The 59,144-nt window shown below is 40.0% G+C and overlaps 4 protein-coding genes and 1 non-coding gene across 5 annotated transcripts; 1 reads left to right on the top strand and 4 right to left on the bottom strand.

Moving 5' to 3' along the window:
* Window positions 1–6,802: 6,802 nt before the first annotated feature.
* LOC108873557 (proto-oncogene tyrosine-protein kinase Src-like) lies at window positions 6,803–29,488 on the bottom strand. Its single transcript, XM_018661812.2, is given in 13 exon segments — window positions 6,803–9,928; window positions 9,930–9,958; window positions 10,750–10,881; window positions 11,106–11,259; window positions 11,368–11,444; window positions 12,398–12,577; window positions 13,206–13,361; window positions 13,481–13,630; window positions 15,937–16,040; window positions 16,354–16,452; window positions 18,911–19,010; window positions 20,030–20,311; window positions 29,051–29,488. Coding segments are annotated over 12 exon segments (1,635 nt in total). The 5' UTR covers window positions 20,304–20,311; window positions 29,051–29,488; the 3' UTR covers window positions 6,803–9,748.
* Window positions 29,489–30,513: 1,025 nt separating this feature from the next.
* manbal (mannosidase beta like) lies at window positions 30,514–33,744 on the bottom strand. Its single transcript, XM_018661813.2, has 3 exons — window positions 33,576–33,744; window positions 32,721–32,898; window positions 30,514–30,958 (listed from the first exon to the last, which is right to left on the bottom strand). The coding sequence occupies exons 2-3, from the start codon at window positions 32,868–32,870 to the stop codon at window positions 30,848–30,850; spliced, it is 261 nt and encodes an 86-aa protein (XP_018517329.1). The 5' UTR covers window positions 32,871–32,898; window positions 33,576–33,744; the 3' UTR covers window positions 30,514–30,847.
* Window positions 33,745–34,286: 542 nt separating this feature from the next.
* LOC108873556 (nuclear factor of activated T-cells, cytoplasmic 2) lies at window positions 34,287–44,680 on the bottom strand. The gene is made up of 10 exons (XM_018661811.2): window positions 44,341–44,680; window positions 42,591–43,569; window positions 42,226–42,397; window positions 41,404–41,606; window positions 40,533–40,705; window positions 40,072–40,212; window positions 38,784–38,839; window positions 38,350–38,482; window positions 36,789–37,406; window positions 34,287–34,816 (listed from the first exon to the last, which is right to left on the bottom strand). Exons 1-10 carry the CDS (start codon window positions 44,465–44,467, stop codon window positions 34,770–34,772), a joined length of 2,649 nt encoding a protein of 882 aa, XP_018517327.1. The 5' UTR covers window positions 44,468–44,680; the 3' UTR covers window positions 34,287–34,769.
* Window positions 44,681–45,683: 1,003 nt separating this feature from the next.
* Window positions 45,684–45,756, top strand: trnat-ugu (transfer RNA threonine (anticodon UGU)). The gene has a single exon. It is a non-coding gene; the product is annotated as a tRNA-Thr (tRNA).
* A 2,926-nt stretch (window positions 45,757–48,682) lies between these two features.
* LOC108873562 (1,25-dihydroxyvitamin D(3) 24-hydroxylase, mitochondrial) lies at window positions 48,683–55,294 on the bottom strand. Its single transcript, XM_018661816.2, has 12 exons — window positions 54,862–55,294; window positions 54,504–54,694; window positions 54,256–54,349; window positions 54,049–54,142; window positions 53,510–53,601; window positions 53,001–53,112; window positions 51,996–52,141; window positions 50,955–51,121; window positions 50,130–50,208; window positions 49,630–49,827; window positions 49,408–49,519; window positions 48,683–49,144 (listed from the first exon to the last, which is right to left on the bottom strand). The coding sequence occupies exons 1-11, from the start codon at window positions 55,117–55,119 to the stop codon at window positions 49,409–49,411; spliced, it is 1,542 nt and encodes a 513-aa protein (XP_018517332.1). The 5' UTR covers window positions 55,120–55,294; the 3' UTR covers window positions 48,683–49,144; window position 49,408.
* Window positions 55,295–59,144: the final 3,850 nt, after the last annotated feature.

Here is a 59,144-nt window from a genome sequence, read left to right as displayed (position 1 = left end):
TTAAAGGATTTTGGCAAGCTTCAGTGAGGACCACTGAGTTCATGAGGGGGTTATGAATTTCTCAGCTGATTGTGATGACATGAAACCACTTCCCAGAATGACACATTTCTGCTGACAAATATCTAATTCACATGTGTGTGTATATATTTCTCTGTCCATCTTTCGTTCATGCTCCCTGGGGGCCAGAAGTTTTAGCTGGTGAGAATGAGTCAAGGACAGCGACTGGCAAATGAGTCAGTTTTGTCAGAGACTGAAATGTCCTCCGAGAGCAGAGGCGTTAATAGATGAATAAAAATGTTCACACTTAAATTAAAATCACCTGGAGATACTGGGGTAATTTATATGTTGTTTCTGTGTGTGTAGCATGTGAAACTGGATTGGGCTTGGAGTTTTGTTAAGATCCCTGTCCACCTCCTCTAACAGTTTGAGTTGTCGTGTGTGTGCACGTGTGCACAAAGAGGTGTGTATTTTCCCCTCAAAGAGGCCCTGAACCTCTCTGTCTGTGTCAGCATGTGTGTGTTTTTGTGTTTGGTCTCAGCACATGCAAACATTTATGTGTAACCAAAGGAATGCAGCGGTGCCTCATCCAGAGGTCTGCTTTTCTGTCCATGTCAGGATTGAATGTGTGTGTGTGTGTGTGTGTGTGTGTGTGTGTGTGTGTGTGTGTGTGTTGGTTTTCAGTGAGGATGAATCTCAACTGAACCAGCTGTATCCTTAAAATTTCTGAAGTTCAGCACTGACAAAAGCTTTAACCTCTCCGACCTACTTGCCTTATATATGTCACTAAACAAACTTTCAGCCATATAACTGAAAGCATTACAACCTTGTGTCTGATAAGACTGAAATGGCAGAGTGAGGAGTCAAACTCAAGACACAAATAAGTTATAAAAAATCAAGCACACAGACTAAATACAGTGGGAGAGGGGAGACATTTAGACACAGGTGCAACACATTAGGGCAAGGCAAACAATCACAATCACATGAGGGACAGGAAGTGGGATCTGAAACACAAGGAAACGGTAAGTGACACCAAAATAAAACAGGAAATACTGCAACATTGAAGGAAAAACAGAAAACATGACCTAATGTGAGGCACTAGGCATAAAACTGTCGTACAAAACAAACATAGAGATTTATCTTTTCCAGTAACTGTCTTTGCATCAGGAAATGAAGTTGCAACTTAGGAAAATAAAACTTACATATTTGCAAAACAAACAAACTTGCATATTTGATTCTTCATGCCAAAAAAATTCGACCTCACAAGTTGGATTTGAAGGCAACATTATGTTTGAGGTGTTCTGTTCTATGATTTTAACAGATGCCTGGCAGCCAGTCATTAGTGTTTTTGGCGGTCATGGTATAAACGCAGATAAATTCTCACCGCCCAGTGTTACGCACACGTTCTTGTTGGCTTCAGGGAAATGTATGGAACTATCTGACAATCTAATCAGCCACAAGTTTCGCTGTTCAGCTCTCCTATGAAATAAAAGCAAGAAAACAGGTTCTACGTTATCATGACTACTGGAGTTTCACAGTTGTTTTTTTGATCAGACTATTATTTCTACATATTGAGTACTTTATAATAGTCTCCATCAAAGAAATCTTGCCTCTGGGAAAATTTCCCGGGATACTTACTGCACAGTTTCAAGTGCCGTGCAACATTAGGGACCAAACTCTGAGCTTATGCATTCCTGGCCCTGTGTGCTGGTTGCTGTCTGCAGCTGTGGGGCTGCTGGCTGGTTGATGAATGAACCAATAGCGTCCTGGCCAAGTGATGAATGGACCAATAGAGGATGATGGATCGCAGTGGAGGGAGCGGACAGGGAGCGGATGGTCTCGGGGAGGCCCAAAAAACATGAATGTAGCGGTGAGATGTTAAAATCAAGGGGAAGAGATGGAGGGAGAGGGGAAAGAGATAAAGAAAGATAGAAGAGACAGGCAGAGTGAGAGAGTGTGTGTGTGGTGATAAGTGGGGGAAAAAAGGAGTGAGAGTGGGAAAGAGAAATGTGACAAAGTGTTAGCAAGGTGAGGAGAGCTGACAGGGGGATGGACAATTTATGAGTAGGGAAAGAAGAGGACAGGGAGAGTGGAAAGAAACAAAGACAGAAAAGCAAAAAGAGGGAAAGAAAGAAGAATAGGAGTCCGCAGGCATGCTAGTTGACACACTGATCTTTACATATAATGTTAACCATGTCCACCATCTTAGTTTGGTGTGCTAGCATGCTAACATTTGCTAATTAGCACTGAATCTGATGTGAATGTCATTAGTTTCAGCCTATACAGTATCAAAGCGATTAGCAAAGTGACATTCAACCTGCGAGGGTCGTGAATGTGTGTCCTAATTTTAACTGAAAATCTGCTCAATACTTGAGACATTTCACTGAATGACACATGACACAATGTGAACCTCATGGTGGTGCCAGAGGAAAAATCAAATGATCTCCAAAGTCATTAGGATTCATCCTCTGGAAATCATGAATGTCTGAACAAAATTTGACACTAATCCATTGAATAGATGTTGAGATATTTAACAGGATGAGTAAAAACTTTGACCTGCTGGTGGTGCTGAGTAAAATGTCAATGGATCCCCAGAGTGAATGGGGAACCATTCCCTGGGGACTATCAATGTCTGTACAAAATGTCAAGGCAATGCATCCAACAGTTACTAAGATACCTGGATTGACTGACATTGCCATCTGTTGATATGCCAATAGCATGGCTAATAAAAATGAAGGAAGAAAGAAGAAAGGATGGAGTGATGATGGGATGATGCATTGAGCAGATTTCTGCATGCTTTAAAGAATAGGATGAAATAAAAACAGACACGTGTGCCTGGCAACCAAAATGAACCAAGGAAAAGCAATGAAAAAGTATGAGATACCCCTTTCTTGTTCTGACATCAAAACAGTGGTAAATGCAGGGCATATTTTCAGGTCTCTTGAAGATATATACACAAGTTTTCATGCGTATCAAAACTGTCCCATATGCAGCTCTCACCGGCAAGTCAGAACTGAGCCACAGGCATAATTTCTCCTGCCAAGGTGACTGATATCAGTAATAGCTACAGGGTGCAACTTCATGCCACAAAGAGCTTCATAACCTGCGGCAACTTGGCAGGGAACTTGTAAGGCAGTCATGCAGGTAGGGCTCCAAACATCTCTGTCAACAAGCATGACACTTCACAACAAAGGAAGACTGATTAAAGTTTTGGAGCATCTGCACACCTGTTCGTCCTCTGATATCAAAAAGAATCTCTTGTTTCTATTCACAAGCTGTACACTGTATATCCCTCAGAGTCTGAGAGCAGTGGAGCACAGAGGAAACTGAAAGGACTGTTGGTACACGTAGCTGAGTGATCTTCAGTGTTTGAAGTTAGTTGATGATGGAGAACATGTGGGTCGGTTTGTAGCTTCCTACCTTCAAGAAGAAAATAATACGAGAAAAAAAGTGTGCAGAGAGAGACAGAGGAAGGAGCAGGAAGAAGAATAAGAGGGTTAAAGGCAAACATGAGACACTGGCCTGAAGAGAGGGAAGTGAAAAACGATGGCATTACAGCTAAAAATTCATCAAAATGGATGATGGTAGTTCACCTAGCTCATTTATGGCCATCTGCACTGACACATAACAAAGGCAGTGTGGCATCTTTTACCTGAGTTGTAACAGCAGCAGCGGTTTAGTTACAGAGTCAGAAAGTAAAAGGAAAATACCACACAAATACAAGTAAAAGTCTCAAGTACAATTGCATGGTAAAAGAACATAAGTATTAGCAACAAAATGTGCTCAATGTATCAAAAGTAAAAGTACTCATTATGCTGAATGGCTCATGTCAGGTATATATTTTTGTATTATTGGATCGTTACCATTGATGCATTTACATGTAAACAGTTCTCATATTTATAAACTGCTCACAGGTTTTTCTCCAGATGTTAAATAAATGGAATGGAAAGTATAATATTTTCCTCTGAAATCTGGTGGAGTATAAGTATATAAAAGGAGAAAATGGAAATACTCTAGTACAAGTGACTCAGTATTTACATAAGCATGATATTTAGTTAGTTTCCACCACTTGTTTACATTAGAGCAGAGTTATTAGTTTGTATCCTCTGATCCATCTTGTGTAGACTGATTTCATACTTCTGCATCTTGTTCTTGGCAGCTGTCCTTGTAATAATTATTAGAAAGTTCGAATGACGTTTATTTTATTTTTTTTCCAGAGTTTTAAACATGAATACTGGTGTTATTGAAACCATTAGCCTGCTCTGCTTTTGTCTGTCTCTTCAAAATAATACTGAAAACAGGTGTGAAAAAAAAACACTGGTAAAGTTTCTGGTGAAGATCGGTACAGAAGCCTTTGCTGTGAGCACTCAATATAGTGCAAGGATCTTTTGCCTGCCTTCTGCCTTCTGCCTATACATTTTTTTTTTTTTTGCAATAATCAGTTGTTGTGTCTGTTCTAAGACATGTAAGTTGTTTTGTTTGTTTTTATCTGCTTTTATTTCGCACATCGATGTAGGCATAGATACTTGCCTTTATTATATTTCTCTGTTATTTCACAAAGGGTATAGCATTTAATTTTTAACATTTTTCCTACACTGTCTTGAATTCTGTTGCACTTTATGTAACAATCTGACGTGTCATTATCAAATTTACTAAATAGTACGGCCAGTCTGTTTCTGGTCTTTACTGGTGCAAACTTAATCTTTTCCTATGAATGTCAGATGATTGACAGGCAGGACGCTGGAAATAAGAAATAAAACAGAGACTTTGACAAAACCATCAATTTCTCTGTAATGGGCTATTTAGCAGCAAACGGCTCTGATATCTTCCTGTACATTGACTGTGTGCCAGGGATCATTTGGGAGAGAGGGGCAACCTGGACCATTAGTGGAGAAAAAAAAAGAAAGAAAAAAGAAAAACAAAACACCACTATTATCCAACTTCTCTCCGGGGTTGCCATGCTCCTGTCACTGTAATGAGATGAAAACAAACAGTAACTGTAGCCCTCTGTGAGTGTATGTGTATGTGTGTGTGCAAGAGTGTGCGCAGACATACTATATGCTTGTGTGTATCTGCAGTGCTTTCTTGTCTGATATCAATGGCGGTCACTTAGAGAGTGTGAGTCAGTGTGTTTACTGTTTTCACAGATGGAGCTCTGACACTGTCTGGATAACTGAGATAAATGACTCGCACTGTGGCTCAGCAGATTGGAAAAACAACAGTCAGTCACACACACGAACACATACGCACACACGGATATACTGTATGTGCTTGCGCATACTCATATATTCATCAATACAAACGAACACCCAGGCCCTACATGAATAAAGTTATTAACTGATCTTTTTGGGCGCCAAATAATTCCCATTTGGCACAGATACTAGATCAACATTCCCCTCAATAAAACAGTCTGTGTCTTGTTAGAAATGAAGCACTTTATCAACTGATATATTTTTGCTCCTAATCACAGCAGAGCACAAAACCGCAGGAAAGAGTAGCTACTCATTAGTGGGGAAACGTCAGCTGCCGATTGGCTCAATATGGCCGCCGGTTCAAGCCAATATAAGGAGAAGTCATCTGTAATCAATTAACAGCTGCAGTTACTCTCAGGAGGGTTTTGACATAAAGCAAAAGAGAGAGGCTAAAGCGAACACTATGTCAATACTATGTAATGAATTTTAAGCTACATTACAGTGCCATAAATGAGATTTTATGAAAAATGTGTCACTGGCTGTCGTCCATCACTCTCTCTATGAATGACTACCAAAGGTTAATGTTGTTTAGTGGAGGTCACCACAGCAGGTGGGTTACAATCTGCTGCCAATGGTCTGCAGTTGAATGTGGCCTGCTGCTCCTCCTCTTCCACTGAGTGTCCTTGATACTCCTAACAAATACTGCCCCCATGTGGACAAAAACACTCCAGCTGCTCTGAGTAAATTAGGGGCTGACTGTCACACCCAAAGGGAACCTGAACCAGACCCTCAACTTCTGTGTTCCTCATATACTGTCCTGTAAACAGACTCACTGTTAAATTTAATTTAAGAGAGGTAAGAGAGGTGCGCAATCAATCTCAAAATACAGCAGCCAAAAATAGCAGAATCTGTGCACAGTACAATCGCTCCCACAATATTTTTTATATTCACTGCTGTGAATAAAAGATTATTGTGGGGGGGGGGGGGGGGGGGTAAACTGAAGTTAAAAACCATGATTTGTGTTCTATTGATTTATTGTTCACCCTAATCTGATATAGAAAGTACACATATTTCCCTCCAGAAATATTGACAACTTAAACTGACTCACATTACATGCTCACTGATAACTGACATCTCAGCTGCTTTCATTGCCTACACTTTGAGCGACACATCAAAACCTTTCAGGTTTAAGGTAAAAAAAATAAAAATAATAATAAAATCTTCCACTCTTATTTCCACTGTTCATATCTTATCCAACTGCTTTCAGTGCTAATGTTTCAACTGAAACCTCAACTCAGCTCAATTCTGACAAAACTACCATTTCATCTGCCACTTCAGCTCCTCTCAGTATTTCAACTGCTTGTTTTCTTCAGTAAATTCAGCCTTTTCCAGTTATCTTTCATTTCCCCTTTTGAAATTCTCCTTTTATGCTGCTTAAATGTGCCTGAAATTCTGGCAGCTTGTAATGATGATCCTCGCATCACATGCTCACTTCTCTAAACATGCAGCTTGCGGTGCAACATGCTCATCGCTTTACTCAGAAATTACTGAGTCACGCCTAGGAAGTGTGATGTTTCCAGGTCAAAGGACAGCACACACACCAGCACACACCCTTATCGAAACACATTTGAAATATAATTTATTGCACAACATAAGATCAACATAAAGTGGCACGATACCCATTTCAATCCTGTTAACATCAGAACAAAATAAAATTTAAAAAAAAGACAAAGGAAGTCCTTACAAAATGCTCACACCTTCTGATTATGATCCATCGTTTTAACTTTAGAACAAAATGGCCATAAAATTGCAGGAATGCCAGTCCGAAACTGCATAGATTTCAAAATTTAAAAAAAAAAAAAAAAAAAAAGACAGACACTTCTTTAATATGGCACAGAAAAATCCAATCAGGCCTTGGCTACTCATACTTGTCAGGAGCCCATCAACTTCCACACTGTCCCAGTGACTTACAGGTGGCTCAGTGCATCAGAACAGGGAAATTCCCATTTCAAAAGAGGAAAGCACTGATCATGAACATGTTCTTGGAAATTAAGTGTCAAGCCAAATTTTAAATTGTCTTTTGCAGATATAGAGGTTTCAAACAGAATATGATTTTATATTAAGTCCAATATTTGTTTTTTGAAAGAAAACATTCCATAAGCCTCATTTACAGTAGCAACTTATTATTAAAACATTTTGGGAGCAGGCGTGTGTCACTGTAAAAACCTCATCATGGAGGTGCAATGAAAGAAAAACTATACAAAAACAAATTACATGATAGTCACAGTCATTTGTTTAAGATACTATTTACATCTTTGACCTCATTTTTCATATCATATAACAACCTAAACTCCTGTTTCATTGTGGTTTCGGAGTCATCCACATTACTGATTAGATTAGCTGTCATCATTCATCATCAATGGATATTAATTTCAGGGTTTTGGTGGGCATGGGCTATCCTCTCTCTTATTGCTGCATGGCTCATATTTTGATAACTGGTTTCATAGTATTTGTTGGCAATAATCTATAATCATATCTACTGTGGCTGCATCAACTACATCATAAAACCAAACCACTGTGAAATGTGTGACACTTGACATAAATATCTGCCATTTGAAAAGTGGCATACATGATACAAAAACCATCCCTAGAGAGCTACAGTATGTACAGTATGACAGTGAGAACTGGCAGCAGTGAGTAAGATATCAAAAAATGAATCATAGGTTGATGGCACAAATGTTCAGAAGTCTGTTTGTGATCCCCTTGCCTCACCTTACCTGAACCTCGAGTAAACATACACATGTTGATGTACATTACAGCATAAATACAAACCCAGCCAATGGTCAAGAGAAGAACGGCACAAAAGCATGCTAACTGGTTTCAAAATCAACTCTTATAGTAAGTCAAAAACACAGTTTTATTAGGGTTACCTGATCAAAGTTTTACAGTTTTTATTAGGGCCGCCTGGTTGCATATTTTTATGGTCACAATAGCTGTGAGGTGAATTTAAAAAAAAAAAAAAAAAAAAAAAAAAACCTTTTGAATCCTTCAGCAAACAGTAACGGGTTTACCTGTCCTGCCTACTAACTAACATGATGTTTACTGGGGAGATGGTGTAGTTTAATTGTGAATTTTGAACAGTTGACTGTTTAGGAACTAAAACCGAGGAGAGCCTGTTGATAATAAAACAGTATATACATAGACAGCAGTAAAGAAATGTGATTTGTTTGGCACAGAACACAGCAGGCTTTTACTCTCAGAGTTTTCCTGCCATGAACTTGAGTTGGATATTAAACAGTAATATGATTGGTGTGGTAGCCGTATCAGCCTCTTAGTAGGTCACATAAATGTTTGATGAAAGTTACCCCATTTATGCCTCTCAGGAAATGAGATGGTAACTATCAAAACTGCTCTGTACTGCCACCACGAAAGCGCTGATTATTTTCAGTGCAACTTTCCACTTAGATCAAAGTCAGTCAAAACAACAAGCATTCAAACACTGCCTGCATCAAAATCATTTTTAATCATCGAGGTTGGATCCAGCAGGCCACGATGGCCGATTCAGCGTATGTCAAGAAATACAGCTAGAAAAAGAAGGGATAAACAAGAGATAAAGGCCTCAAATTTTAATTGAAATTTCCTATTTTTCAGCATTAACAGAACCTGCCTGTAGAGTATATTCACCCTGGCACTACCATGATATTGATTCTAACAACCTTGCCTATTGATAATCACAGGAAAAATGAAGAAAAGGAGGAACTTTTGTCTGCCACCGAGCAAAACCATGAACCACAGGACGCATATTGTCCGAGTAAACATAAATAAAGATGCAAAGTAGAGTTCCAGAGCTGAGTTATTTGGAGACACTTTGAAGAAGCAGCACTTGAGAAAACTGGAGAGATACTGAAAGTCAGACAGAAATAGTGAAAGAGAGGAAAGAGGCAGAAGGGAGATAAAGGATGTTTTAAGAAGAGACAGACTTTCCTTTGGCTCCTGAGCCACAGTGGCAGTGCTCTTCTGTGGGCGGAAAAGGTACCAGACGAGGGTAAAGAGACACGACAGAAGAGGAAAAGAGGGAGGTGTTGCTAAACAGCTCATGCCTGACTGAAATATCCTCCCTTGACCTTCTCTCCTCAACAGGAGGCTTCTTCTTTTCCCTCTTGCTCCGTCTGTAGATCCTGATTCGGTTCCTCCCACATCAGTTGCACCTCTCAAAAACATTTACCCGCAAGTGTAGTCCCTCAATCAAATCAAGAGTTTGTCCAGCAAGAGTTCTCCTCTTACAGCTTTGAACCTCATGCCTGCAGGAGAACTTAAAGTAAACAGTGAGTGCTCTCAGACAGGAGGTTCTCCAGGTTCTCCTGCAGCAGTTCCTTAATGGCACAGAGGGGATTTCTGCCGGTTTCGATTTCGGTTTTGCTTCCACAGAAGAATCTCAAGTTCCTCCCCAGATGAGTTTCACAGTCTCAGATCCTCTCACAGGCGTTCCTCTGAGGTCGGTTAGTGCAGATCGTTCTGTGTTGAGGTTCTCCCCCTCAGGTTCGGTTCAGTGTGTGGTTCTATAGGTTCTCCCCAGGCTGATACTGGGGTTCTGTGGAGGTGAAGTAGTCCTCTAGGAAGCCCTGCAGGTACTCAAATGTAGGCCTCTCCTCTGGGTCCTTCCTCCAGCAGGAAAGCATGAGCTCGTGTAAGGAGCTGGGGCACTCTGCTGGGCAGGGCATCCTGTAGCCGCGCTCCACCTTGGTCGAGCACCTCACGATTCACCATTCCTGCCGAGAGGAGCAGGAGGTTAAATTCAGGGACAGACAGAGCTTCTTCTACTGATACAATCAGTCATTTTAAAGGTGCTGTTTATAAGTTTTGTTTGCCACTGAACGAAGTTTCTTGCCAGGAGCAGGTGGTGCTGACGGTGAATTACCAAGAGCTTAAGTATTGTAAGAGGTTAGAATTCACCCTCTGAGCAGCGCTACCTCTTCAGAACAGTCTGGACACTACACTGAGATGCTATTGGAGAGTGACGAGATGGGCTGGCCAGGCAAAGGCTAACTGGTTAATGTCTTAACTTCAGTAGAAGAAAAGAAGAGATAGAAGCAGAACCAAAACACCAACAACCACCTGTGGACACAGCTCTTGGCGAGTAAAGGAATGAAGTTTGATGCTGAACTAGCAATGTTTCATCCAGACTGGTAGGTAAATAGCGCTTAATGCTACCACTGGCTATGTAGCAATAGCTAAAACTTACATACCTCCTTTCATACAGTAAATCTGATGGATGAAATTAATTGCAAAAAATAATTTAAAAAATTAATTTGCAAAACATCAACATCAAAAATACTGGTTTTGTGACAATGAATACTTGATGTAAGACAAGAAATAGCACCAAGCTGGAGCCAGAGGATTTTTGCTTGGAAAAATGAAGATTAATTTTCTTTCGATCCATGAATCATTTAATTGACTAATTGTTGCCATCCAACTGGATTGTTTGAGGATATTTTGACAAAGAAACACTTGTCTAAGTGGAGAGATTGTGCTTGTCTTTGTTGGTTAGTGGAGGCCTTACCTGGATAAGGGACTCTGCCTTTAGTTGCCAGCTCTGTGAGCAACACACCAAAGGACCAGACATCTGACTTGATGGTGAAGCGACCGTACAAAGCTGCCTCCGGTGCTGTCCATTTGATTGGGAATTTAGCTCCTGGACCATAGGGATTTAAAAAACAGTTGCAAGTAAGTAAAATGCTGTAGAGTAAAATAAACATGCTCAGATTTTAGAACATGTCTTTCCAATTCTTTAGTGTTCAGTTTTCATCTTTGTGGCACCAATATCATATCTGTTTAGGTTTTTTTCGTGTGTCTGCTGTTTTCTATTAATATAAACAAAAGAATAATCTGTTGTGGAAAGAGGTAGTGTGGACTCACCCTGTCTTGCAGTGTACTCGTTGTCTTCAATGAGTCTTGCCAGACCAAAGTCAGCCACTTTACACACCAGGTTATCTCCCACTAGGATGTTGGCGGCACGCAGGTCTCTGTGGACATAGTTCATCCTCTCCACGTAGGCCATACCCGCTGCAATCTGACATTGTTTTCAGATAATACCAAAATATTTAGTCTATGGGTGGTAATACCCACAATAAACGGAGCACAATAAACCATAATGTGACTGAATCTCATGTAATTTTACCTGAGCGGCCATGTCTACAAGCTGAGGCAGACGAAGCATCTTTCCTGCTTCCCCTTTAAGGAAGTCCAATAGGCTACCTGTGACCAAAACAACAGTATTTAGGAAAACTACAAGTGCACACAAAGTTTAAGCGGTCATCTATATGTGCTTGTGAGCAAATTACTGTCACAAATATATAGTTGGAGCCGACTATTGTTAAGAGATTTTTAGATAGTAGTGCTATAGAAAAAGCTCTGGCAGTGCACTTGTTAAAGAGCCAATTAATCACCATAACAACCAGCCCAGACAGGCTCCTGAAATCCCTGAGTCATGCAGAGGGCAGTGTCCCCTGTCTGTCACTGTGAAAGGACTTTATTTAAGTAAATCCTTCCTGTTGTGTGTGTAGATGACAGAAAGTAAGTGGACTGTTCAGTGCTTCAGAGCAACCTGTTCGGTGGCTATGTTTAAGTTAAGGAGATGTTTTGTGTTAAGTCAGTCCCCTCTTTGCCTGTTTTGTTACTTGGTGGTTACCAATGATAATATCAGCTATGGCTAGAGAGCCTTCCTCAGTAATTAAGTTACATAGAAACTGCCAGACTTCATGTTGCACATTCAGTATTTTGGATGAGCTTGTGTAAAATTTCACATACTGCAAACTGCTGAGTTAGTTGATTTATCTTATCTGTGTATTCAATTTGGATTCAGGTTTGTATTTCTTGTGTATGTCTTGCTTAACCCTGTTTTAGACAATAAATACACTGTGGGAGACAAAAAGACTGTAAGACTGTACACCTTTTTTTCATTTAACAAAAGGAGTTCTGTTAATTGTCTCAACAAAAAGGATCTGTACAAAACATTCGCCTAAATCAAACTGGCAGAATTTTTATTCAAAACTGTCTGATCAAGAATAACTAACAAGAAATAATTAAATTATGAATCTGTCCAAGCATTTAATCCACATTTAGCACTTAACAGCATGATACTATAATGTTAAAAAGTACTGAAGCCGGTGGATACCGAGCCCTAAGTTACAGTCTTTATCCTGCATTACCTTGGCTCATATACTCTGTCACAATGTAGATGGGCTCCTCAGACACCACAGCATACAGCTGGACCAACTTCTCATGCCTCAGCTTCTTCATGACCTGTGCTTCCTGAAGAAAGGCCTCTGGAGACATAGTGCCAGGCTTTAGGGTCTTGATGGCTACTCGCGTTGTACCATTCCATGTACCTGTCAGAAAACACAGCGTTGTGAGTTTGGCGTATTACTTCTTTAATAAACCTCCTGATCTCCTCCTGACATAATGTAGACTTAAAGGAACTGTTTGCAATTTTAGGAAATACATTTATTCACTCTTGTCAAGAGTTACATGAGAAGATCAATCCCATCATCATATCTGCCCATTAATATGAAAAGCAGCTGGTTAGCTTAGCTTAGCATAAGGACTGTAAACAGAGGGAAACCGCTTGCCTGGCTCTGTCCAGTGGTAAGAAATCCACCTACAGGTACCCTTATAGCACACTAATTGATATATACCTTATTTAATCTGTACAACAAACTACAGGTCTGGGGGTTCTAATTGTACTCCCACTGGACATTTCCCTGCCGTATATTTAATAGACTGATATCAATCCTCTCATTTAACTCTCCACAAGGAAGCAAATAAGTACATTGCCCAAAACATTAAACTGCTGCTCTGATAAGAAATCAATTAGCTATGACAGCTTTTACCAGGATTTAACTCATCAATACACTTCAAGAAAAGAGAAATGCACCCTGACATTTTGCACATTCATTGTTAAACCTGTTTGAGGGATTCATTTAATTTCCCCAGAAGGAAGTGGAGTGTAGTACTAACCCATCCAGACTTCTCCAAAGCAGCCCTGTCCCAGTTTAAGGTCGAGGCGTAGGGACTCTCGGGGGATCTCCCAGGCGTCCCTGGCCAGTCCCTGGGTCTGAGGTTTGGCCACGGGACACACGTCCGTCAAAGCATGGCACAGCCCATCAGAGTGCTCTGAAAGAGGTAGACAATGAATGAGGAAGGGCAGGGTAAGGGCAACAGCATCATAAAAAGGTTAAATATCACAGCTATTAACATTTCTTAACAGTTAGAAAGTGTGTCTGATGACTCACTACGGTAGTGGAAGACTAGCTGCTGTAGGCTGGTGAACTGGGTGCGGGAGGTGATGTAGAAACCTCCGCTATCCAGCTTCCTGATCTTATAATGTTTGACATTCAGGCCTTTGGTGTTATCATAATCCAGCACTGACAGGCAATATGCCCCTGTGAACAAGAAAAGACAACAGACAGGGACAGGTTAGAACAATAAAACCAGGCATATCTGGGCCTGTATGACAGCTGCACTCTGGAGTTTCCTAGCAGCTGTGCTGGGCAAGTCCCTGTTGGTCCCTTTAGGGTAAGCCTTTATGTCCTTGTCCATGGCCCACTGCTAAGTTAAGTCTGATTTTAACAATTTTAATTAACTTGTTTTTTACAGAGACCTTCCAGAAAACTTGATTTCACTAGCATTTAAACAAACCAAAAAGTAACAATGCATAATAAAAAACAAACTTTTAGTTGTTGACAGGAATCAGGCTCATATAACTGCGTATTAAGAGGTGATTCAAAAGATTGAACAGACTTAGCAAATCTAAGCTCCACAGAGAGGTTGTACCACAGTAATGGAAAATGAAAAATCAATCATCTTTGATCTGGACTTTTGCTGATAGATGTTCACTAGTCCTTCCTTGTCAGAAAGAAAATCCAGTGCAGGTAAGACACACTTCCCACAGATTTCACTCACAGAACTGAGAGTATATCAACCAGAGGTACTTGATTTCAACATGATCATCACAGTAATATTCCAGCAGCTTAACCACATCTTCTAAGCAGATAGACATTACTGACTACAAAGTACACAAATACAGATACCCTTACTACTGCTTAAATTAAATTCTTTTCTATTATTATCAACATTTGTGCAGTCCTTCACACTACGTATAGACACAGCTGCAACAGTAACCATTTTACTGGTTACTGTACATTTTTCTGTAAGATGAAAGCAGAAGAAAACCTCTAACAAAAGCTTAGATGATGGATTTTCAGCTCCCATGATTAGACATCTGAAGTAGGTCAAGACTTGTGTGCTTGTATCCTGAGACCCACAAATGATCAGATGTGTGTCTTGCAGAGTCTGACTTGATTTACACTTTATACAACATAAGAGCGGCAGGCTTCTGCTCATCTGTCACACTGTGAACCTAATATTTGACATCTAATACAGGACACACTCAGAGGCCAACACACCTCCTGCCAGAGCTCCTCCTATTCTCCCTGATCCTCCCCCTTTCCTAAGAATCTCCCCCTTTACTGTTGCCCCCCCCCCCCGGCATGTGTGTGTGTGTGTTGGGAGTACAGAGACGTATAGCCAGGGGGGAAATCCAGCACCCTCCTAGGCTGACCTAGTTCTGGCAGAGTGATTCACCCCTATCCATTCACAAGCCCCACTCCACTCTGCGCTTCTTTTCCTTTTTCCCCACATTTCCTCCAAAACAACCCCCTGAAGAGTCCACCTACGTCATAGGGACCAGATCTCACTCTAGACTTTCAGAGAAAGATACAAAACTCTGCCACAAGCCCAGAGAACAAAGATTATAGCGCCATACGCCTGTGTGAAAGTTAACAAATGACTTAATTACGAGGCTCTGCCTCTTAAATTGAGTCCCAGAAGAACAATTTATTTCAAAGTAAGATCACAATCTGCTGCATGGCCTAAGCTCCAGGGACACAGAGAAAGTGTCATGACTTCCTTTGAGTTTTTTTTTATTAAACATGTTCTGTAGAGAGATGTTTCTTTGATAATGTACGCATTTGCTAACGACATGGTACTCTGTGAGGAAACACAATTCAAAGGCTCCGTCTGTTGCTCAGTTACAGTCATTGAGCATTTTGCAACTTAATTAGGGCTGAAACAAATGACTGTTGTCATCGATTAATAATTGCTGTTTTTTTCATGATTAATTGGTTCATCTATATAATATTTAGAAAAACATAGCCAGGTGATGACTAGCTGTTCCCAAATGAGAGGCTGGAACAAGAGACTGTTTGGCATTTTTGCTTGATAAATGACTGAAATAATTAATCAATTATGCAATTTTGCTATGTAAACTTTATTCTCAGCAACATACTTGTAATACACAATGTAATTATTGCATAATTTACTTTTCAGACAAATGGCTTTATATTGATAAACAATAATTCTTGTACGCCTAAAGTCCTAAAATGATAATTTATGGTAAAAAAAAAAAAAAAAAAAAAAATTAACCAGTTTACTTTATATTTTAAATTTTCTGTGCATTAAATAGCTTTTGGAAAAATGTGTGGAAAATATGTGGAAAACCAAGTAAAAACCCTGACACGCCCTGTGCTGAAAACTTGTTGGTTACATAAACATCAGGCTCTTTGTGTTACATAATAGACATGATAGATAATTATGACCAGACACTGAGAAAGGCAGAAGAGCTAATAGGACCATCTTGTTAACGACTGTAGTGCAGTCTCTGCAGTGACGCAAACGTCTGCTCTCTCACCTTTAGTGGTCTCGCTCTCCCTCACCAAGAAGGTTCCTCGTCTGTTCTGTAGGTTCAAAAGGAGCCTCTCTGAGTCACGCCGAGTGATCTTCCCAAAATACCACCTGCCAAAGTGGGCCACGGAGAATAAGATCAGTAGGAAGCAGAGACACAGTTAGAGTGAAAATGTAGAAGACTGTATAGGATGATTTTATATATATATATATATATATATATATATATATATATATGTGAGAGGAGCATCTCTATACTCTCTATATTAGCTTGTAGAAACAGTCTGGTTTTGTGTGCATCACCATAATACAACGAGAGTAAAACTACATTCAGGTTCTGCACTGAAAATGACTTTAAATCTCTGTACGGGGGAAAAAACTGCAAAACAAACTGCAGGAGTGAAACAAGGAGGGAATAATGTACTCTTCTGCTTGGATGGAGTCGGATGGAGCCACATAGTTGCTGGGGATATAACCACTCTCGCCTGTCGTCAGGGAGCGAGCGAGCCACCAGTCCCCTTCTCTGTGAGAGAAAGAGAGAGGGAGACAGAACGAGACAGTCAACAAACAGAAAACTGACTGAGGTAGCTATTAACATTTCCTGGATTAATGATCTGCTAGTTTAACAGATATAATGGCTGAAGAACGGAATAAATCCAATGAAAAGCCCAAAACCAACAAATTTTCATATACTTGCTGACTTTCCTACTTTGTCTGTGGGATTCAGTCCCATGCCAACTGGTTCCTACTGAAGATGCAAATCTTTAAGAATGGGACACAAATATATAGTTTCATTCTTTCAAAAAGGTTACATTTTACCAACAGCTGGGCATTGTAGTTTTCAGCAAAAGTTACTCAAACAAGAGTATATACTGTATTTGTTACACTTCACTAAATGTTGGATACATTTTGCTAGCTAGTGAGCATTTACGGCACCTAAAGAGCATGGCTGCGGTTGAGTAGTCCTTTTTGCTTAGGAAGGCTCCTAACTGAGTGAAATGACCCGGAAGTATCAAAGTGGCAGCCGTGACAAAAGCTGGCTGAATTCTCTAAATGCTTAGGAAAGGTACTTCATTGTTTCCTTTCTCCTTTGCCATAGGGTACACTGGACCATCCTTTCTGAAGGGAAAGGAGATAATGACGTCCCGCAATTGCTTGCAGCAGCGACATTTAAAATGACCCACATCAATAACATCTGCTGTCGCATTATTACGTAGCCAAGTGTAAGGGCAGTTGGATCCTCTTAGCACAGGAGTTGTCTTCTCCTAAGTCCTTATGAATTCTACCTCACATCTCTCCTTTACCTAATGACATTTTCCACTGGGGTCAAGGAAAAGTGGTTGGAATGGACATAGTCTACGGCACAGAGGAATAAGACACGTAAGACTCTGGCTGTACATTTATTTTGTAGGATCAAGTCATTTATGTTTGTGATCTTTTCATTGGATTTGTTGCTAATATGGAAAATGTAAGACATTACCAGACTCGTTTGAACATAAACGTAGCTGCACAATAGGATCCATACAGTGTGTTTTCACTTGACATGTCTTAGTGAGAAAGCCTATAACTGAAACTTGACTGACCCGTAATGTTCTTTACAAAAAGGAGACGTTTAAGAACTGGGGTTATACAAAATACAAATTTCATTCAACACCTAATTGAATAGAATGATGTGAAGAAAAACACATTGTTAAGAGAGGAAACAGGCAGACATAGGCAACCTTTTATTTCACTTGTAGTCCCCCAGTTTACATTTAAGGCCTTTAAACTGTATATCTACGACTATACAAAATAAATTAGAGCAAAAAGTCACTTTGGATCTCTAATATAATTCAGTTCAATTACACTTGAGCTTGATCAGACTAATCCGAGCAGGGACTGTGAACAAGAGGTTGCGTGAGATTTTTATTTAAATTTTTTTGCATTGAGTATTACTGACCTGAAGCTGTACTTTTTCCTAGGAGAAACCATGAAGCATGAGAAAGAAAGAGAGGGGGAGAGATAACAGACACAGCAGACACATCAAAACACAGCAAGGAGACACAGCGAGGCAAGCAGCACGGCACAGACAGATAGCAGAGGAGCTGGATATGCTGTGGGACTACACAGTGGGGCTGCACCAACTGCAGGGTTTTCTTAAGTTTTAAAAGTTCCACTTTCCGTTTCAGTTTATAATATTTTTAGTAATTCTACAAAAGACGCATCTCTTATTTACTTTCCATTAATGCTCAAATCCTCACATCATGAGGGATTTTCTGGACTCAGAGATGCAGTCTCACTGCTTTCATTTCTTCTTCTGCTTCTTCTGCTTTCAATTCATTAGTTGCATTAAAAATATATACAAAAACTTCCACGCACCAATTAGTGTTTGGTAATGTAGATGCTTTACTTCTTCATTGTACAATATTAATTAAGAATTAATTTATTATTTTTTCAGCCTCGCTGTGTAGTGCCAGACTATATATAAAGAACAGCAGACCAGACTTATGGCAAGAAGTTATGGAAATAGTGCATAGGAAAAGACAAAAAACAGCACTGTTCTGATCTGCTTTAACTTGTAAACAGCAGCTTTTATATACACATGATCATTTTCCACTCTCTACTACTGAAATATAAGTTCTGTTCTTTCTAACTAAATCACACCACAATACAGACAGACTTCGACACGTGCCGATATCCAACAGAAAAACATTTTTTTTAGGTGTTATCTGTTTGGAGGAAAGGAATGTAAGTGCTGTTATTACAGGCTCTCTATAAAGTTTCTCAAAGATTACGATGATGACAGTCACCCCTGTGAATGTGTTTGCAAAGTGCTGCTTCAGTCAACAGACGGGGAGTATCAGACTCTGCTGTCTGGATTGTTCCACAGTTATTGACTCCCACCGTGTTCATTCACATACACGACTGTGCACGCTCACGCGCACGAGTGCATCAACAAATCTGTTCATTTCGTGAAGAAAGACAGATGACTTGATTCTTACGTGTTGTTGACAATCTGCAGCCTGTCGCCTTTCCTAAAGGTCAGATCAGATGCTGTCCGTGACTCATAGTCATACAGCGCCACAAATGTAGTGACACCTCCTGCAAGAAACAACACATACACACAAGCACGCGCACGCACGCGCACACACACACACATACACACACACACACACATATGTATTTAGGGAACAATGTAATTTAAGACAATGGTACTTCCCTCTGTGCCCTATTCAGATTAACTTCCATAATCCAACTTCCAGAATGCAAGTCTGGCCCTTGATAATAATTTGCTCTATCTGCTGTAAAGCTATAAATCTATTTTGCCTCTGTTCCATATCTGTATAAAACAATTTACCAAAGCCTAATGAGAAATATCGACATTCAGAGTGCTTGTGACCGATTGTCCATGAAGGACAAAGGCATCATATCAGTGGTTTTCTATTTTCTGTGTAGCTTTTCACCCCTTCCTTTTAATGAACCTGTGATCTAAACCTGGGAACTCTCCAGCTAATCATCGATCGGGTCATTAGATGCCCAGCAGGAGGAGGCGGCCAACAGAGCCGCTCCTCATACACCAGCAGCCTCTCCACTCTCTGGATGGAGCAACATTAACCAAACCATCTGGCCAGTCTAGACACATTACAGCTTAATGTCAGAATCTGGACAGTGTGACACAACAAACTCCAAAGTCAAGGAGAAGGTTTCAAGTCTGTTTGACAGCTGATGGTGGGAAAAGAAACAGATTTCAAATGTTTTTTCTGCATATATGTGACTCTTTTGATCAAGTCTGTGGGCCACCTGAAGAGATAAGTCAAGATTGCTTTGGTTCTACTTTGTTTAAAGAAGCAGTTCAACATTTTGGGAAAGATACTTTTCGCAGAGAATTAGCTTACAAGATTGATAACACATCTGTGTGTTAAATATGAAGCTGGGGTGAGGAAGTTGTTCACTGAGCTCTGGACTGGAAACAAGGAAACCGCTAACCTGGTTGTGTCCAAAGGTTAAAAAAAAAAAAAAAATCCACCTCCCAGTAAGCTTATTGTTGGTACTGTTGTTACATAGTGATTAATGTTCTATAGTATTTCCACACCTTACCAGTCTCACAATAGGTTTCCTACCTGACAGAGGTCCTCTCTGAGGCGAAGTGACCGTGCCTGTGTGGTCCACCCCTCCAAAAAGAGCCAGCTCAGGAGTGTTCGTTGGGGCATGCTGGTGCTGCCCTTGATGCCCCCGCCTTCCTGTTCCGACGGCAGGACTCCTGTTAGGGGTTTGGGTCTGCTGGGCGGGGCCCAGGTGGTGGAAGTGCCCGCTGTCTGAGCCTGTGCCGATGGTGCCGTCCAGGCTCATGGAGCGCTGGCCCGGCTCCTTGGGCTTGCTCTTGCCCGCCCCCATGTGCAGACCTGGGATGAGAGCCAGTGATGAGTAAGGATGCAGCACTTTAAGTCTCATAGAATAAAAAACAAGGCCTCCTCTAGGTTGTTCAATTCAATTCAATTTTATTTATATAGCGCCATATCACAACAAAAGTCATCTCAAGGCACTTTTCATATAGAGCAGGTCTAGACCATACTCTTTAAAATAGGTATTTACAGAGAGAGACCCAACAAATCCCACCACGAGCAAGCACTAGGCGACAGCTTTGTGTCATTTCAATGCCAGAGGAAATGATTAGTTGACCAGCAGAAAAAATAATCCAATTATAAACAAATTATTTTAATAATTGATAATTTATCAATTATCCTCTGGTTTTAACTTCTCCAATGTGACAATTTGCTGCTTCCCCCTGTTTTATATCATTCTAGTTTAAATATAAGACATTTAAATTAAACACCTTAGACTCTGAGAAACTAGGATGGGCAATCCTTTTCCATTTTCTAGCAATTTACAGACAAACTTGATTAGGTATACAAATAATCAACAATCAATAAGAAAATCAGTCATTAGTTGCTGCTCTAATAAAATTATTTTTGTACATCCTTAGAGCAAAATCACAACCTTTCCACTGGTTTTAGGTTTTGGGGAAACTCAACTAACCTCTGCTATCATATAAAACCCACAAGTCTACTTTAATTCCAGCAGGAGTAACATGACTTACAGGAGGGCACTAGGATGTCAGTCTACTTTTAAACCCTTATTAATATTTAAATTAAATCTGACCCACACATCTTGTTTCATGTGGAAAAATGTCCTCTATAAAACTACTGTTTTAATTCATCCTGACAGGACACAAAAGCTGTTAAAAAAAGAAAGAAAGAAAAAAAAAAAAAACTACATTCAGGAACAGGAACTGACCCTGTTTCAGTTTCTATTCATTGACCTTCCTCTACCAAAGATTCCTCTTAGCACTGTGTGGTCTGAGCTTCAGATTCACTTTTGCTTTCCTAATCTACCATAGACTATCCTTGGAGCTGTTCCAGGTTCAGTTAGAACCGTTTAACGTGCAAATACTCTGAGACCAGGACACCTAGAAACAGTCAACACACATACATTCAAGGTCATTCCTATCTGTTGATTCAATCTGCACTGAATCAATAAGCATCTACATGGGACACAAAGCCTCCAACAAAGGAGTGCTAGTGCTGGTGAACTGACAAGGACAGAAACTGTTTGGTCTTTGACAGGTAAGTACTGTTTACCGCCGCTTCTCCTCTCCATCCTGATGTCAAACTGTGGCCTGATAAATGCAACAAGTCAAGAGCGCATTGTCATCATGAGCGCAGACAAAGACAAGCACGCTCAGACAGTCAAGTGCAGCCACCGAAAGCTGGAGTGCCGTGTTCACAAACCAAGTCCAATCCTCCCCTCAAGGCGCTGTAGAGTGACTCACTGTGAGACCGGCTATTTCAGGCCAGCTGAAACAGAGACAGTCATACACACATGAAACAGCCTTGTTCCTTTGAGAATAGAGGCACTCTCAGTTCCAGACAGTGTATGCGCCATGTGTGTAGGCGTGTATGTGTGTGTGTGTGTGTGTGTGTGTGTGTGTGTGTGTGTGTGTGTGTTTATGTGCATGAGCAGCTGTTCCTTGGTCTCTGGGAAACAGGGCTCTGTCACACACTCAGCCACAGTTGCGTCTCACATCCTTTTTCCAACACATGCATGTATCCATGTAAGTGTTTCCAACACACTTGTGTGAGTCTGATAGACAGTACAGGGGATGGTTATTAACAGACCATGAGAAAGGAACTGGAAGTGGCTTGAAAAAGAATGTGTAGGTGGTTGTTGTATGCTGCATGGACAGCTGAGGCTTAGTGGGTGTTTTAAGTGTAATGTGCAGGCAGAACATAATGACACAGGTATGGGAATTCTCCAAGACACAGAAGGATCCCACTGCACTGTGGAGAAGTGTGGGCGTGTGAGCTGCTCAGAGTGCGTGAAGGTACACGAGCATGAGTGATTTCGAGCACACATGTACAGTCATGCAAGCTTTGATTCAGCTCCTGCCAGGATGTAATCTCGCACACTGGGGGGGTAACGTATCCCATGGTGCAGCACTGAGTCACACAGAGATTGGCCCATGCGGCTGCAGAAAGAGATGGACAGGACTGTGTGAATTGTGTGACCAGTAAACCACTTGATTTGGCTGGCTAGTCTGGATGTTAGTAACAGGACTTTGTGGCCAGATGCTACTGCCACATACATGTACCAGCTCACTGAAGATCGGGGAAAACCCAGATGTCTAAAGAACAAAACCTGAGTGGGATGAAGTGGGATGGGACCGCAGTATGATGGGTTGCAGATCTTAGTAGATTTTAAACAGTAATGGAGGCACTTATGCAACAGATATATTTAGCAGTCCACGTAATCAATATATGCAAACAAGGTGCTTGAATCTGAGCAACGATGACTGTAAAACAATCGTCTTCAAACAGCCAGTGCTACTTAAAAACTAGATGATCATGAGTATTTTTGGATGGAATTTACCTTTAAGCAACTGCAACATCTTCACATGCTGTTCTATCAGTGGCTCGATTTAGAAAAGACATCATACAAATAGCTGAAACCTTTCTGAATCTCAAGTTTCTTCAGCTCGACCGACACTTACTAATTAAGGGCAAAACTCCTACTATTACTACAGTGTTGCTTAGTGACCAAAACTAAGTCCAAAGGGACAGCAAAACATCAAATGTGTTGCAACTCTATACCTGTGAATTCAAAACATGTTATGTAACTAAACCTAAACAGATGGGTCACTGCATCTATAGATGTACAGATATATGAATGAGTGGACATAGCAAAATAGCAATTTTTGAACTGACAAATTTAACATCTCTGTCAACGCTGCTTCTACTGCTACATACTCAAAGTATGTAGTGAGCATGACATGCTAATGTGAAATATTGCTAGTTGCATTTCCACATAGTACTGATGTATCGCTTTTTTAAACATTTCCTCAGGCAAGAATGATTATTTTTGTGATTTTACCGTTATTTTATATGCGCTCGTTATATAGGTAGTCAGTTGCTGTCAGTTAATGTAAGTTATGCTTCTGTCATAATAATGGTGTGATCTTACAACCTAGTGAGCACTTGGCTACAAGTTCTGTATAAATTCATAGATTTAAATCTAAAACATGATAGAACATCTAAAAATAGGTTGGAGGTTGGGCAAGTGAGCCAGGGCAAGCGATTTTTCAAACAAGCGAAATATCGCTCAGCCTATACGCTGACGCACAGCAGGTTAGGACATCTTCATTGGGAAACACTGAAACAATCTGATGTTCGCTCCCTTGCTCATCCACATCACGTCCAGTTAGGAGTCAGTGTTAGGGTATGCAACTTTACTAATCATTTTCTCTATAAAACATAAGAAAACTTTGAAAAATGCCCATTGCAATTTCCTAAAACCTTATTATAATGTTGCTTTATCCAACCAACAATGCAAAACCCCAAAATATTGAATTTACTATAGTGTAAGATCAAGGAAAGCAGCAAAATCTCATAAGGATTTACTCTTCTTCAACTGATTAACTGACACTGATTAATTTGGAAAGTACTAATATCGTCCTCATGGACAGCTCAGCAGGGCAAGTGCTCAGCAGAACAGGACATTTCAGCCCTGATCCTCTGGCTGAGGGAAAGTCAAGTCAATGTGGAAAAGTGACTAATCATCAAGTTTAAGCACACACTGATGAGGAGAGGTAATGATCCTTGACCAGCACTGCAAACATATCCCAATACAGTGATGGCAGAATTCATGTCCTTTGAGAGTCACAGTGCACAAAGTGTCCAGCACTTATCGACTGGCTCTCTCCAGGACACTGCACAAACACCAGAGTACCCTTGAAAGCCTCAGAGTCTGTATATGTAAACAACAGAGCTAGCACTGTAGCTAAACCTCACGCCTTTTCCTAATATGGTGTCAAGAGTGCCCTTATATCGAGAAGTGCTAACATGTGACTGCTTCTAACACTGCAAATGGAGGATAATGAATGGCAGAAGTATACAGGACAGCTATATGTCTAATTGGGAAAATATATAGATTTTGTAAAGTCAAAGATAGAGAGGAAGGAGACATAAAAAGATGGAAAAACTGGGAGATGTAGAGGGATTTCAATTGCTTGTGAGTTTTTCCATCCAAAAAGGAACAGGGAGGAATGTGGGAGAACCAGATTGCACCACACCGCTACGACTGCCAGAGACTCCAACAAGAACAGGCACCTGAGCAGTGGGAGGGCGGGATGGGAGGAAGGAAGCGAGGAGGGAGATGAGGAGGAAGATGAGGTGGGGGCGGTGGGGGGGTAACAAAGAAGCTCTATTTTTCTGGTTTCCCGGGACATAAATCAAAAAGCTTATTACAAGAGAGACTCTTGTGGCTTTACATCTGGCATTATATCATCATCATATATTATAAATCATTTATTCAGTTTTAAATCAAAATTAACACATTAACTTTTTTTCACTGTATTGGTGGATATATGTTAAGCCTTTTCTGTTTGTGATTATTTCTAATTTGATTTCACTTAATTTAAAGCAGTAATAGATGCATTTCTAGTATGAAAGGTACTGTAAAAATAAAATTATGTAACATATGGTTTAAATAATGTCCAAAAGAGTGATACACCACACACACATGCTGACTATGTGAATTGCAGCTGTGCCTAGTTGTGTTGTAAGAAGGGAGATTCGAAGGATTAGATGAGAATCGTGGCAAATAGAGGTTTCGTTCACAGGCTGTTCTCTGAGTGGTATTTATTTCAGAACCACAATGTTCAAGAGCACTTCAATATCCTTAGTACATTCATCACTAACCTCACATTCTCAGTGTTGACTGAGTCTTATAAAATCTATAAAACCTTCTCAGCTTCTCATGAAGTGAATGCTGGGTGTGAGAGGGAAATACTGTAGAGAAAGGGGGAGTAAAGGAAGTGAGCCTAGATGCCTGAAAGGAATGTAAGTTAATAAAGCATGCAAGTCCTAACACCTTTCAGGTAAAGTAAACTGCATCACATCAGGCCAATATTTTCATTATGTGTCATTTCAACATGTGCTCCAGTCTGTCTTGGAAAATGGCAAAAACCCACAGTCATGGTCATTCTGAATTAGATTCCTGAATTAAAGGACTGGTTCACAGTTTTTAAAGTCTGTACCCTGGAGCAGTTCTTGGTTGCTGTAATTGTTCCTCTTGTCCATACTGGCAATAAAAAGATCCCATTTTGATTCCAATGCAAGTAATGGAGATCGAAATCAGTCCTCACTCAATGTAAAAATATGTTTTTAAGTTCAGGCAAAACTAATTTAAGCCTTTGGTATTCTGAGTTTGTCACATCAAGTGGGTGTCTACCAAAGTTACAGTATTTTCAGCTATGTTTGTCGCATGGCTACAAGGATAGCAAGGTCCACCCAGTGGTCACTCCACCATTTTGGTCTAGACTGAGATTCCTCAACAGCTACAGGACATATTATTTATGATCTTCAGGTGATTAACCCTACCAATTTTAGTGATCCCATGGCTTTTTCTCATACCTCTTGATGTGTGTGGCTTTGACTGAAATGTTAAAATGAACTATCAGAAACTTTGGCACATATGTTCACATTCCCCTTGCGATAAATTGTAATCTCTTTGGTGGTCCCTTAACCTTACATCTAGCATTAGCCATCAGGTCAAAATGTTAATTTGACCAAATACTTGCAAAACTACTGACACTCCCATCAGCCTGAGCTGTACTGTGTGTTTACAACTAGTGAGCAAATTCTGGTACATTAACAGGATAAACTAAGATGGTGAACATGGTAAACATTATATCAGCTATACATCAGCACATGTGGCCAAGTACAGTTTCAGAGAGCCGCTACCATAGTTGTAGAGTCCATCCACCATAGCTCAACAAGAACTTATTGTTCAGGAAAAACAATGAGGAAGCTGGGTGCTGAAATGATGTAACTTTGGAAGATACCCATTTGATTATACTAACTCAGACTGCTGAAGCCTCCGATCAGCTTTGGCTAAAATGAATTCATTTTTGCACAGAACAAGGACTGTGGATTTTTTTCTCTTAAATCTCATCAGGAGGGAATCTCTTCATAGCACACATGGACAAGAATGAATTAGGTTTAACGTGTGAGCGCTGTATTAAGATAGACTCTGCGTTTTTCAAGACTATCTTTTAAATCTTTTTTAAATGCATGATGATCAGTCAATTTTGTGCTCCAGGGCACAGCGCCTTTATTTCAGGCCCACCAATTATCTGCAGTGTTATCTGTGGAGAAAATTAAGTGTCTGACTTCTAATTTCCTCGTATAATACAAACAGAATGAACAATTAGCCTAAATAAGTTCCAGAGAATTCCGTTTCAACGTGCTGTGTTTAAGTGCAACCTATATGTTACAGCATTAAAAAGTTTCCAACTATGATTTTGCAGTGTTTGTTTCCTCACGTTTCTGCTGCCTAATCAACATTTGTAATCCTCCATCTGAGGCTGAGCACACTAGCTGTACATTTCTGTTCAGGCACATAAGCACATTTGGCCATGACAAACCTCACTGAGTCACAACAGACGGTAACAGTTGCCACTGCGCTGCAGCGAGAGAAGGAGCTCAAGCCAATGTTTCAGTCAAATGGGAAAATTACAGTTTGCCCAGGGGAGGGGGGGCAAGGGAGGAGGAGCAATGATGGTATGTTCAAGATCAAAATGAGAGGAAATGTGCACATTAGCGTCACTGTCTTATCCTGCTATATGCTGGATGATAACATGGAACAGTGCAGTCCACGTACATGCATAATACACAGATCATCTATATATAGCCTGCATCTGAGAGAGAAGTGGGCAGTTGATTTAAAAAGTACCACAGAAAAGACAATGCAGTCACCTAACACTTAACAAGTCTTGTCCCATCTGAGTAACTGTCACTTCCTGAATCAGATCTTCCCTGTTGTCTTTTTCCCAAATCATCTCTTAACCCCACACAATCTGAAAAGTCTGAGCCTTTGTCTAGCTGTCCCATCTCATGTACCCTCTTCCTCAGTGACAAACACACAGAGAACAGGTGAAGAAGGAGGGAAGGAAGAGGAATAGAGGGGGGATTTGTGGCACTCAGCTGATAAAAACCCACTTCCGTTTTCTGTCCATCTTTAACTGCTGGCTCTGGCTGCAAGTGATCCAGGCTACAAGAAATGGCTGCTACAGCATGATTAATTCTATGAAGGAGGGCAAAGGGTGGGGAAGGATGACACAAAGGCTGTTTCATGTCAGAGGTGCCACACTTTTAGAAAGCGATTAACTCTACAAATTCACAGGTCTTTTCATTCATCACAGCACATAATCTCAACTTAATCCTCTCTTTGTGTTACACAGGATGTTAATGTAATGTAATGTAATGTAATGTAATGCAATACATATTCTCTCCCCAAACATGCTGTATCTTGGAGCTTATTTTATAAAAATGGCTCAAATGGGAACATTTTTTTTAAAATAGTAAACTGAATATCTGTGGGTTCTGAGCGGTTGACTGACAAGACATGAAGATGCAACCTTGAGCTCTGAGTACTTGTAATGGATGTTTTTTCAGTATCTGCTAACATTTCATAGATTGAACAATTAATCAAGACAACACTTGGTAGATTAATCAATAATTAAAGTAGTCCTTAGTGGCAGCCCTAACACCAACATCAATCTTTTACTGCCCTCTGAAAGGGAACATTGTGCATTTTGATCCACTGTTCTCTCTGCTTGTAAAATATCATTTGAGAGGAAGGAACAATCACTTTCAACCAGGATACAACAAGATATCTGAATGTTTTTTCTAATGCTATATTGACCTCATGCTTATCAGATAAGGCTAACGTGTCATTGCATTCTCTGTGGTTGTCTAGTGGTAAAAAAAAAATCTAATGTTGAGCTTTCCCATGTTTCATGTGTCTCAATCATAGCAAACACGAATCCACCGTCATATGGAAATTAGCTGGAATGTGTCCAAAGCCCAAAACCAACTGTAAATAGATTAGCCACATAATTAAAATTCTATTTCCACGGGATTAAACACCAGTTGTTGTCAGCAAAGCTGCTTTCAAAGAAACAAGGGGTGGGGTAGTAGCTGCCTACAGGAGTAGCAGCTGTCAAGATGATAACGTCTTTGCTATGGGAATGATTTAAAAAAAAAAAAAAAAAGTCCGTGTTTGCCAAACTGATCCCCATTAAGCACGTAAACAGGGATTTGTGAATGGATAAAAGGCGACAATGCTGCTGTGGCTGTCGTAGGCATACAGCGCATATGCGGCCTGATGAATCAAAACAGGTGCTGTTACAGCTCCATTTTGAATTTCGATGGTTTGTTGGGATTATTTTCCGTGCGCAGTCGATTTACCGCGTCTTCCCATGAGTATATTTGGTCGTGACAAAGATTTTTTTTTTAATGGCATTTGAACGTGGTTTGCTTTTTGTGTGGGTTGTAGTAAATCGTCAACAACATAGCCCTCCTGGCAAAGACTGAGTGGCACTCAGCAAATGTGCGAGCAACACTGACTGAATGGCCTGTGCAACAATGAAATACAAGTCAGTGTGAGGGGGGTATCATTAGACGCTGTGTGTAAAACATCCGTATAGGGAAAAATACGCAGCCACAAACCAAAACCTCTGTTGGTGATTCCGAAAGAAATTACATTTTCTTGTATTAAAACGTCACAAGCTTTAATTAACTCACCTTTGACGCGTCTGGAGATTCAGCCCAAAAATCAGAGACGCGCAGCGAGGAACCGTGTTAAATCCGTATGGCTGTCCTCATTAGAGAAATAATGGAAGCGGGTGGCCAGTTGCTGTGGAAACCTCGAACCGGCCACGAATCCCATTTAGCGAATTTCAGCAAAATCGCGGAAGGAGGAGGTCATGACGAGGGCTTCCTTCAGGAGCAGAGGGCACAGCTGCCGGGCGGCTGCTGCGGTGGGCCGGACAAACACCAAACCTACGCTGAAGCAGCCTGTTCAGCTGGGAAGAGTCGACGGCGCGGTGAATTCATGCGACGAAGCAGGAGTGGTGTAGTGTGAAGAAGACATGCCTCGTAGGGGGAAAGGCACGGGGTAGTGCATCACTGACGGAATACGGGAGTGCAAATATGACGAGCCTGGATTTTACGCTTTTTACGCAGCAACGGTGGAGTCAGCCGGATTCACGTCGAGTTGCGTAACTCCACGCAAAATAGTAATTTAATTCACCGAGGCGTTGGCAGGCACGACAACACCCCCGTTTAGCTTTTTTTTTTTTTAAGAAAAAAATCATCTCGAGTCACGACCGACCACGTTTTTATTTTTTAAATAAAGTAATCACAACAACACGACACAATTATTTAGAGGTAAACAACTGGCTCGTTTCACCAGAACTCAGCCAGTTACCAGCTGAACCGGTTGCTAAGCGACACGCACTTTACCGTTAGTAGCGATAATTTTGAGCTGTCGCAGTAATAATAAAACGTTACCGTTATGCGAGTGTGAAGCGGCACGGCTTCACACGTGCACGGTAATTAAGAACTCAGTCAATGATAACTGGGGATCGGAACTACTTGCTAGATAACGAGCTGATATGAAATCGTAAATAAACGGAGTAGAGAATGGAGAGCTGAAATAAGAGATCTGGCAGCTTTTGCATTAAATCTAATTTAAATGACTATAAAATAGTTGTCGTTTAGGTTTTTGTGGCTTGATAATTTACAACTTTAATGAATTTAAAATGATCGTCTGCCCCAAATCTCATTAACACAAATGCTTTTTTCAGTCTTGATTGACATTTCCATGTACACTGCTCATACTGGAGCATGCTTTCAACGGCTTTTTGATTTAAAAAAATAAATAAATGGCTGTTAATATAAAAATAACAAACGTAAATGAAATTATAACCTATTAAGTTAGTTTATATCAACTTTTAACTTGATCTTTTATCTTGGTTTCTGTATCCACTGAGTGTTGTCAGTTGTGTCTGAGTATTGTGTAAATATAAACAATTAAGTAATTTCTTTGCAGTTTAACAGTCTATTCTGGTGCCAAAAACACTGTGCTTTAAGAGGAAGTCATGATGTATTTTGCCATGCAAAGGAGTAAATATAAGAACAGGACATGATCTCATTCCAACTCATTAAACCAAACTGAAATTAAACAATAAATATAAACAAGTGAATGACTGCATAATACATTTAATCATCTGTTGTAATCCAAATACAATTCAGTCAATGATATTCAATTATAAAAGAAAATAAATGCAAAACATAGTATAACCATTAAAATATGTGGCAGTCAGCGCAGCCATGGGAATTTTTTCCTTGTAATACTGCGTTGAATGTGAATAGGACACAGTGTCATTCCGGAGTGCCTTGAATTTTTTTATTGTTGTAATATGACATTTGTGTTCCATATACCTGTAGTGGTAACTGCCAAATTTGACTCACTGATGACTACACTACACTCATTCACTCAACAAGTACGCATACATATGCAGACACACATACAGCTGTCTATCGCTTCTTTTTGCTCTCTTTCTTTGGTTTCTGTCGAATCTGAGGTGCCGGTCCTTTAGGTCTCCTCAGCTGTTCAGCAGCCTTTCCATCAGTGGACTCAATCTCCTCCTGTAGAGCAAACACACAAGGCATTAAACACCCTGCAATTTCAAAAGAAATCCTCTGAGTCATTGAAATGTGGCGTGGAAATACATGACTGCTAAGCACGATTAGATAAGTGTGTTTTTTAGAGGTATATGGATTACGCTTTTGCTGACTTGACACTCACACATACAGTATTTGATATTATTTTCCAAGTAAATATAGTCATTAAACAGTGAACTAAAGGATTGGGAATTTGTGATAACAATTAATTATACACTATTAATATAGTTTTTCGGCTTTCAGTTTATCACATAGCTCAGCCTCTAATAATCTAAATTAAATGGGCGGTTGAATGAAATTCAGAATTTTGGGGACACACACACACACCAAACAAAAGAAATTCAGACTTGTTTTAGCACTTTCCCTCTGTCAGCAGTGTTTCTGAGAGCGCAATCTTTCCTTATTGTTCTAGCAGAGAAGAATTACAGCACGATGCTGTAAAGGATGAAATGGCGACATTCTGTGGAGAATAATCAGTGCATCTGATGACAATGTCTGAAAATAGCATAATTAGACAGTGGATTTAATTGCTCTTGTCTATAAATAATCTCTCCTGACAGCTGTTAGTATGGAGATTGAGAAAGTAACCCTTTGTGACTCTGTCTTCAGGGACACTCAAAAATAAGATATTCGGTGACACTCTTCCTAACTGACGTCTGCTTTCTCTGCATCACAGAGAGATTAAGTGGTAAAATTCTGCAAGATTTTTATAGTAGAACCTGTTAATCTGACAAGCCACAGAGCAAATTTCTCATAGTATTTCTTTAAAATATCCAAACAGAGAATATGTGATTGAATAAGGAAATCATAAACTACCATAGCATGATATATATTGACAATCTTCGTTATGTGAAGTCAGATGTGTCTCATAAAGCAAACAGTCATTTGCACAGACTAAAGACTAGAAAGCCTACTAACTGAACTTGGTTGTATAGTGTCACTGCACAGTCTCAGAACTGTGATATTTTCTTGAGCTCAGTAAACTGCACTCTTAGATGGAGTGATCCAGAGAAGGTCAATGTCTAAATATGGCCTCTGGTCCAAGACACAAGTGTGTGGAAAGTGTTTTTGACACCTTTTAGGCAATCTATCAGAAACAAAATTGTTCTATTTTTAACCATAACACTGAGCAGCAATCGACTGGAATCATACTGAGTCATACTGAGAAAAAATGAGCAGCATTCAAACCCCCTCATTAAGAGTCTGTGTACGTTTCTGAAATTGGTGTGGGAACTTTCTCTGAGTACAACCAAACCTATAATTTGACTAAGCAACTGATTGATACTATCTTCGTTCCTGACCCGTAAATTACTGCCAAAATCTATTTTTTCACTATTCAAATCCTATAGTAAGGTGAAAACAAAACAGCGGTTCAATCTGATCTGGCAAAGTTGATTAATGTGAGAAGAATGTAGATGTGATGATCTGAATTCAACTGCAAAATTTGTAGCATGTAAATACCCATTATTATGTAGACATCTGATGTTATCTATCAAAGAAAAAAATAACATAAAAAATAATGGGAAAGTCAGTGATTCAACAGAGATGCTCAAATAAAAAAAAATGTAATACTAAGTTGGCAAGTACATCAAAGAAAGTAGTTTTTGTGATGGTGCAAGAAAAAAAAGGTAAAGGGTTTTGTGTACAGTGACATTTTGACCAATCTCTGTGTTGTGTTGACTTCAACACAAGACCTGTTTCCCTCCTCCTCTTGATGTCTATGTACCTGTTCATGTCCCTTGGATGTGGGGAAGATGACAGCCAGGATGCAGATGAGTTGGAAGATGGCGCCCAGGAACAACCCGTACCGCAGTACACTCTCTAGAAAGGTAGGCTCAGGGACATCTGGAGGAGACAGGTCCAGCTCTGCAGACATGATGCTGCTAATTGGCTCAGTGACCTCTCTGTGTAAATGAGTACATTTAGCAGAAGGTCAACAATACGCCAGTGATTACAAAAAGTTGTGTATGGAGGGGTCACTGAGGAAGTTTCATGGGATCTGAGACAAAATGGAGAACATATCTGCGAAATGTATTTCCCTGTGTCAATGAAGCTATAGTCCCACCTACACTGATACAATTACACTGATACAAAAGTTAAATGCAAAGCACGTGTAAAATTAAAGCTGTAATTAATGAGTATCTTATTTATTGATGAATCTGCATGTTCTCTTCTCAATTAACTGACAGCCTCCAAATGGCCGTTGATGAACCAAAAAAACATCACTCAGTACAATAACTTTCAGTATGTTTACTTTCGTATGTATCATAAGTTGGTCTAAAAATAAACCGACTCAACTATTATATAAAAATATTGGCAATTCATTTTCTTTCAGTCGACAAATCAGCTGATCAGGTATGCTGCAGCTCTACTTAATATTACACATTCATTCATGGTAAAGATTATCCTCCAAAAAAATCAAAAGCCATCTTCTACTCTGATGAAAAGAGTTACTGTATTATTAATGTGGTTACATCTAGCCGTTACAACGTAGCAAAACACTGCTACATTCTTAAATACATAGATTTAAGCTACGCACAGATACGTTGCCATTTTACGTCCGTGTGGAAGAAAACCTTACCTGTGCCGAGAATATTTATCTCTTCTTCTTCGTTATATGAATGTAAATATCAAAGTCAGGGCAAGAAAATACATAAGACTGCGAAAAGCTTTCAAGAAAAATGCTAATTTAGCTTACAAAGGAAGGGGGGAAAAAACCACAATAGCAGTTTCCCGGAAGTGATGTCATAAAACTCCGATTCGCTTCCGACCTGGCAAATGATTGATTTGAAAATATCGCCCCCTGAAGTTCGCATGAGATATCGACACAAAAACTGCTCAACAGCGGATATACTCAGGCTTTTGTATTTGAAAAATACAAAGTACTTTTTAATTTCGTTTAAAAAATGGTATACACAAAGTTTATCTCTATTACATTATTATCACATTTTAATATTTATGTTTGTGAATGAAATACACATTTTTGAATTGCACCGATTTAACCTGGTATTATTTTGTTAATCACCTCAAGACAATCTAGCTGTACTATTAACACAAATACGATACTTTTCAGAAAATAGATTACTTTTTATTGTGATATATTAAATTAACTGGATAATGGTAACTGAAATATGGCTTCAAGCCAGGAAAAAACATTTCAAAGTTAAAGTTTTTTTTGTTTTGTTTTGTTTTGTTTTTTGTTTTTTTTTTTTTTTTTGTTTTTTGTTTTTTAGTATGTTCATTAAAAATATTGGATTTACTCTCCAGTCTGCTCTCAGTCCAAAGACATTAGTATAAACAGATTATATTTATTATAAACTATTTTATACATGCTTACAATGCGCAATTGTACAAATATATGAACAGAGACAAGTCAAGGTAAAAATAAAGACACAATACAAACACATAGTATAAGGTATGACACATGTTCTACTATCTTTGCTAAGGCTGAACTGTATAACAATATTGAAGGAACAAAGTATCTTGTAGCTGAGGACTGGGTTTAGACAATGAACCATCACCCTTCTTAGTTTCACAGAAACATGATGTAATCTTGAAATTAAGTCAACATAGGCCTCTTTTGGATTAGTTTCTATTATTTGCCTCAAATGTCTGCCACCAGTCCGGTCAAATGTTTCTATCACAAGTCTTACAAGTACATGCTTCCTCCGAGACAATCAGGATTCTATATTTATAGTACCTGAAGTCTGTAGATTACATTTACAGCTTAAACTTTGATTGTGATGGACATCAGGGCTGCTGCAGGCATCCAAGTTCACTCTCCATTGTGACCTTTCAGGTCCCTTTTTATGATGTCGTTCACTGGAAAACATAAAAAAAAAAAAAAAAAAAATAGGGATGAGCAACTTTAATGTTCACAACAACATAAAAATAAATCAAGATAAGGATTTTAAATAAATTTGCATAATACATGTGTATATGTGTGATTTTTAAATTTATTGCAGCATATAATTTTGTTTTCTCAAAAAAACAGGCAATTCTAGTCAAAACTGGTTTTGCTTTCACCTCTTGATCAGTTCTAGAGTAAGGGGATTAAAATGTCTAAGTGTGTGTGTGTGTGTGTTGTGTGTGTGTGATCAAAGTCGTATTTTTGCCATCAAAGTCGTATTTTTGAGGGGGTATTTTATGGTTTTATATGAAGGTTCACAGTGGAGAGATGACAGGAAATGAGGAGGGAGTGACATGGGGGTCCCCACCAGGACTTGAACCGGGGACGTTGAGGTTTGCGGTTGGTGTCTTAGATGCCACAGCAACATTTCACACATAAATCAGTCCAATGATGACTTGCAATCTCCACAGTGATGATGTGAAATACTGCAGTTATATTACTGTCCACAAGGTGTCTCTATTTTCTTGAATACAGATTATCAGCAGTGGGTTCTGGACTGATGAAGGATCTATTTCCTAACAAAAATATGTACAGCTCTTACACACTAATCTTTTGAAAGAAAGTTGATGACAAAGGGAAATAATAAAATAAACACAGTCATGTATTTTGGTTAATTTTCTTATGATGCTCAGCAAAACAGATTGTCAGTAGTTTGCTAAATGTTCACTATTAGTCCAGGCTGAGTCAATGACCAGAACAGAAGGTATTGCTGCTTCCTTTTTTATTCTTCTTTTCCTTCTTTACCAGAGGTGTGTCTGCACATATTTGCCTATACAATATACTTCCTGTTTCTGTACTCCATCACAGAGGTGTAAACAGAAGCTTTCCCCCATAGCAAACAACGCTGGAGTACATTGCTCGTTCTTTAACATCGTAGTGGAGATGCCTCTTTCTCCTTTATAAACTTAAAATACATTGGAAATCAGGAGCTAATTGTACACATTTATTTCAAAGGGGGCTAGTCATGCTCACAAAGGTTCTGCAAGTCTGTGTGTTTGCGTGCATGTGAAAGAGTGAGAGTCAGACTGAAACAGACAGGAAAGTGGATAGAAAGGCCCAACAGAAAACCACAAGGCAGGATCTGCAAGCTTACACTTGCATTGTGCTTGTATGCATTTGCAGACTGGACCACAAATACCCATCCCCCAGGCTTCCATTTTCATTTTAAACCCTGTTATTCGTAGAGGTTTTCTAAGTGTCTAAGGTGTATTGTCCCATTGTTTTGTGAAGAATCAGTAGCACACCCTCTACAAATCAGCCAAACATTTTAATAATCTGTCAGCTACTCAAGAACTTTTTAAACCCAAAAAAGATTAGCCGGAGAGAAGAACAAATCCATTAGAAACCAAACAGATGAGACTCAGACCCTGAATGGCTGACTGACTGAAAGATAATATACATGTAATGCAGAAAATCCAGCATGAACTGGAGGAATTGATCACAGCAAATATCCTTTAAGGCCAGGTTATGGTTACTTTACACAGAGATTTTAGTCTCTCCTCAAATGATCAATCCACTTGTTCATACACACAAAAAGTGACAAAAGTAACTGTGCCGAGACTAGGCCAGAGCTGCCAAGCTGTTCAATGAGTCTGGGTCACAGATGCCTTTAACAGACCTCTCCACATTAAGGTATGTTTTGGAGTATATTTCAACTAAAAAATATGGGAAAAAGTTGCATATTGTAGTTTCAAGTGGAAGTGCTTGTCTGTTGGTTTTGAAAATGTATAAAGACAGTGTATATCAGACACTGCTCCCCTAGTTCTGATGTTAGAGAGGTGTCAGGGATGAAGCTGATTCAGGCCAAGTTCAACAATCCAACCAGCATTTCTTTTGCAGAATACTGATCCATTTAGGAGAGCTGTACATGATAGTAATACTCACCATCCTCCAGGTAGGCGTAGCTGAGGTTCTCTTGTTTGACTGTGACCCGTTCTGGAGCCCGGTCCTCATGGTTTCCTCTACCTGGCTCTGCTCTGCATCCAGTCTTCACTTGAGGTTGACCTTGGATGTATCTTGAAGGTGGTGACTTCCCCAGCGGCAGGGTTGTCTGCATAAAATTCTGATGTCTTGACATCAAACAGGCTTCGAATGAATCACCAACCTGAGGCCCTTCGCTCACTTTGCCCACAGGCGTTCTGGCACTGACAATGGGAGTGGAGGCAGGGTGGGAAGCCATTGGGGAACCACCAAGGATGGTGGTACCACAGCTGCTGTAACGTTGGTTTGCAGTGTGGTACAGCATAGGACTGTTGATCAGAGTGTTGGCTCTGGACTGGTAATAGACTGATTGGTCATCCAATGGATCAGGTGTTAACATGCAGGCTCTGGGGTCTACAGTAGTTAGGTGGTACAGTGTTGAAGAAACATTCAAGGCTTGAGGGTTGTTGTCCTGCTCTAGGTGATGGTAGAGTGACTTCATTGACAGGCCAGACAATGAATGATTATCTGGGTAGCCATATGACTTCGTCTGATAGTCATCCAGTGGCTCTGCTTTAATGGCTGGAATAGAGAAACATAAATTCGATCATTAGCTCGCTGGCCAGAATACAAGCACAGTAACAGACTCTACAGACTGCTACCCACAGAGCTGCAACCACGGTTAAAAATAAGGAGTGAGTTCTAAGATGTTACAGGGATTGAGTAATTGAAGGAAAATTCAGCCAGTACATTTCATGATTAAGCACTGTGATTTCCTTTCCTTTCATGTACCCACTTTTTTATCTTCTATTTCTACAGCAGTTTACTGTTTCCTGAAATGTTTTTTGAAATGTGCCAAACACTGCCTCTGAGTTTCAGATGTGGGTATTACATGTAGGTGGAGAGAGCATTAGTGAAAACAGTAGTAGATTGACAGTTTTTCCCCTTGAGAGCAAGTGAGAGGTGTCAACCCCACGTAAAAACGTGTTGTGGCCACAGTTTAGTGCTAACAGCTACTTACTGACTGATTTCTTATGACTGGGATTTCTTGTAAAACTGTAGAACATGAGATGCATTTAGAATGAATTTCATAGAGGGATGCCCCTGCTTTTGACTGTGTTGAGCTGTACTCAGGTTGAAATGTTCTTTAAGTTGTGTAGCAGTTATATCTAATCTGATTGAAGTGTTGCAATTTCCTGTACTCAAAGTTTGACTAAAGAGGGGGATGGACAACTTAGCACACATTAGCATCTTTTCAGCAATATTACTAGTTTAAGGTTGAATTAATGTATATTTTGTCCTCATTTGCTGGCATCAAGGTGAAAACAAAAGTCTAGAAGTAGGTTCAATGTGTTGCATCAAGTGCTTTAGCATGAGGTTTGTGTTGAGTATTTCCTCACAACACCAGCCCTGATTTTTCCTGCCAACCCCAGGGTGGGAGTTGCTAACCTTTTGGCCACCTTCTCAACATTTGAGGGACCCCTTTTCCTCATGTAGTGAAAGACCTGGGTTAGCAGATGCATACCTATCACAGGAGTGTAGATGAAGTGCTGAGGCTGACTACGTTTCTTCTTCCCATTGATGACGTAGAAGTTGACTTTGGCTGGGTGGCAGATGGTCCGGTCTCGATACGGAGGGACCTCAACAAACAGCATGTTCTTAACGGGGATTTCAACAGAACAGAAAAAAGATCACACCTCAGACAAACTGTCATGTAACAGAAAGGTCTAGGCTACCCCAAATCTCTCCCCTGTGAGTTTCTGATTAAAATCAGTGTTAAAAATAAATATTATCTGCACGATACAAAACTGTCACCATAGATGTCTTGTTTTGTTTTCTGTTTTGAATACAGGTGAAATTAGAGCCATACAATGTTGATTTAATGACTGAATATATCCACAAAAAGGAAATCATTAGTTGTGTGCATTTGTCAGTACAGATAGGAGGGAATTAACTCACAGCTTGTGTTTTGTCCCTGTCCACAGTGGCTTCCACCTCCCAGATCTGCTGCCCTTCTGAAAGCAGAAGGAATACAAGGGTGCAGTTGCAGATTAAAACAAGTTTGACATCTTGGAAAACCCACATATTTGCTGAGAGGTAGACAATAAGATTAATGCCACTCTCATGTCTGTAAAAGAAATATGTGGCTGCAGTCAGTGGATGGTCATCTTAGCTTAGCATAATAACTGAAAATGGAGGGAAACAGCTAGCCTACAACCGGGAGAAGCTGTTATTGTACTTAATGTTCTGGATTACTTCAATCATGTCAATCAACAAGAAATAAGTATTATTTCAGAAAATATCAAGCTATAAATAGCATGTCTGATTGAGTGAACACCAATGAATTTGTAAGATATTAATCCTGTTTAATTTACAGTACAGCGTGTGAGAAGATTTCTACATATACAGTGGAAAACTGGTTTCTCTTTTATGTCTGGGTTAGTGTTTCATTCCCACCTCAGTTTTTACCTGCTGTGTCTGTTTTCTACCCACGCTTTAAAAAAAAAAAAAAAACACACACACACACACACACACACACAAAGCCTCTGCTCTGGGTCTGAATCTTTATCAGTCTTTCAAACCACATCCTGTTGCATAAAACCCCACACCAAGCAACAAGGAGGCTTTATATGCAGTCAACTGTACCCATCCTGCTCTCAAACCATGTAACCCAACAACCTTGTGTGGGCAGTAACGAGGTGAGAAATTTCCATGCAGAAATAAATATAAATTGCCATCCTCAGCAAAACAGTACAAGTTTAAACTAATGGTTCACTTTGTCAGAGTTAAAAGTGGGGGCTGACGGAAGATGTGCGTCACTGAAAGTTGATGTTACTGAGGCAATATGCAAATAATCTTAAAATACAAATACTATATGAGTAGGTGAATACACTCTAGCAGGATATTGGGAGGATGTATCTGGGTGTTGTACAACATATTAGTCTATTTTAATCACAGTAACCAGTTTGGAATCTAAATATATATATGTGTGTGTGTGTGTGTGTATATATACAGCCAGAAGTCAGCTAGTTTAGCTTAGCATAAAAACTAGAGAATACATTTGTAGCCAAATCTGTCTGATATAATTTCTAAAGCTTATTAATATATTTCATTTCCTGTGTGAAATTGATCATTTGTGGTTTTACAGAGGGTTATATGTGTTATGGTATGTGTTACTGAAGCCCTTGGTCAAACAATTACTGATTTTTATTTTTTTTAAAATCTTTTTTTAAGATCTCTTTCTCACCTTGTGTCTTCTCAGAGAATATCACCTTGGAGTCTGGTGTAAAATTTTGTCCAGTAAGGACCATTTGTTGACCACCAAGAACTGAGCATCGGTCCAGGTCCTGCCTCTCGACTGCAGGGAGCTCCTGAGCTGAACGCTGGGCTGAGTAGAAATGATAAAATAATAGAACATTTGCACAAAATAAGAGGAGTCATAAAGTTAGTAAACATGTCAGCAACAGAGCAATTGCTATCTAAGGATTTCTCACATTAACCAGCATAAACCATTGGTCGTACAGACGTGTACAACTGTAGCGGCATAACCCCCAGATGTACTAAATTTATCATAGGCTTTGTTTTATCGCTCATGAATTCAAATTTTCATGTATAGAATGAGGAGATATACATATTCTAGATAGCCTGGATAAAACTGCAGCAATAAGAAGCAAGATCCAGCTTGATCATGAATTAAACACTCCTTACAGCATTCAATAGGATCAGAGGCAACTTGAAGAGACACGAGCTGGCCTCCAGGTTGAGGAATGTGGATACGAAAGACCAGACGCACACGTGTGTTTTTTCGTCCGATGTCCGTCTCACCGTTCCTCAGTTCGATGTCTGCGTTTCTCAGCTTCAGGATCCCTACACAGTCAATCCTGTGAAATGTAGTATAAAAAGGGTTCTGATATGATGCCAAGAGCTCTGTTCAAAATCTGCTGCAAAACTGTCACACTGTCCCCATCAAATGATAGTTTGCATAAATATGTGCCTGTTTCAAATGATTTGTCATTTTTGACCTAGTATTGTTTAGTGAAAGTAGTAGTCTAGATATTTTGATAAGAAAAAGAAGTTTTCTGCAGCTCTTTTTCAGTGATTCATCACATGTCAAGTTCATTAAACCATTTCTGTTTAGTGCTGTAAACACCCACTGTACGATAGGTCTTTCTTGGAAAAACTCTCTGGCACGCAGGAAGTGATGCGTTTCAAGTTTCCGTCAGCGGAAACAGAAACTTGCTGGAGGAAAAAGCGATAAAGACCATGTAGCTGGCATTAACAACAATAGCCGCCGAGGCATTTAATACACATTCAAACTCAAACTTGTTAACTGTAAAATCTGATTAAAACTGACTGATGACTCAATTTACTGTATCTCTACATCTGTAACTCTGGGAGACGAGGTGCAAAAACACCTCAGTGGTGGTTGCAGATTGCTTATTAAGCATGAGGACTGTTCTTTTGTCAATTGATGCTGTCTCATTTGATTGCTGTTCCACAATTGCCTGTGCATCTGTGATTTACTTGTATTATTGCTTTTGGTTGAACATATATCCCACATATTCTCTGTTTTACTCACACCACTCTCATGTGGTTCTTTGGCTCCAGAGGGATCTCCAACACTTTGGTCCCGTTGATCATCCTCTCCATACTGGGCGTGGTGACGGTCTTCCCGGTGATGCGGTGGACTTGGTAGAAAGCGTGGGGTTTCAGGAGCCTCTCGTCTGCCGTCCCTATGAAGACCTGCAGCCCCAGTGGAGCTGTGCCTTGATAGCCATGGAGCTAGTGAGGGCAACAAAGACAATTAAATGTGTGCTTCATGCTGAATTAAATTTACTATAATGCCATTAATGTGCATGACTGCAGGGGAAAAACACTTTTCCCTGTGGGGGATGATTTCACAGGTCACTGTCTAACTGGTGTGGTAAAGACACTGCTTTGCATAGCCGGTTTGTGCAACAGTGCTGGGAATACCAACTGTGATGGCTTATTAATTAACTCACCAAGGGAGTAAATAAAGCAGACCTATGTACCAATACTTGTGTGGTATGTCAGTATACCTTGTAACTATTAAGTGTATGTGTATGGACTGAAACAATGACTGCCTTATTAACTTGTCCTTGTGGGATTAGCGAATGTGACAGTGACATGAGGCTCTTTCTTTAATTTGCATGTCTGTCAGCTTTATATAAACACATTATCCAGGAAATACCATCCCACATTTACAACCTCCTACTCCCACTTGTACACCTCTCTCTTAGGGCACCGCCAGTGACAACGATGTGAAGTGAGAGTGATCTTTTTTCTATTTCCTTCCTTGTGTTCATACACACGCGCACGCGAGCCCGTAAATCCCCACACGCTTCTGCTGTGAAAAAAAAGAAAAGAAAAAAAAAAGCACCTGAACTTCCGGATGCCCTCCTTTGGGTGTCTTTACAGCTCCACGGCTGCCCTCCGTCTCGTAATGAGCTCTGTGGTGAGATCTGGGCTGTTGCTGGATCAGTAGTTCATACTGACCGGACTGACTGGGCAACGACCACTCTAAAGAGGGAAGTGGGGCCATGGAGAGGCCACTGGGAAAGGGAAAGAGAGAAAAACAATAAGAGAAAAAAAAAGTAGAATAACAATTCAATTGCAAAATGATTGTGCCATATTCCAAATCTCATTTCATAGTTGTCGATTAAATGATGTACCTCGTAATTGCTCATTTGTGCTTACCACCAACATAAATTGTGTGTAAGTCATAAAACAGGATGAACAACACACCTGTATGCTCCGTGTTGGACTGGATAAGAAGGTGGCCACACGACTGGGACCATACAGAGGGTGTCGGTGTTAACCTCGACCCCAACCCTCCTCTCCTGCTCGATGACCCACTCACATTCCTCTCTATACACACAGTCCTGTCTCTGGGTCTGCCCATGTGCACTTCGCATCACTGCAGGGGCCATCGCTCTGGAGAGACCGGAGCTGAGAGTCCAATCCTCCTCCAGGCCCGTGGTGGAAGTCTGAACTTGCGTCTGAAACTCAGCCAGGGCCTGGTATTGGTGGAGGTAGTGGGATCCCTGCTGCTCGTGGGGCGAGGGGATGGGGCTGGGGCTCCGGGACCGCTGCTTGACAGGGGTGCCCCCCTGACAGGAGTGGACTGGGTCATAGGTGCGCTTTCCATGCGGCGAGGCAGAACGGGAACGCTGATGGGTCGGCGCAGTGGGATGTTGGTGTTTTGGCAGGAGATAGGTCTCATCTGTGACGCTGTTGCGAGGCGAGGCTCCTGGAGAAGAGTGGGCAGAAGAGGTGTGGATGCCCTGGAGGCCCAGGCAGAGGTCTAAGGCGGACAACCCCATGCTACAGCCACCTACGTTGGAAGGAGAGACACATGGAGATGCCCCAGGAGAGTAGGACTCTGCTGCCCATCCTGTGGAGGAGTTACTGCTGGCAGGGCTCACACACTCTCTATGGGTTCCCAGGGCTTTGGAGCCAAGGCCAGGGTCAAGGGTCTGCGAGCTGAGAGAGTCGCCTGACGGAGTGATCTCAATCCTGGGGCTGGAAGCAGGTATGTTCCCTGTTTTTGAAGGCAGCCCCAAGGAGCCAAACACGACCTCTGTCAGGTTTTCTGTGGTGGGGCCGTGGGAGGGGGGGTTCTGGCTGGACACCGGCTGGTTGGAGGTGGAGACGTACACGGACTGATGGTCGACCACCAGCAGAGGAGGTGGATTGTCATTCTGAAGGAGAGCACCTGGATCATCTGTCAATAACAAAAATAAGGATTCATTTGTGCACACAAGTAGCCCTGACAAGCTAACAACTATTATTACCTTGAGATAACTTAAAGATCCCCTCCATACACGTTATATTTTCCCCAAAAATATGTAATTAAAATTAAATTAAAATTCTTAAAATTAAATCTACTTATTTTACATCATTGAAAAATCCAGAATCTGTGAATATGCAAATGTGAAAAGCCTAACTGCAAGATTTAAGATATCCCAGGTTTTGTCATCAATGACTAAATTGCTTTCAAACTAGTTATGTGTCAGTAACTCAGATTTATGGTGGGAACTGTTTTCTGCTGTCAAACTCTACACATACATTCTTCTGCATAATGAAGGTCAACCATCCAAGTGAAGCATAGCAAAACATGCTTTTGAGTGGGAGGGGGGAATTTTAAGTTTTAACTCCTTTTAACAGTAAAAAAAAAAAAAAAAAAAAAAAAAAAAACATTTAGTTAGTCTTTTAGTCTTGTTTCTAAAAATATAAGTACCTAAATTGGATAGAAGGATCTTGATTTAACTTAACCTCCACTCAATGGCAGTGCAAGGGGGATTTCAGTGTAACATCAGTACCTGACAGCTAAGTACTGAATGGGCCACTTAATTACAGCTAAATACAAACTCAACACATCCATCAGCTTTACATGGTCATGATGAAAAAAAAAAGGAGAAATGATCACTGTGTAACTTGGAACAAGATATTGTATTAATTCTAGGTAAAAGCAGAGTAAGCACCCCTTACACACCTTTGTCACAGCCAACAAGGAAATCTTCTCCAGGTGGATTATACAGAAACAGGTCGGAAAAGTCCAACTCCTCCTGACTTATATCTTGAGCCAGGCTCTCGGTGAGCCCCAAACCTCCAGAAGTCATCTCTAGCTCCAAAAATATAGATTTCCTCTCGGTAAGAATAGTCTGTCTTCTATAATAACTTTTTACCTCTCCGACTAATTTAAGCTCCGTGGAAAGGCCAGGTGGTTAAGGAGGGAGATGGATGGTTTTTCTAAGATGCGTTAAAAACATCTGCAGCTGCTCAAATAAAACATTCAGCGCCGTGACAAGAGCGGCGACAGTCGTTTCCTGTCACTGCTGATGATGACAAGCAGACAGGAGGTGCGGACCTGCCTGTACTGTGTGTGTGAGATAGAGAGAGAGGGGGGGGGTGCGTGCGTGCTGACAGGGTGCAGCTCAAACTCCCCAAAACCTCCAAAGACATACTTCATTTCCTTCTCTAAAGTGTAAGCACTAAAAGCTCAATATAGCTACAGTAATCTATTCTCTTTGGTAATCAAATGATACAAGGCAAAGTATTTTAGGCAATTAGATTTATTGATTAATGTAATGTTTTTCTTTTTTACTTTGATTGTGTTGTGAGGGACTTACAGAAAATTCATTTACAAATACATTTGACAATATTTCATTACCATACCAAGTTTTTTGTGAGTTAAGCAACATAGACTCAGTTCGTGTCTCACTTCGCTCAATGAGATTTTCAGTGCGGTGTAATTTTCGTTTGAATCATTCCACCCACGTTCAGATCCCGGATACAGTACACTTGACCATATAGGCTACACACTCCCTAATCCCTAATCCCTAATCCCCATACTCCAGCCACTTCATCTCTGTGTTTTAACAATTGCATATATTTGATAGTATATAACTGAACATGGTGTAAAATACAACATATTCCTATTCTAGCCTAATGAAAAAGATATAACTCAAGAAACTTGTTTGCACCCACAGTAAATAAAAAGATAACCAGAAAAGTAAGTACAAGCAGCCTTTGACCACTGAGTGGCAGTATTGCACAACTCCAATCTACTCCCCAGTTCTGTTGCTGCTGATTTAAAGGGTCAGTTCACCCAGATGTATACTTTTTCGCACCTAGCTGTTATAATATGTAGTTATTTAGATGTTATAGTTGTGGTTTAGATTTATTTACTATTGCTATTTTTGTCATAATCCTGCAGGTGCCATCATTCTGAATCCCTGTTATGATGATTTTGTATCTTTACTAGAACACCTCTCCAGTCTCTAGGGCTTTATCACACTGACTAGGTGTGACAGAGAGGCACTGTGGTACCGCTATGGCTCTATAGCTCAGTGGTTAGAGCACTGGTCTTGTAAACCAGGGGTCGTGAGTTCAATCCTCACTGGGGCCTGTGTTTCCATTTAATATTCTCTTACAGAGCTTGGTTTGTTTCAAAGCAGGAAAAAAAGGATTGAGATAGTAAATCTGGGCTCCCTTGGAAAACTGCAAACATGTCTCACTAGATACCACTCATTAAGTGCAATTAACAGTACAGATCTTTGGATTATTTGTATTGACAGAAAAGTTTTTCATATGCATACCTGAACTCTTGAAAAGCCAGTACAATTGTTACATAAAAATATTTTTACTTATATAATTGAAAAATCTGAGCAAATCTTCTAACATTTTTTTTAATTAAAATGTATTCCCACATTACTCACATATCACAGATATAAACATAATTTTAAAATAGAGATTTTTTATCTACTTGAATGGTCTTCATTTATTAATCTCAAAGATGTTTTGTCTTTCATCTGAAAGGCTTTATCAGTTGATCAAGCAAAGGCATTTTAACCCCTTCACATGTTTTTGTCACCTGAGGCCACATGTGAGTCATGTGAGGGTCGTCAGAGGCACATGAATCAAGGTGTGACGTGGTGTGTAACTACCAAGGAGGGGCTATCAGGACAACAACTGTGAGAAGCTGAGAAGTGGTGCTGAATATCTCTTCAAGTGACTTTCAATCAGTCTTTTCTATCTACTCACTAGAGATTGTGATTTGTTGGTACACTTGTTATTATTTCCAAATGCTGAGCTAGCCTAGCTCCACCTTGAGACTTAAGTCAGAGGATAACACGAGAGTTGAACCTGCAAAACTTAAATGTGTCCAGAGGAAAACACACAGTTCACCATGTAAAAAATATGAAGTTTCCAATGATAACTGAATGATGAATTAATATTCACTGGCATTAACATTTGCTAATTTCTTTCATGGAAATTCATCTGAAAGTCAATTACAAATTCAGTACAACCAATAGAACTAATTTAGATAACAGTCTCAGGACTGTCACTATTTTCCCTATATTTACTATCAAATTACATGCTAGAGTTAGCAGGTTCAGTGTGAAAGTAATTAGTTAACTGCACAATACAATAAAGTAAAGAATTATTATTATTATCATTTTGCTCTGAAATTTGGTGTGGAGTATGAAGTAGCATAAAAAGGAAATACTCAGGTAAAGTACAACCACCTCATTACACATGAGCACAGTACTGCTTCCTCTTTATTATTTATTTTAGGTATTATTTTCATTCCAAATATAGTAAGTACAAGCCCCTCATGTCATAATTAAATTTCATAACATAACCCATTAACCACAGCATACAGTAACAGCAGGAAATGATATTGTGTAACAAGATTTTGAGATTGTAGGCTTAGACACATATTAACAACGGTGACAGATTAGATAAGTTTTAAAAAATGTGTGACAGACCGGCGGATATTAAAAATCTCTACTTGAATCCACAAACCATAATCATTATCAGAGGTATGGCAGGTATTTTGCATGTGTTGACTGCAGATTTCATTATGAAATCATTTATATGGAATTGTGGCCTCACTGAGTCATACTTAGTGCTCTGTAATGAAAGTATTGCATTTTTCCTCACTTTTTTTTCTGCCTTTATCACACTGATCAGATGCTGCAGTGAGAAGCTAAACATCAGTGCTTCTATAGCTCTGCTTTTTGAGCGCTGGTCTAAATCAAGGATCATGAGTTTGATCTTCACCAGGGCCTCAGCTTCAATTTAAGTCAATTTGTTCCCATTGGCAGTTGTGTCTATAAATAGGCTTGGCTTATGCAATTCACTCACTCATTTGTATTGCTACTTAAGTAGAAAAATAGAAACCAGAATTACTGCCTCGTGGCTGTATGGCTCTGGCATTCAGTGAAGTTTCCGGAAATATGGTCACAATCTCCACCTCTGTTCCTGAGTTATGCCTTTGATTAATGGTTGGAAAGTGTTTTTGCAGAAAATTATGATGTCACAGTGAAGCTGACATTTGACCCTTTGGATATAAAATGTCATCACTTCATTATTGTATCCTGTTAGGCATCTGTATTTTTTTTTTCATAATTAGCATGTAAATTCATATAGTCATATAAGTCATATAAGTCATACTCAAGATATCACGCTCACAAGAATGGGACATATGGCGAGACAACCCAAAAACACATCTTTGACCACGGCTGGCATAAAAAAAACATCAACATACCATCCATGGACATAATCAAAACATAATGCCTCCTCTTTTCCGTGTGGTTGTTTAAGTCATAGTCCCAGTCCTTCTACCTATTACATCACAAGTCCTTATTTCTTCTAATTTCCTGTATAAATAAACCACCACGGGCTGATAACCCCATATCGCACTTACAGCTCACCTTATTAAAACAAAACTTGTGATGTGGCTTTCTAACGCACTCTGCTGTTTATTTTGCAGAGCTGCACTTCACAAACTAATGACATTCCCATCAGCCTCAGCTGTAGCTTATGTTAAGTGTTAAGGATTATACCTGCTTAACATTAGTAAGATGGCGTTGTCACTGTGAGCATGTCAATGCTGGAATTCATCTCAATGCGTTGCTGAACGTCACAGAGCCTCTCATATGGCTGGATGCAACAACTGGATGCCTTCACTTTTTCAGTTTTTTAAAAACTTCAAATAAACACTCTGAGAAGAAAAACTATCTCACTCATGTGAAGCCAGAACCCTTCACCAGTATCTGTCACAGGGAAAAGAGGTTGGGAACTTCTCTTCGCCAACAATGCTAAATATGTGACCAAGGGAAAGCCTTGTGTGAATCAGCCTATAATGGTTTGAGTCCAGTATTGTGCCAAACCCTAAAGAAAGCAGTTTGTCTACACACTAAGCTTTATAATGTTTATTTAGCTCCATTTCTCGAGTTGTGAAAACTCAATGAAAAGGTCAAATCACTTAAAGACTTTAATACCAAGTCTTGGCAATGCACCAGTTTGAAAAACAAACACAGGCTGTGTGCCTTTAATACATTTATTAATGTATTTATTTCAGTGAATAAAATATGCCTCTACAGAAAACAATGTACATTATTACAATATTATAATTGCACTTTATATACACAATGAAAAATAAACATATACGTATACATATTATTATTAAACAAGGAAAAGCATAAAGTAATAGTTTGACATCTACTGTTAAAAACATGTCTGAGATTACATTGAGATTTGAGGACAGCTGCCTTGATACAACATTCAATTTGTACATAACAACTGGTATTTTGGTCAGTCATTAACAGTCATAGTAGTAGTTTTAAATAGGTTTGAGGTATTTATGGCACGATTACAGGTATAATAGTTTCTTTGTCCTTTTGTTCTATTTACAGAGCAGCAATACAGGGAGTCACTGGACCATTAGGACCATGGCAACAGAGGTATCATCTTTCTGTCACCATGTCCAGAAGAGTTGAATATGGAGCCTGAGAGGGCAGGGAAAGAAGAAATAATTCATTAGTGAATAGGCACAGTTTTTGTAGTTACAAAACTAGATTAAACTTAGAGAGAAATATCAGACTCAAGGGAGTAGTTCTCATGTCTGTATACCACAACAGTTATTTTATGTGTCTTGACTTTTTCTTTGCTTCGACCCATGCAAATAGAATAGGCTTTTATTGTCACTGTACAGTTAAATACAGCAAAACTGTGGAAATTGAGTCGCTGGAGATTCAACTTTTCCTCTTACCTCATCTCCTGATGAAGGCGACTGGCAGTTCTCTGTTGGGAACCAACAGTCCTGAATGGATCACGTCAAGCGGCTCATTATCTGTTGCCACAATCTCAAAGTCTCTGACCAACTGCAAAAGAGACAAGTCAAGTTTTAGTATTTAAAGGCTGGTATTCAATGAATCCCTGCTGATTGAGTCTATAAACTGAACTGGGCTAAGCTGAACTCTTCTTATCTTACCCAGCACATGGCCAGCTGCAGCTGTAGCTCCGCCAGCCGCCGGCCGATGCACATCCTCTTTCCGATGCCAAAGGGAACGTGGGCAAAGGGGTTGATGGTGCTGTTCTCTCGCAGCCAGCGCTCAGGTTTGAACTGCTTCCCGTCATCAAAGTACTCCTCATTGGAGCCCAGTGCATGGGTGTTTATCATTAAAACAGTCTGTAAATGGAGGGAAAGAGCAATTAAATCAGTATTTTTCTCACTATTTGCTTATGAGATATATAGTACAGTAGATTAGTAGACCAAAGTCCAATAAAGACCTTGTTACTGTAAATCTGATCCTTCCATACAGTTTGCTGAATTGCACATGCTTTATTATGAGTTGCTCCAATTAGACTTTGCACAGTACTTGAGCAAGTTTTTCTAACATGCTTCATTCACAAATCAGCAAAATGTAAATTAATACAAGAATGTAATCTGCTCATGTCAGGTGTAAAATAACTAAGAACTAAGCCACTTACTCCTTTGGGAATGGCATAATCTCCCAACACAGTGTCTTTGTCCAAGGTTCTGCTGGTGAATGGGACTGATGGTGATAACCTGTGAGAATTTGAAAAAAAAAAAAAAAAACATATAGGAATATGGACTCAGTGAAGCTATAGTATAGCATGACACACATATTTAAGCTGTTTAACAGGAGCTTAACACACACAAATGTTGCAAGATGAGGTGAGATATAATCCCCTCATTCTCTGGATGATGTGGTTACGGCATTAGCTTTAAATAACATGTAAAACAACTTGTGACTGCACAAGAAGAAGGGAGAAAGCAGACTGTAGAAGGGGTGAGGAAGTGATTTGAACGTGACCACACAGTAGATTTTAAGCTGGGACCACTGGTTGTTGCTAGTCATGCCACCATAACTCATGAAGCTTGTTTTTGAGCCAGTCATGTGTGTGAGTTTTCCCTCTTAATCTCCGTGGTACTGGGTGAAATCATCATGCAGCCGCTGAGTCTGATTTGAAACAGCTGACTGTTTAGATAAATTCAATTTATTGGTATATCGTGTCATGTACAGCTACAAGGATGTTTAACTTGATCACCTGCTGTGGGCCTATGTACATGTATGTGCTGTATACATGTATATACATCCAAACAATCTAGCAAATAAAAAATGATCATCTTTACCACAAAGCACATTACTTTACTGCTTTATCTTTGACTGTTGAAAAACTAGGTGGACTGCCCCCCAACCCCCTTTGGAAATCACACCATTGCTCAAAATGTAACTGTCGTAGCAGCCAGGAATTGTTTTATTTTTCCCTCATGACCCTGTTGTACTGTACCTCATAGACTCCTTGAGGCAGGCCTTGAGGTAAGGCATGCTCTTGATGTGCTCTCCACACGGGTCCTGGTCAGGAGGCACCACCTCTCTAATCTCCTCCAACAGCTTCCTCTGGGCGCTGGGGTTACGTGACAGGTTGAAAATAGCCCACAGCATACTGTTGGCAGTCTGAGAAACGTAAACACAGAGAGGGAAAGGGAGAGAAGGAGGGAGAGAGAGAAAGAAAGAGTGAAGGAGGCAGCGAGGAAATGTCACTTAGTGAGGCAGCTACTCTAAGTGCATTCCTCAGTGGGGTCCTGAAAGGAGATGAGGAATGTTTGAGGTTCCTCAAAGGCTCCTCAGTTACATCTACACCACATTCATTTTCCACTTCTGAAGCACTGTAACTGCAGCACCTGTTTGTTTAAGAGGTTGAGCAGTTTTTTTTCTTTCCCCACTTGAGGGAAAATAGGGAAAAGGTAAAACATTTAGGTGAACTCGTGTTCATAAGTAAATGGTGGTGTGCTTCAGATATGTGATCATATAATTTTTCTTTAAGAGCATAGAACATAAATAAACCAGAAGCTGCAATAGGCAGAAATAGCTTTGAAGCAAAAGTTTGGTTTTGGGGAGACATGATTATCTGCTTTCCTGACTAAGACTTAGATAAGAAGATTTCCTCTATTCCTGGATATAGCATCTGACAATCAAGTTGAAGACCACAGCCAGCAAATAGCTTAGCATAAAGACAGCAAAGAAGGGGAAACACCTAGCCTTCTTTAACCTTTTTTGTCCAGATGAAACAACTAAGAAATAATGTGTTCAATAGTGAGCTTGAGAGGAACTGGTATGCAGATTTTGTTACCTTTGGACAGAGCCAGGTGAGCTGTTTGCCCAGTTTTTATGATAAGCTAAGCTAACTGGCTGCTGGATGTAGCTTCATACTGAATGAACTGATATGAGTAAGGTATCAATCTTCTCATCTAACTCTCATAAAGAAAGTAAATGTGCAGCTATCCTGCAAATGAAACCTGTTTCTTCGTAGTATAAAAATATTACTCACTGTCTCTACGCCTCCAATCTGCAGCTCTGTGATGGCTGCATACAGCTCCTTTTTTGAAAGGCAGCTGTGGTGTAAGATGTCACCGATTAAATCGTCTGGAGCTCTGACGGCGTTCCTCTTCAGCTTCTTGTCAATGTAGACTTTGGCTGAGGGACCACAAAACAATAAAGATACGTAATACATACTAGAACATACTAATTTCCTTTAAATCTGATGTAAGAGCGCATGGTTGTGATGTTTGCAGTTCATGAGAAAAAATGTCTTCATGCACATGATGTGTGTGATTACATTTCTACTTCAAAATGTGTCATGACATGTTATCCATTTGATCTGAATCGAGTGAGACTGTATGGCACCAGTGATGTCTCGCTATTTCGGTACTGCTGTTTCAGTTGCAACTTGTTTGATCCCTGTCTGGTTATGTGAGTCATAAGCTTATAGGGGCTGAGCATCATTTAAATCACATGACACAAAAACAAACTGAACTGACTAAATGACTGACTGACAGTCGACCGCGGGTAAAAATAGACTAAACAAATTATAAAAACTACCTCACTCACGCTCATTCACCCAAAAAGTGCTTTTTGCGCCCAAGTATTGGGATGTTCGTGAGAGGCTGTAAGCAGCTACAGCAGAGAAAACAGCATAACCAGCATCTTCTTCTCTTTCCCTCAATGCCCCCCACCCCCTCCTCCTGCTACTACAAATATTTGGCAGATTTCTCCCTCTTAGGTCATGTGGTTTACTACAACTCTAGCTGACATTTACCCAGAGTGCCGAGTACACAAAACACTGAAGCACCCAGGTTCAAATCTCCCTCCTGCCCACCCTCTGTGCTCTCCTATCTATCGTCTGACTGGAAGTGAGCTCAGACTGGTTTGTAAGTCACAGAGGAGTGGGAACAAACTGTACCAGAACTTCGTGAAATGTGAGTGAAGGTGGTGGGAGGTAGACTGGGGTGAGGAGTTTATTGGTGTAATTTTGTGGTGTAGTATAAACTTGTACCTGTGCTGAAAATACGGTCCCATGCTGCAGTGTGGTCCTGCCATGTCTTGGTGTTGAGGCTCTTGTGGAGCTCCACCGGTGTGACCATCATCATGCCAAATGTGCTCATCATCTAAAGAGAAACACAAAGCAACAGAGGGAACAAAGCAAGAGAGAAAGGGATTAAACATCATCACAATCAACCTCATTGAAAGTCTCTGATTCAATCTTTTTCATGGTCTTCTGCTTTTTTTTTGCACCCTCTGCCCTGTGAGACCTTTGTGAGCCTTCACTTATCACCTCTCGACTGCGAGTGATATTTGTTTGCCCCAGTAAATCCCAGCAAATACAGCGGCAGTGTCAGTCAGACACTGAACTTGCTGCATCACTGGCTGCAGTTCAGCTGACCTTGGCTTGAGGTGAACCTGATGAACTACAGCTGGCCTCAGCTTCTCACAGATCATCACAATTATCCTCTACTACAGCACACACTCCTACTATATGAGAGGAACAATAACAAGCATACTCACTGTCTTCACAGCTGTGATGAAGTTCATGGCCTCCTCATTGACTTTCTCTTGCAACAGACCAAATCTCTTGTCATACAGGACGAGACAAATGGCTGAACGACAAAAAGAGCAAAGAGGGCAATGTATGAGATAAATTTCAGGTTCAGAAAGACATTTAATTTGAAATGAAGAGAAAGTGATTTCATTTTCAATGTAACATGTATATAGCCATACTTATAGGTAGACAAGTTATAGGTTACAAATATAATACAATATAATATAAACGCAGTCATGATGGCATACACATGAACAGCTGAAGATGATTCTATATAAATATTTTAGTTGTTTAATCAAAAGGTTATTTAAGTCACGTTTTAGGTGAAAATGCCAAAAGTTCCCTATGGTTACAGATTTGGCTTATTATATGAAAGCAAACGAAATATCTTTGGGTTTTCGATTATGGGTCAGACAACATAAGACATTTAAAACAACCAAACCAAACAATTAATGGAGAAAACAATCAGCAGATTAATCGGTCAGGAAAGTCGTCGTTAACTTACTCTCAAACGACCATTTGTTCAGTTCGAAGTACAAGTCTTCAATCTTCCCGTTGACGTTTATTTTTCCAATTCTGCTCACGAAGTCCACCAACACCTGTTTTAACGAACAGACAGTGTCAGTCGCTGATCAGGAATACACCCCCAAAAACTAAATGTACGAAAGTCAAATGGTATTAAAGATTCACGTTCAAAGTATAAGAATCTTACCTCGTTGATTTTGCCATCGAGCTTCACCACCTCCGTCGGTTTCATGAGCTTCTGCTGGAAAGCGCTCCTCACTCTCTGCCAGTCTTTCCCCTCCCTGCAAATCAACAGTTTGGATTCCCTCTTCAGTAGGATGCAACATAAAACATCTGTATATCTACTTCCACTTCAAACTGCGCCTCGGTGAGTTGCGGTTATTTTATTTTATTTTATTTTTTAGATGTCAACAAAGGAATCGAAAGCCTACTTACAGGATGAGGAGTCCGTACGCCTCGTCTCTCAGGTCCCTGTATGCTTTCCAGGGTTTGATCTCCAGTCTCTGAGGGTAGTTTCCCTCCTTCCTATAGAGTGCCTCCAGTAAGCAAGGTGCGCCAATGTGCACCGACTCAAAGGAGCCCAGCTTCATCCGGAAAATCTTACCGAATTTCTTATGGTAATCAACCTAAAAAGAGATTTACGCATTTATTTGTCAGAGAAATCTCATTTACATTAAAACGCGTTTTTGTCTATTCTCGTTAAATCATTGTTGTTGTGGAATTGACTGAAAAAAGGCTGTATTCCGCTAGAGAAGACAGACAATTAGAGAACAAGTTTGTAATAATACCGTACCAGTGCCTCATGTTGTCTTGTCAGACCTCCTTTCCGCAGGAGTTCGACCAGACTGCCGACCAGGGGCCAGTTGGTGGGTCCCGGGATCGCGTCCAGACTGTGCGCTCTGGAGGCAGCGTGGGGGCACGGCGCAGCCTCCACAGCATCCTTCTCCTCCAGGACGCACACTGAGGATGTTGGTTTGAAGTGCTGCAGCCCTACAGACTTCTTCTTCAGCAGCTCAACAATCTGAGGAACTTTTTGGATCTGCGCCCTCATCCTCTTTGTTTCTTCTTCTTTTAAATGCGGAATACTAATGTTAAACTAATGTTTAGCAGCAGTTCTTTATTATCTTGGGGGGTTTCTCGTTTCTTGGAAGTGTCACCACTTGTCGCATTATATATACCCTACGAGTGTTTATTCCTGCCGTGCACCGAACCAATCAGGGACCGGTCCTGCATGGTGTGGCTGTCGAGCCCACCAATTCATTTATGGATCCATGTTGAGAGGATCGTATGACCCCAGATAGACCGAGGAAGTGCCCCCACCACCGCCGCCACCTCCACCCCTCCCCTCGCTTTATAAATAAACACATAGGCCACAGAAGAGGTGACGCGGTTCGCTTGAACCGTGTTTCAGAGCGACCCGCGATTGGAAGAACCGAAACTTTGGCAAAGCAAATACTACTGCCACACTTCTGCACCGTGGGCAAATATTTGACAGATTGCAGGTTGTGTGTGTGTGTGTGTGTGTGTGTGTGTGTGTGTGTGTTTGCTTTGCTTGTGTTTTGGAGTGTGTGTTCTTTGTAGGGTGGGGGGTGGTAACTGGGCATTTTCGGTGCAATTCTCATTTTTGAATATTTATGATGATTGCACCTGCATGCCCATTAAAAAGCATCTACATACACCCTGAGTTGTCTGAGTTTGGTAGGTTATCACAGAAGTTGTAACAGTCCTTTCAAACACGGTGATCCCTCAGGATACTGTCATTTAATTCAAAGGTTTCCAGATCAGTCTGTGTCCTCAAATGAAATCAAATCTGTTCCAGCATTGCCAAAGCATGTAACATGCAACATATTGGTAAAACAAGCACGTTCAGAATGTTGTGTCTGGGTGAGATTTACTCATTTTATTTTTATTTTTATTTTGGTGGGGACAATTTAGATGAATAGTTTCCCTATAGAGCCCACCCTCCTTTCATGCACACATGTCTTACATGCACACACACACACACACACACACACACACACACACATACATACACACTGTACCCTCTGCCATGACTTTAATAAGTCATGTGGAGGGGCCCCATGTTGTTACCCTGTAAAAGTGTTCATTCATCACGGACTCTCAGGTGGCATCAGAACAACCTTGAACTCTGACTGATGTTTGCTGCATATTAGGGAGTGAGCGAGAGCCTCCCTCCCTAACACACACACACACCAATCACCCCCCACCCTCCCCAAAAAAAGAGAGAGAAAGGAAGAAAAGAAAGAAAAAAAATACCCACCACCCACACACCTTACATACACAGGCAGTGTTCATTGATTTGTCTCTCTGAGATTCAGAACATGTCCAACATGAAGTGTAGTATCACATGATAACAGGCAACTCTGCCAATTTGTATATTTTATTTTATATATTTAATTTGTTTGTTATTTAATATTTAATTTGTCATTAATATTACACACAGCCTGTTGTAAAAGTAGGTGCAGTTTCACTCCATCATTAGAGGAATTTGAGGAAAATATACTTATTTGCTTTGTGTTAAATGAGAGGATCAATACCACTTTCAAACAGCCAGTTCGGACCAAAATCCACGTACCTGCACCTTTAACACTCACCAACTAACATGTCATACTTGTTTGTTTCACTGAAGTGTAAAAACAAAAAAGTTGCAGTTTTATGTAAGTTATGTGCAGGACTATTTCTGGGCACAATGACATCCTTTGGTTTTTGGACATCTTCAGCAAATACAATATATAATATTGATTTGTGAGGCTTAGATGTGTTAGAAGGTAATTTGTTACTTTTGAACAGAGCTGGGCTAAAAGTTTTCCCCCAACCATGGAGGTTGTTTGTGCTCTCAGATATGACCCAAGGTAGTGAACCACTAGCAGGTGTTAAAATTGAAGAATGGTCATGAATTAAAGAAACAAGCCTGACTCTGTATACTACGGTGCATTATTTCCTCCTTTGTTCCTGTCATAATTACTGCCACCAATAGAAGTCGCCTGACAGGAAAATGTAACTGTGGGTTGTAATAGGTTATTGGAACAGAGGACATACAGGGTCTTTCATTTGACCAGGCATGTGCTTTGTACACTCGCCATTCACCCAAACCACTTCCAGCAGGGGCTCCGCTGCTGATAATAAATGTGGCGGTCAATTGACTGAAAATGTTAACTCCTTTATTTTGTCATTTTACTTGGAGGACTTGTTACATAATGCCACTCAAAATGTTTTATTAGTCCCTTCCTATCAGGTAAACGTGTGTCAGTCAAACACAATCAATCAAACTTTAGTTGTACAGCACCTTTGGTACAGGTTCATGCAGTTCAAAGTACTTTGCACATGACAGAAAGCCAAAATTAAAACAAAACAAATGTGAACAATAAAAACAATCTGGAAACACTTTTAGTTTTAATTTGCATGACAAATAAAAAAAAGAAAGATGAAATGTAATAAATATAAAATAATAAAAGCCAATAAAATAGATTAAAATAAAAACAGATACAACAGATGAAAGATAATTACGAATAAAATACACATGGAAATAAAACATGACACTTTAACAATAAAATAAATGACTAAACAAAATAAATAATGTCTGTAAAACATACTAATCAAAAGCCAGGCTAAAGAGGTAGTTTTAAGTTTGGATTTAAAAAGAAAAGACAACAGGTCAGAGGAACAACTTAACAACTTAATGGCTGTACTGGTTCATTCATTGGAAGACAAGTTGGCTGGTGCAAGACCATCAAGTGCTTTTAAAAAAAAAAGTAACAAAAATATATTAAAATCAATACATAAACCGAGAGGCAACCAATACAAGGACTTTAAAACACGTGCAACATGCTCTCTCCCTCTGGTGAGCACTCAGGCAGCAGAGTTCTGAATCAACTGTTATAGTTTTATAAGTTTTCACATTTTGTCCTATTACAACTGTGCCCAGTGTAATAGACCGGACATAATAATAGGACATCTGCTAAATGTTAATGTCTCAAGTTCCAGGTGATATAATTTTCTCAGAATTTTCTCAGAAGAATTATATGATACACAACAAAAAACTGACTTTCATGTAAATGTACAATTGGTACAGGGATTAAGGTGCACGTCATTCCACAAATCTCTCCCCTCATTTCTTGTTATCTCTATCCTGTCAGAATCTCCTAATAAGGGCATAAAATATTCCCACTTTAACTGGTGGATTTCCCATTTAAATAATTAATCTGTCTCCAAGTATTTAAGAAGTTAAAGCTGAGCTGAATACTAAATAACTAATGCCTTTTTCACCATTACTTTGATTAAACACACTACTCAAGCACTATTATAAAACAGAAATGATTAGTCAATTAGTTGACTGACAGAAACATTTTTGATTAATCAAATATTTGTTTTTGTAATTTTTTAATCAAAATGGCTAAAATTCTCTGGTTCCAGTGTTCTAAATGTGAGAATTTTCCTTTACCATATATGATAGTAAACTGAATATGGCACCGCTACTTCGACAAAACCCTACATGACAATGTCACTTTGGGGTCTGAAAAACTAAAACGGGCAAATTTCACTATTTCGGACATTCGTGGGAAAAAAATGAAATGAAAATAATTATTATTTGCAGCCACACATCATTACAAAATTCTCCAGCTGAAAACAAAGTGGCTTTAAAGTACACTGCCAACAAAATTAAAAAATCAATGGGATTATGAGTATGTAATATTACAAAAGCTAGTATTTATTTAGAGCCAGTTACAGAGTAGTACCACTTTAAAAGTGCATTGATGAATAGCTGATAATTTGAAGATGTCTGTTCTTTCTATGTTATTCCCATTATTACCTAAACAGCAAAAACTGAGAGCAAACAGGCTGTTGAGCTTTATCCCAGGACTTCAACCTTGCAGTGTCCTGGTCTGTGCTGGCAGCTTGGACACGAGGCAACACTGGCAGTGTCACTGATAGCTGGCACTGCACAGGGTGCAAGTCATGGAGAAAACATGTTTTCTCCTGATGTTCTCTGTAGGCAAATAGTACTACGCAATACCCTCCTCTATGGCCTTGTGTAGAATAAGTGACTGCAGGTTG

The sequence above is a fragment of the Lates calcarifer genome, linkage group LG12, assembly GCF_001640805.2.
Source record: "Lates calcarifer isolate ASB-BC8 linkage group LG12, TLL_Latcal_v3, whole genome shotgun sequence".
Taxonomy (NCBI): Eukaryota; Metazoa; Chordata; class Actinopteri; family Centropomidae; genus Lates; species Lates calcarifer.
The sequence above is the reverse complement of the archived record's forward strand: the minus strand, read 5'-3'. Positions and strand labels throughout refer to the sequence as shown.

Coding starts and splice junctions, on each gene's coding strand:
- manbal (XM_018661813.2), bottom strand. CDS start 32,870: ATGTCTGCAGAGCTGGACCTGTCTCCTCCAGATGTCCCTGAGCCTACC. Junction 30,959..32,720: donor CATCCAAGGGACATGAACAG/GTACATAGACAT, acceptor TTTGCTCTACAG/GAGGAGATTGAGTCCACTGA.
- LOC108873556 (XM_018661811.2), bottom strand. CDS start 44,467: ATGACTTCTGGAGGTTTGGGGCTCACCGAGAGCCTGGCTCAAGATATA. Junction 38,840..40,071: donor ATTCTCTGAGAAGACACAAG/GTGAGAAAGAGA, acceptor TTCTGCTTTCAG/AAGGGCAGCAGATCTGGGAG. Junction 37,407..38,349: donor CATCTACACTCCTGTGATAG/GTATGCATCTGC, acceptor TCTCTATTCCAG/CCATTAAAGCAGAGCCACTG.
- LOC108873562 (XM_018661816.2), bottom strand. CDS start 55,119: ATGAGGGCGCAGATCCAAAAAGTTCCTCAGATTGTTGAGCTGCTGAAG. Junction 54,695..54,861: donor CAAGACAACATGAGGCACTG/GTACGGTATTAT, acceptor ATCTCTTTTTAG/GTTGATTACCATAAGAAATT. Junction 50,209..50,954: donor TGCCTCAAGGAGTCTATGAG/GTACAGTACAAC, acceptor AAATTCTCACAG/GTTATCACCATCAGTCCCAT.